Source organism: Homo sapiens, chromosome 6 (genome assembly GCF_000001405.40).
Source record: "Homo sapiens chromosome 6, GRCh38.p14 Primary Assembly".
Lineage (NCBI taxonomy): Eukaryota > Metazoa > Chordata > Mammalia > Primates > Hominidae > Homo > Homo sapiens.
This window is the reverse complement of record NC_000006.12, coordinates 47103947-47176035: the sequence shown is the minus strand read 5'-3', so window position 1 is coordinate 47176035 and position 72089 is coordinate 47103947. Positions and strand designations below refer to the sequence as shown.

Here is a 72089-nt window from a genome sequence, read left to right as displayed (position 1 = left end):
AAGTGAAATGAGCAGACTTGCTGAGTCTTTTGGCCTTCATCTTTCTTCCGTGATGGATGCTTCCTGCCCTTGCACATTAGACTCCAAGTTCTTCAGCTTTTGGATTCTTGGACTTACACCAGTGATTTGCCAAGGACTCTTAGGCCTTTGGCCACAGACTGAATATTGCACTGTTGGCTTCCCTACTTTTGAGGTTTTGGGACTTGGATAGGCTTCCTTGCTCCTCAGTTTGCAGACTGTGGGACTTCGCCTGTGATCGTGTGAGTCAATATTCCTTAATAAACTCCCCTTCATATATACATCAATCCTATTAGTTCTGCCCCTCTAAGGAACCCTGACTAATATAGAAGGTTAACCATAGTATTTTAGGCTCCAATCTAAGTAGTAATAGGAGGCAAACCATTCCCGAAGTTGACCTTCATCATCACCATTGCATAGAGCAGCTACTATATGCAAAATTGTTTGCCTGGTACTAGGATGTAGGCTACATAGATGCATAGACATTTCTAATCTAACCTTGGAAGAGACAGGACATGCTCTGTGCTGCTTGAGTGTGGACAGTGAGTGAGCACTATGTGAGTTCACAAGCAGGAACAAACAATCACTCTTTGCTGGTGTAGTTGGAGAAGGTTGTTCTGAGAAGGTGAGACTTGAGTGAAGAAAAACAGAGAGGACCAGAAGGATCACAAGGGGAGGAAGCAATGTATACAAAGGTATAGAAGGAGGCACCACCTCAGTGACTCTGTTCACTCCATGGCTTCATGGTCCCCATTCACAACAGGCCCCTTTTAAGTGCAGTCCTTACTCCAGACCCACAATACTCTCTTCAGCAGAATTTACCCATCTCATGTCTCATGTACCCCAGGACTGCTTTCTAAAGAGGGGTAGTCAGTTATAGAAGAGAATGTGTGGTTAAGTATTAATATATTTACCCATTGATATAATAAGTATTCAATTTAATAAGAAATTTCTAGACATATTGTCATAAAACATTTCTAAAACTTTTGGAATTACAGGTATGGCAGAAACAGTTTATATTTGATATCTATTGCTGTGCAAAAAATTTTCCCAAACTTAGCAGCTTTGAAAAACAAACATTTCCTATTTCACATAGTTTCTCAGAGTCAGGAGTTCAGGAGCCATGTAGCTAGGTAGGTCTGGCTCAAGCTCTCTCATGAGGTTGCAAACAAGATACTGGCCTGAACTGTGTCCTCTGCAGCTTTGCCTGACTGAATAATCTGCTTCCAAGCTAACTCATGTGGCCATAGTGAGTGTCAGTTCCTCGAATCCTGGATCTCTCCATAGGTGAGTGTTCTTGCAACATGATATTTGGCTTCTCCCGGAATGATACAGAAATGAGTAAACAGGATGATCAGTGGCATTTATAGCTTAGTCTCTGACCCACCGTCACTTCTGCTGTATTTTATTGGCCACTCTGATCTTTCTTGATTCAATGTGGAAAGGAATTATACAAGAAAACCACTGGGGGCCATCTCAAAGACTGGCTACCATTGAGTTTATATTTCGGGGAGACTAGAGCTTTTAAAACATACAGGCCAGGCATGGTGGCTCACACCTGTAATCTCAGCACTTTGGTAGGCTGAGGCAGGTGGATCACTTGAGGCCAGGAGTTCAAGACCAGCTTGGCCAACATGGCAAAACCCCATCTTGACTGAAAATACAAAAATAGCCAAGTGTGGTGGCGCATGCCTGCAATCCCAGCTACTTAGGAGGCTGAGGCACGAGAATTGCTTGAACCTGGGAGGTGGAGATTGCAGTGAGCTGAGATCGTGCCACTGCACTCCAGCCTGGATGACAAAGTAAGGCTCTGTCTCAAACAAACAAAAAACATATACCAGAGGTCATACATTGAACTTTATATCCTAAAGACCTATCTTTGAAGCACCGAAAAATGCTGAATAAATATTTTAACAAATCTTTAAAAATGCATCACTACCTTTGCAGGAAAGTAAGAGATCAAACAAACAAACAAACAAACAAACAAACAAACAAATAGGGAAGCATGAATCCAGGGAGATAAGTGAGTGCGTGAACTGAAGACTCCCCCAGAGATGGATATCTACCCTCAAGTGACCCAGAGAGTTGATTTTGACATCTGCATAGCAAACATGAGACAAAGTCTAGGGGAACATGGGAAGTCAGATCAGAGACTCTCTTATAAATCACCTTATATCCCAAAGGATATCTTGTCAGTGACTATTTACACCAGGAATTTCTTCAAGTCCCTTTCCCCACACAAGAATAGAAAGGAAATCTGCCTGCCTCAACCCTGGCTCTAGATAGCAAGAGGAAACATCTGAGAATTTATTTGTTTCTATGTTTTTAAAATTATACTTTAAGTTCTAGGGTACATGTGCACAACATGCAGGTTTGTTACATACGTATACATGTGCCGTGTTGGTTTGCTGCACCCATTAACTTGTCATTTACATTAGGTATTTCTCCTAATGATATCCCTCCCCCCTCCCCCATCCCACAACAGGCCCTAGTGTGTGATGTTCCCCACACTGTGTCCAAGTGTTCTCATTGTTCAATTCCCACCTATGAATGAGAACATGCGGTGTTTGGTTTTCTGTCCTTGTGATAGTTTGCTGAGAATGATGGTTTCCAGCTTGATCCATGTCCCTGCAAAGGACATGAACTCATCCTTTTTTATGGCTGCATAGTATTCCATGGTGTATATGTGCCACATTTTCTTAATCCAGTCTATCATTGATGGACATTTGGCTTGGTTCCAATTCTTTGCTCTTGTGAATAGTGCCGCAATAAACGTATGTGTGCATGTGTCTTTATAGTAGCATGATTTATAATCCTTTGGGTATATACCCAGTAATGGGATTGCTGGGTCAAATGGTATTTCTAGTTCTAGATCCTTGAGGAATCGCCACACTGTCTTCCACAATGGTTGAACTAGTTTACAGTCCCACCAACAGTGTAAAAGCTTTCCTATTTCTCCACATCCTCTCCAGCACCTGTTGTTTCCTGACTTTTTAATGATCGCCATTCTAAATGGTGTGAGATGGTATCTCATTGTGGTTTTGATTTGCATTTCTTTGATGACCAGTGATGATGAGCATTTTTTCATGTGTCTTTTGGCTGCATAAATGTCTTCCTTTGAGAAGTGTCTTTTCATATCCTTTGCCCACTTTTTGTGGTTGTTTGATTTTTTCTTGTAAATTTGTTTAAGTTCTTTGTAGATTCTGGATATTAGCCCTTTGTCAGATGGGTAGAGTGCAAAAATTTTCTCCCATTCTGTAGGTTGCCTGTTCACTCTGATGGTAGGGAAACATCTGAGAATGTATAACTATAGATTAGCTTTATGCAGGCTTGTAACCAAATTTATAATATAAGTACAGTTTGAAAAATCCTAGATGAAAATGTGTTTTAATGTGGCTCAGAGTTGGGAGTACTCTCAAGTCTAGAAACAAGCACAAATCCTCACTGAAGGAACCACTGTTATCACAGGCCTCAGAGATTCCCACATCTTAGACATAATGAATAATATCTGGTATTTGATACCACAATAGGGTGACTATAGTCAATAACAATTTAACTGTACATTTAAAAATAACTAAAAGAGTGTAACTGCATTGTTTGTAACACAAAAGATAAATGCTTGAGAGGATAGAGACCCTATTTTCACTGATGTGATTATTACACATCATTATATGCCTATATCAAAATATCTCATGTACCCCATAAATATATACACTTACTAGGTACTCACAAAAATAAAAAATAAAAGATTTCCAGATATAAAATTCTATTGAACTGCAGCTCGCAATTGAAGGAAAGAATCATAATACACTCGGGAAAACAAGGTACCATGAAAAAGAAGTAGCAAAATACAACAAACAGCAGATGTAGGCTGACAAACACTTTAAATACTTGATTATTAATTATGAAATAAATTTAAGCATGTTAGATATGCTTAACACAGAAGAGATGCTATCAAATGGATGAGCAAAAAATAAGAGACTACTGAAAATGAACAGCCAAATAGAACCTCTGCAAATAAAAATTAAAAATCATTAAAAATAGAAACAAAATCCCTTTTTTTTTTTTTTCTAAGACGGGGTCTCACTCTGTTTCTCAGGCTGGAGTGCAGTGGCACAATCTTGGCTCATTGCAGCCTTGACCTCCTGGGCTCAAGCAATCCTTTTACCTTAGCCTCCCGAGTAGCTGGGACTACAGGTGTGCATCACCATGCCTGGCTAATTTATGTATTTTTAGTAGAGATAGGGTTTCACCACGTTGCCCAGGTTGGTCTCAAACTCCTGAGCTCAAGCAATCCACTTGCTCCGGCCTCCCAGTGTGCTGAGATTACAGGTGTGAGCCACCACGCCGGGCCAAAAATACATTTTAAAGTGTTATATTATTATTTATTTATTTTTGAGATGACGTTTCACTCTTATTGCCCAGGCTGGAGTGTAGTGGTGCAATCTTGGCTCACTGCAACCTCTACCTCCCTGGTTCAAGCGATTCTCCTGCCTCAGCCCCCCGAGTAGCTGGGATTACAGGTGCTTGCCACCATGCCTGGCTGATTTTGTATTTTTAGTAGAGATGGGTTTTCACCATGGTGGCCAGGCTGGTCTTGAACTCTTGACCTCAAGTGATCTGCCTGCCTTGGACTCCCAAAGTACTGGGATTGCAGCTGTGAACCACCATGCCCAGCCTAAAGTGTTATGTTAATACACAAATGGTATCTTTGGCCTTGCCTCTTGGGTCATAAAGCCTAAAATATTAATTATGTGGCCCTTTACAGAAAGCTTCTGCCAACTCTGCTGCAGATGCACCCTGCACAGGAGGTCCTTGGTCAGCCTGAGGTTGAAATGCAGTGGGGAGCCATGCAGGCCGACCACTGCAGAGCACGAGGCCTGAAGGATTGAGTAAGGGAAGCCAGGGAAGCGTCAGTAGGACACAGTCTTGGGCCTGGTAACAGAAAGGAGGCAAGTTTTATTTTCTTATTAAATATAGCCAGATGGACACCTCAAGTGACCCCAGAGGAGCCTTTGAACCCAGAGGGATTGCCTTCTTAACCTTTATATATGGGGTATGGGAAATAAATCTTAGTTGCCCCCAAGACTTGTGACCTCCAGTATGGAGGTCTGGGGCAGAATGATATTGGCCCATGCATATAATTATTAAGCAATTGTGGATGGTGTTCTGCAAATGGAGAAAGGGGAAAGGGGATTTTTTTTTTTTTTTTTTTTGCCTGAATCATATATCTCAGCTAAACATCCCCAGCTACTCTCTGATTGCCAAACGTGAACCAAAGCCAAGTGCTTCTTTGTGAAATTTGGCCATGTCAGTAGCGCCCCCAAACTCTGTTTCTGAGCACAAAGTGTTGACATGTTTGCCCTGGAAGGAGTGAGGGACGAGAGCACACTGTCAGTAAGGTTCAGTGATTGCCCAGAGTGGTATGAGCTGCAGGAAACCAGGAGGAAGTAATTTGGGGAAAAGAAAGCAAGAGGCTAACTAAGCCCATGCATTCTCTTTTGAAGGTGGAAGACACATCTGGTCTGTTCAATGCCTCCCTGAGGGTATGTGCTCATCTCATTTCTCTCCTGTTCTTTAGAATGAATCAGCAAGATCTAGTTGTAGAACAAGGAGATGGACTGTAACTATTTCCTTAGGCTCTATTACATGCCAGGTGTTTCACACATTTATCTATGATCTTCAAAGCAATTTCAGAGCATAGATACCAGCCTCCCTATTTTGCAGATGATGAAACTGAGGCCCAGATAGAAGTACTAAGGAAAGTGTCCAAAGCCACAGAGTGAGTTAGCAATGATTTAGGCAGGGGTTACTCCAAAACCAAACTCTTTCCTCCCCACCAAGCAGATGCAGCCAAGATATCTTAGTGGAAGCAACCCTACCCCTCTAGCAAGTACAGGCAAGTCCTGACTCCCTGTGTGCTCCCAAATGTCTCCAGTGACCTATCATGGCTCCTCCTGTTTGACTTGTTAGCTCTAGCCCCAGTATCACAAATGGATGAAATGACCAAAAAAAGAAAAAATAGTTTAGTTTTGTTATCAGGAAGTTTCTATGGAAATAGTTACGCAATGGGTGTGAAGAAGTGTAGAATGGTCTACTGAGATTTTCTGCTGGATTAGCTGTACCAAGTAGTTAGGCTCAGGGAAGCCAAGAAAACACAACTCTGAATCATGAGGGGTTGATGCCCAGCACAGAATAGAAGGAAGTTTCTAGTGGAGTATAGACCATGAATCAACCTGCCAACTTCCGAGTAAGGAGGACAGGCTGGAGGCAAGTGTGCATAGGCAGATTTTATTCCTAGGCTTCTTTGTTATCTTGAAAGCCAGGCCTAGTTTTCATCTTCTATTGGAGGGAATAAAACGACCATGGGAATTCTAGTGATGGGCAGAGGAAAGAGAGAAAAGCATTCTGATGGTTAGTATTATGTATCAACGTGACTGGGTAAGGGGATGCCCAGGTACTTAATTAAATGTTATTCTGGATGTGTGTCTGTGAGGGTGTTTCTGGATGAGGGTAACATTTGAATCAGTAGACTGAGGGAAGCAGATTGCCTTCCCCAGGATGGGTGGACCTCATCCCACCCATTGGAGGCTTGAATAGAACAAAAAGATGGAGTAAGGAAGACTTTGCTCTCCTTGCCTGTCTTTGAGCTGGGACATTGATCTTCTCTTGCCTTCAGTCTAGACACAGTTATTGGACTAGGACTTGGACTGGAATTTGTACCACTAGCTCTCTTGGTTCTCAAGCCTTTAGACTTGAGCCAAAATAATACCATTGGCTCTCCTGGGTTTACAACTTGTTGACTGTAGATTGTGGGAGTTCTCAGTCTCCATACCCATATGAACCAATGACTTATAGTATAACTCTTTATACATGTACATCCTGTTGGTTCTGTTTCTCTGGAGAACCCTGACTAACAGAAGTATTTTCTTCTCTCTACTACATTCTCTTTACTTTGATACCTCCATATGAAACTTGTGAATAGACACAGCCCTGGGAGAGATCGGGAAGAGAGAAAAGAATAACTCTTAGGCTCCATAAATAGTTTAAATGCTGGAAATTTAAGAGTGGGCTGGGAGTAATGGCCACAGGGCTGGCTTCATGGGAATGCAACCTAAGCATTTACTTAGGTCTTGAACTCAGGGTGGTCCACAGTTGGTTTTACGCTCTGCTGTTGCAGTCTTGAAATTCATGATAAGTTTTGAATAAGAAGTGCCACATTTTCATGTTGCGCTGGTTTGTACAAATGATATAGCCAGTCTTGAATGGACAGATGGTTGTGCCACTTGCAGAAATGTTGGTGACAGGGGCAGGAAGTGACGACAATGACTACTGCCACAGGTAGTGTTCCTCACTGCCTCCATTTCCCCTCCTTGCCATTAACTTAGGAGCCAGGGACTCTGATTTCTGCTTTAAACAGTTACATAAAGGAAAGGGGAAAATTCTGATTATACAAAGCTAAAGAAGCTACCCAATGACAAAATGTACACTGTAGTACCATTCTGGGCCCTCAGGCTAAGTTTCATTACCCTTTGTAACATAAAACCTCTCCAGCACTGACTAAGAAGTTAAGCAATGTGGATAGTCTGGCAAGGCCTCCACCTCCCCCACAGAGATAATTTGAGCTCCCCAGTGCAGAAGACGGTGAGTCAAGTGCATTTTGCTGGAGGTAGTCATCAGAGGGTACTAGGGAGTAGGTTCTGAGGCTGCCCTGATGCCTGCCAGGCTGGGCATGGCCAAATTGTGCATGTCAGTACCAGATCTGTAGACGCTTACAGCTCATGGGCTTCCTTGGGGAAATTTCAAGCTGATTGTAGTCAGTATTCTAGGCACATTTCAGTTTTATGTAACCTCATCTCCCATTCTCCAGGACATCTAGCACTCTCCAAATGACAAAACTTCCTAACTTTCAAAACAGTTTTTTAGATGTTTCATGACAGCTAGTAGCTGGTAAAGTCTGGGAAGTAACACCTTTCTATGGTCTCCTTGTTGCCTTCATTTAGATGCAAATTCTGCTCCTGTGATTCCTTTTGGCCTGCAACATAAAGAGTTTCAGTCAATGGATTTTTCCTCTCTTCATTCACAACACACATACGTGCACACTCACGCACACTAGTGCACTGAGTATTCCTCCCTCTATCTTTTGAAAAGAGTCCCACTTTTCTTGGGGAAACTCTTCTTTCCCTATTCCATGTGATCTGCTTAGAATGAATGATCTTTGTGGCTTTGTGTCATTCCAATGGTAGTGACCAGCAGGGCCTATGGATTAGTCCCAGTTACCAAGATTCCCAAAGCTGTTCCCTTCCCATCCTTCTGAGTGTTCAATACTATATTTTATTCTGTGAGCTATCCAGGACTTATTACTGAACTTCTTTTTTTGCTTAAGTTTATCAAGGTCCATTTCTGTGGTTTGGGATCAAGAAACCTATTGATTTGGAATGAAACACCATTTTGGAGGGCCTTCTCTACCCCAATTTTTCTGAAAGTGATAACATCATAATCATGTTGCTTAGCAGTCAAGTCTTTCCTAAGGAAGGATGATATATTGTATGGGATATTAAAAGCTTACTGCAGTTAGTACTAGCCTTATTCTTTTTACTGTAGGAATTCAGGTTGTATAAGCAGCAAAACTTCTTAACTTGCTATGTGATTTTTTAGGTGATTGGTAAAATTAAGCCAACTAGTAGAATAGATGGAGCAGTTTCCAGCCTGAGTACTCTTTAGAGGTTCGTGAAGCAAAAAGAGAGCATCCAGGCCCTCTGGTCCTTGCCAGCTGCAGCAGAGTGGGTGGCAAGAATCACTAGTATTAGGGCTAGCCAGATGCACAGACAGCTCAGAGGGAGGCATGCTGGGGGTGCAAGGATGGGGAGAAGGGAAGTTCAAACTCAAATGGTATTTCTTTGAGGTTGACTTGGAGACAATTCTGTTCTCTATCATTATGAATAAGTGGAGAAAAGTAAAAATGGCATTAACTAAATTTGATAATGGTACTAAATAAGGTAATATGCTTAGTAGTCCGGAAGACCAGAGAAAAATTAAAAATGATCTTAATGGTCTTATAGAAACAAGGTGGTATTACACAGGACCTGGACTCTCCCCTTAAAAAACTTAAAAGTATTTTAAGGGAATTGATCACTGACTGTTTAAAGAGGAAGGAAGGTAGCACAATATAATAGAAAGAGGGACTTTGGGGTGGCTGAGTGGGGTGGCTCATGCCTATAATCTCAGCACTTTGAGAAGCTAGGCGGGCGGATTGCTTGAGCTCAGGAGTTTGAGTCCAACCTAGAAAACATGGTGAAATTTTGTTTCTACTTAAAAAAAAAAAAAGGGTACCTGTAGTCCCAGCTACTCAGGAAGGTGAGATGGGAGGGTTTCTTGAGACAGGGGATGGAATTTGCAGTAAGCCAAGATTGTGCCACTGCACTCCAGCCTGGGCAACAGAGTGAGACCCTTTCTCAAATAATAAAAAATTAAGGAAAAAAGAAAGAGGGACTTTGGAGCCAAATAGATTTACATTCAAGCCCAACTCTACTAATAACATGATGATGTCAGCCAATGGCATTGATTAGGAATATCTTTGGGTTGCAAGTCACAGAAACCACAACCAGCAGTTGCTTTAGCCATAAATGAACATTTAATTATCTCATCTAACATGAAGCCTGGAGCTAGTTGGTACCAAATTACATGAAACAACTCATTGATATCGGAATACAAGCTTGGCATCTTTGCAATTTTCTTCATTGCCTCCTCTTAAACACAACATGGCATCAATGACTCTAGGCATTAGGTCCTCATATGACAGATTTTGTAACCCCAAAATCAGTATAGGTGGCTTTCATGGTCATTTGCAGACATGCACAGAGCAAGAAAACATTTGAGTCATCTGATAGATGTGTTCCCAGCTGGGGTCAAACAGGGTGATGCTGTGCCTTCTTGTTTCAGTTCTTCTACTGTTAACAAGTTTCCTTTTTGTGGTCTATTTAAGGCCATGTTTTCAAATATTTGTGCTTTATGTTGGTGATTTCACTGTTTAAAATGGCCTCACTGCATACTGCTGAAGTTCTGTTTGATTTCCTAAAGAACAGGAAGGCTGCAATGTGTCTTATGGAGAAAAGACATAAAAGACATACGTTAGATAAGCTTTTTTTTTTGAGACGGAGTTTCACTCTGTCACCCAAGCTGGAGTGCAGTGGTGCCATCTCGGCTCACTGCAAGTTCCACCTCCTGGGTTCACACCATTCTCCTGCCTCAGCCTCCCTAGTAGTTGGGACTATAGGCATCTGCCACCACACCCAGCTAATTTTTTTTTTTTTTTGTATTTTTAGTAGAGACGGGGTTTCACCGTGTTAGCCAGGATGGTCTTGATCTCCTGACCTGGTGATCTGCCCGCCTCGGCCTCCCAAAGTGCTGGGATTACAATGTGCCTGGCCAGATAAGCTTTATCCAGGCCTGAATTATAGTGCCGTTGGTGATTGAGTTCAATGTTAATGAATCAGTATTATATTTTAAATACAGTGTTTGAAACAGAAAAACATAATACAAGGTTATGCATTGATTGAGTGATGAAAACGTTGTGATCATAGGCTTGCGGGAACATAATCTTGTATTTCCCCTAGGAGCAATGGGTCAGTATTCACTAATTCAGTCTTCATGGCAACATTATAGATCATAACTACTGTAAGTAATAAGCATTAATTCTATATTTCTTAATACATGATATACATTATATAGACACATCTAAGTAGGTAGAAACTTCCTAATCAGAGGTAGAATTTCTGTAGACAAAATGGGTACATTTTTCCACACCTGGGGGACAGGGGAATTAAACATATTAAATATTGACTTTGATAGCAAATCAGGGAAAACATTGATATGAGTGAAGATTTCTGTTCAAGGATGTTGACAGCAGTGTGGTATGGCATGTTGAAAAATGGAATACAGCCTGATTGTGCAACCCTAAAAGATTGGTTTGATAAATTACTGTACTTCCAAATGATTATTATTCAGGCATTAAATGTGCTATGGAATAATATTTAATGATCTGGAAAATTTACAATGTATATGAATAGTATGTATGATATGATCTCAGTTTTCTATATTATGTGTGTGCAAAAAATAATAGAAGGACTGCCAGGAAATATGCAAAAAACACTAAAAGAGATCATTTTGGGATGGTGAAATTTTGAATGACTTTTAGTTTCTTCCTTCTGCTTTTCTGTATATTCCAAAGTTTCTAGCTATGTTAATAAAAATAAAAACAGTAGATGACATTCAAAATTATTTTAAAAAGCAATATTTCTGAAAACTTAGGTGATCACCTGTTGTCCTAGAACAGAGGGTGGGGTTGGGTGAAGGTTAAAGAGAATGGAGAAGGCATCTTGGCTGGTACTGAGGTTCAGAGACTAAGTTGGGAGATTTAGCAACTTCATTTATGACTGGCCTCTGTTTATCTTCACCTGGTTGAGGGCAGATAGAAGCTGAGAAGGGAGAATTTTTATCTGCATCTAGAAGTGGTGGGAAGATCTGCTTTTTATTATGGTAGGACAATGTTTAGATCCCATAGGGGGTTTGCTCTATCCTCTAGCTCACTCTGTATTAGTACTTTGGAAATGGAGAGTAAAGAGGGTGTCTGAGACTCTGTGTGAAGCAGAAGGTTAAAATGGATTCTCTGCTAAGAATAGCAACTGAAAGAAATTTGCCAAGTCCTGAATATCATAAAATGGGATGATGGATTATCTAATTTACTGTTTTTTTTTTTCTGGTTAATTTGATGGGGACCAATAGGCTAAGTCAAATGGTAAACCATATATATTTTAATCATTCTGAAAGAAATATGTGATTATAATGGAAATACAGAAGAATATAAGGGTAAAAATACCTATAATTCTTTGCACCAGAGAAAACCTCCAACCATGGTTAAAAACCAAGCTAAAATAATAACAGTTTTTGGCCAAGGGACCAGAATTAACCTTTGGTTAATTTAGTTTTATTCTTATCTTATTACACTACATTTCCACATTATTTTTAACCCTTAAGATAGCAAGCATTTTTTCATGTTATGATAAACTGCTTGACATAAACCAAATGTTTTCCTTACTTCCTTCCTATTTTTAGCCATTTAGCTTATTTCCTACTCCCCCCGCCCCTACCACCTTATAGTACAGGAAGTAGAAAGAAAACACCTTGGTTGGAAAGGATTTTCCATCCAGCTGACAGCTCTCTGACCTTGGGCAAGTCTATTCATTTCTATGATCTGAGTTTCCCTACCTGTAAAATGAGCTGGTTAAATTAGACAGGTTCTGAGGTCACTTTCGGTTCTGAAATTCAATGACTCTAAGGCATGCATGGTCTAGTGTTGACCCCTCTTCCACTTGTTATCTGATTCAGATCTTGCACTCTTTTTATTCATCCACCTATCTTTTCTATCCTCTTCTTGACCTAGACCAGTTCATGCCCATAGTTCCCGACTGAGTAAACCAAGTCTCCAGGTGCTTTTGTGAGACACATGTCCCATTCCAAGCCCTTTGCCAGAAGCCTGTAAACAATGTATCTGGGCAGCCCAGGACACAATCCTCTCCCAGACCTTGGAAGTTGATTTGTTTTGATGGCCTCTGCCTGGTGGAGATAAAAATGAAATACTATGCTCAATGGCTCACAAGATTAGTATGGTAACCACTTCATTAAATCCCAGCTACACTTTCCAAGGCCTTCCTGGCTTAGAGGGAATAGATGGTGAAGCCAGAGCCAATAGCATGTGCTTTAAATTCCAAAATAGCAATGCTTAATGCATGTTTGATTCTGACCCAGAAGGAAAGTTTCTAGCAGTTCTCTGAAAGTTATAGACAAGGAATCAATAATAAAATCAATGGCAGAACCTGCCTTCGATGACTGGGACAGATGCACTAGGTGGGAGATATATTCTGGATACTTTGGAAAGAGGAAGAACAGGAAGATCAGCATGGGCTATTTTGAGCATTGGTTGGTAAGTTTCAAGGTGACGATGTGACTGAATGGGGAAGTAGAAATGAGTAAGAGGCAACAGGCAGAGACAATTAATGAATTCAGAGCTCCAAAGGGAGTTCTAAAGGAGATACAGGCAGGGCTCCAATGGATGAAGTTCAGACCTTTGTTAGGTATTGTAATGACTGAGGGCAGGCAACACTTGGGTAAAACTATTCTCCCAAAGGAAGGGAGTTGTGACTTACTTGAATAATGGGTGATTTGACCAGACCCAGAACTCATTGTGGGGTAACTCCCAAGGGAAAATCTGCAAAACAAAGGAAAGCAAATATTTGGGCCCAAAAATCAAAATGAAAGAAATAGAAAGGAGCATACAAATATAATATTTATCCAAGAAACCAACAACATCTAAATTATGTAACAGACCATAGTCACGATTCCTATAAGAGTTCTGAAGGAAATATGATAATAATAAACATTTATATAGCACTTACTCTGTGCTAGACACTGCTATAAGCACTTTAAATTTATTACCTTATTTGGTCCTCATAACTGTTGTCATGTCAAGAGAAGCCTAGCTTGGGCCATTCACTTGGGAATTGATGTCAATCTAAATGATGGCAGAGAAGAACATGGTAGGCCAGGAATCAAAATCCATGAATATGGAAAAATCACCAGGAAACTTGTCAGGGACAAAGGATAGAAAATATCTTTGACTAAATTGCTGGGTGATTACTCATTCATTTGTTCATTCAACATTTATGGAGATTTGCTATAGTATATACCAATGTTCAACTTTAAAAATAATGCCAAATTATTTTAAATGGTGCTTATACTTACATTCCTACCAGCAATGTGTATACAAGATCCCATTTCTACTTATCATTCCAACACTTAATCTTGGTAGACTTTTTAATTTTTGATATTTCAACTAATTTTATAACAAATGATATCTAATTGTCCCTTCATTTGTGTTTCTCTTATTATTTTATAGATGTATGCTAGTAGACATATGCAAGAATGTTTACAGCAACACAATTCATAATAGCAAAAAGCTGGAGACAATTGGGATATTAATGCAAAACAATATTATATAGCGAAGAAAATTAAAGAATTACTGCTATGGATAAGAACATGAATGAATAAGATTGAATAATGAAAAAAGCAAGTTCCAGGAAAATATAGACAGTACAACCTTTTTATAAAGTTTGGAAGCCAGAACAATAAATTGGTTAGGCATTTATATATATATATATAAACTGATTTTTTTTAAAGCAATGAAATGAGAAAAAGAAAAGTCAAGATTGAAAAAAAAGTGAATTCAAATTCTCAGTGCAGGGAGGATGGGGTAAAGAAAGAGCACACAGGGATGAAGTTATTGACAATGTTCTCATTCTTGGGCTGGATGGTAGGCTCACAGATGCTCATTATAAAAATAATTAAATTCAAAAGAATAAATAAAATGAAAGAGGGTCATGCATGGATTACTTTGATGCTGTTTCATGAACCAAGGATTATGAATGTTCCAATTCTGTGAGCCTGATTCAAGAGAACAAAATAAAACATTTATTGAGCTCCTAGTGAGAGCTGGGCCCTATGCTCTAGATTTATTCTGCAATAACAAGCAACTATAAACTCTCAGTGAGTTGCCACCACAAAGGCTTTTTCCTTCCTCAAACTGTATGCCAACTATGAGTCAACAGAGGGCCTTGGCTTAGGGAATCAGGCTGATAGAACAACCAACATCCTGGGTGCTGCTGGTTACTGTATGTTGATCTCTGCCATTCAATAGATTCTCAGACTTTTCTCTAACTTCTAAGCCTAGGTTCAGTGAAGGGAAAGAAAGGAGTTGAAAAGGGGCAGTTGAGAGGAATATCAAATAAGACCAAATAAAACATTAGGGTTAAACACTTGGTTGAAATACTACTAAATGTGGAAGTTTCAATTCTCAACAGTATTTTATTCAAATATACACACATCCTCTCCTATGCATTGAGGTCACAATTTCCATAGTCCATTCAGTATCTAGCTCTGTTCATACTTATTAAAAGGGTTTTTCATTGGTGGTTCCCATCAAATGCAATCAAAATGATTCTTTGTTCTTTTACACAATAGCTAAGCTTACTCAGGTGTCTCTGCTAATTTGTTTAACTTTTCTTTCGTAATCCTTTCAAATCAATTAGTAACCAGTATATAGTTGAGCCTTACCAAATTCCAAGCCAATTTAGAGATTTCTCAATGTGGGTAATTGAGTGATTATTATTGTCCGTTTTTTCTTCAGCTAGGTTTATTCTCTGGTAAATGTGTGCAAGTTAGGGTTCTTTAACTTAGTAGGACTCATTTTCACTCGCTCCCTAATTAATCCATGTGCATAGGTTCTGTCGTCAGTTTCTGGTTACCTAATGAGAATTATTATAGTTTAATCACTTTTTATTTTAGTGTTTTATTTATTGTTCAGTCACTTTTTCAATAAACATTTGCACTCATACTTTTCTATAAATTACATGTATAAAACACTAAATATACACTTAGCATGGTGTATAGCTCTCCATAACCATTAATGTAATTATCAATAATTAAATACAATTGAGACTGTACTTAGAAACTATCACCGCTGACCACTGTGACAATGGATTTTACAAGCTTCCCTACTCCAGCATTGTAACTATTTGTTCTTAAGTAACAGCAATTTTGAAACAAAACAAGGGGACTCACACAGAGTTTAGCGTGAGGTTGGGGAAACTGTATAGGAAAAGGAAAAAGTTCCTTGAGAATTTGTTGAAAATTAAGACCATCTTCTTCCTCATTCTCTTCCCCAAAAGTTGCCCACCTGTTGGACACAGGTGTTGCTCTAGGAAAATAATCATCCATGGATGTGGGTGGAGAAGTCTCTGAAAAAGTCTTTGCAGCCAGCCACGGTGGCTCACGCCTATAATCCCTGCACTTTGGGAAGCCAAGGCAGATGGATCATCTGAGCTCAGGAGTTCGAGACCAGCCTGGGGAACGTGACAAAACCTTGTCTCTACCAAAAATGCAAAAAATTAGCCAAGTGTGGTGATGCACACCTGTAATCCAAGCCACTCAGGAGGCAGACGTGGGAGGATCACTTGAGCCCAGAAGGCAGAGGTTGCAGTTAGCCAAGATTGCACAACTGCACTCCAGCCTGGGTGACAGAGTGAGACCCTGTCTCAGAAAAAAGAAAAAAAAAAAAAGTCTTTGCAGAAGTTTGTGGGCATGTTCTTTTGGCTGTCATAACCATTCCTTCCCTTTTGAAATATTGCCCTATCACCCTGCATGGTAGTGAGCCTAAGAAACAATGGGAAAATGCTACTATAGCTTTGCAAAATAAATTTTCAGCTTGTGGCAAAAGGAGAAAAATGTCTATTTTTTCTTTCCTACTTTAAAGGTGTGATATCAGGCCTGATATGCTTGCTTTGCCCAATTCCCTCACTCTGATCTAATTTACAAAGCCCTGCAGCTCTCTTCTGCACCCTTTCCCATATGAGGTTATTTATCGTCCTTAACAGTCAACTCAATTTATTTGAGGAGAATGCTCCCCCAAGCTCTGTTGATAATCTATTCCAGTACTGAATTACTATTGTAATCACAAATTTCCTGAAATAGCTTACATTTCTCATACAGCTGCAACCACCTCTCCCTCTGCCTAAAACCTTCCATATCTTCCCATTGCTCTTGTCCCTGGAGGACCCACATGATCCAGCTTCTGCCTGTCTTTCCAGACTCACTTTGGGCCCCTGAACTATCCCCACACAGCCCCTTTGCTCTCATGGCTCTAGTCTATTTCCTTCTCCTGGAGCTACCTCCTCTTCTTTTTTTTTCTTTTGAGACAGAATCAAATATCTCAGCTCACTGCAATCTCTACCTCCTGGGCTCACACTATGCTCCTGCCTCAGCCTCCCGAGTAGCTGGGACTACAGGCATGCACCACCATGCCCGGCTAATTTTTGTGTTTTTAGTAGAGACAGGGTTTCACCATGTTGGCCAGGATAGTCTCGATCTCTTGACCTCGTGAGCCTCCTGCCTTGGCTTCCCAAAGTGCTGGGATTACAGGCATGAGCCACTGCACCTGGCCCCTCCTCTTCTACCTCTAAGTAATTGTACTTCCATTGGTTTCATCTTAAACCCCATTTCCTTAGGGAAGCCTTCCCTAGCCCCATATATATGGTCAAGCTTTCCATTGTACCCAGACCAGTAATTACACAGTAATTTTGAGTTTATTACTTATGTAATTATCTGTTTAATGTCTGGCTTTCTCTTTATGCTGTAAGTTCCATTAGGGCAAAAATCACATCTGTCCTATTTATTATTGTATTCTTTGCCTCTTCCACAGTGCCTGGCACATAATAGGTAATTACTATATATTTGTTGAATGAATTAATATACAATTGGCTAAATGACTCTTTCCTCAATGAACCTCTCCACTGGTCGAATTGGAGGGTGATGATCACTTTCCTGATTGATGATCTATTAATGCAATCCTAAAGCCACCTCTGATAACATCTTAACTTCATTTTGAGATAATGATAGATTCACATGCAACTGTAAGAAATAATACATATACTCTTTGCCCAGTTTCTCCCAGTTGGCAACAGCTTGCATAATTGTAGTACAATAGCACAACCAGGAAATTGACATTGATAGAATCCACCAATATTATTCAGATTTCACCAGTTTTACATGTACTCATTGTGTGTGTGTGTGTGTGCACGCGCGTGTGTATTTAGTTTCATGTAATTTTGTCATATGTGTGGATTCATGAGATCGCCACCACAGTTAAACATATAACAGTTCCATCAGAAGGGTCCCTCATGTTTCCCTTTCAGAGCTACAGCCACCTCGCTCCTTCTGCTTCCCTCTCCCAGTGTCTGGCCACCAATAATCTGATCTCTATATCTATAATTTTATCATTTTAGGACTGTTGTATAAATTAAATCAAACAGTATATACAGTTCTGAGATTGGCTCTTCTCATTCAGCATGATTCCTTTTTGAACCACTTAAGTTATTGCATAGATCAGCAGTTTTTTTCTCTTTGTATTGCAGAGTACTATTCCATGGTATGGATGTATCACAGTTTGTTTAGCCATTCAGTTAGGACATTTGGGTTGTTTCCAGTTCTTGGTCATACAAATAAATCTGCTATGAACATTCATGCTCAGTTTCTTGTGTGAAAATAAGTTTTCATTTCTCTGGGATAAATGCCTATGAGTGCATTTGCTGGGTCATATGGTAAGCATATGTTTAGTTTTTAAATAAATTGCCAAACTGGTTTTAGAGTGGCTGAACCAAGACATTTTCACTAGCAATATATGGATGATTCAGTTTCCTCACGTCCTTACCAGCATTTGGTGTTATCACTATTTGGTTTTAAATTTAGCTATTCTGACAGTTGTGTAGTGATATCTCACTGTAGTTTTATTTTGCATTTCTATCATGACTAATGACGTTGAACTTTGACGTTTTGTGTACTTATTTTGCCATCTGTATATCCTCTTTGGTGAGATGTCTGCTTGCCTTTTGCCCCTTTTCTAATTTTTGAATTTTTAATTTAATTGTTGAGTTTTGAGAAATCTTTATGTATTCTAGACACAAGCAATGACTGGTCCATCACCTTCATTTCTGGAAGAGGAAACTGAGGGTCAGAGAGGTAAATCAACTTTACCAGTCATTCAGTAGTTGAGAAAGGAAAGGCCCCAGTCTCTGTCTCCTGAGCCTCCATGCAGTGCTCTCCCCACATCTAGCCTTGACCTCTGTCAGACTCAGTGACCTGCACTCTATTTAGCTCACGCAATTTCTCTGAACCAAACACTCCTTTTGTGGGCACACAGCCTTCCAGGGTCAGCTGTCTAAAGTTGGTGCTCTTATGGAATATTCCCAAAACAAGAAATTATAAGTGTTTGAGATGATGGATATGCTAATTACCCTGATCTGATCACTATATATTATATAGAGAGATATCACAATGTACCCCATGCATATCTACAAGTATTATATGTCAATTAAAAAAAAAACTAAAAGAAAAATAAAGTTAGTCCTCTACGGTTTCTTGCCTGTGTTAATTATCCCACATCCTTATACTATAAAGAGAGCAGCTGTAGAGGGTGCTGAGATGGGCCACCTAGGTGCCCAGCTAGCACCAAAAGACTCTATTCCCCCAGCTGCAGAGAGTATTGTCCACAGAGCCTTCACCTATCAATTCTCTTCAGAATTATTTAAAGAGGGTCACCTCACCCAAATTCAAGACCCCCTTCCTGGGTCAGCCTGTATCCAGTGACTAGTGGTAAAAAGCTGAAAAGGCCGGCCAGATTCTGCACAATTGTGTTTGGCCATCTCACATTCAGAGCTTTTCAAGGAGTCCCCTGAAGCTTTGTTGAACCTGCAATACAGCCCAACTTCTTTCTCTACCCAGCCCTGCTTCCTCTCCTCTTCCACAGGTATGAACTGCAAGAGCAATCTGTAACACATTTCCTGAGTATGACTCTCTATCACTAAGTTTGCTTCCTAGGAACCCAGCCTGTGATAGTCAGTGCCAGGAATAGTTTGAGAAACCAGATGCTAAGATGGGATTTTTGGAGCTGGCTCACTCACTGCTCATTGGCAATGACGACCTTACCAACCGTCAGATAGCACCTGGCACAAGGTAGCATTGCACTTATTAACACTCGTACTGGAGGTGAACTGGAAATGTATTCCAGAACGAAGAGAATGCTCCAGCAGTTGCCATGCATCAGGGATTTGTAGGGGGAAAAGTAACTCTAAGTGGAAGTGGCTGGCTATTGCTAAGCACAATGGACAGTTTAGGAACTAAATAATGAAAAGCTGTGAGGGATTAAGCAGCAACTAAAGGCTAAGTGTGAAAGCCAGACAACTTCCTTGGTAGTTTATATAGAAGCTCTCCGCTGGTCACAGTGGCTCACTCCTGTAATCCCAGCACTTTGGGAGGCTGAGACAAGCGGATCACTTGAAGTCAGGAGTTCGACAGCAGTCTGGCCAATATGGTGAAACCCCATCTCTACTAAAAATACAAAAAAAATTTAGCCAGGCCTGGTGGTGCATGCCTGTAGTCCCAGCTACTCGGGAGGCTGAGGTGGGAGAATTGCTTCAACTTGGGAGGCGGAGGTTGCAGTGAGACGACATTGTGCCATTGCACTCCAGCCTGGGCCACAGAGCGAGACTCTGTCTCATCTTCTATAGCCTAAGGGCCGAGAACTTGAGGCCCCTGATTTAATCACAAGATTAACAGGGTGAGGAGGCAGTGGCTCACGCCTGTAATCCTAGCACTTTGGGAGGCCAAGGCAGGAGGATCACTTGAGGTCAGGAGTTTGAGACCAGCCTGGTCAACATGGAGAAACCACGTCTCTACTAAAAATACACAAATTAGCCGGGCATGGTGGCAGGTGCCTGTAGTCCCAGCTACTCAGGAGGCTGTGGCAGGAGATTTGCTTGAGCCTGGGAGGTGGAGGTTGCAGTGAGCCGAGATCACACCACTGCACTCCAGCCTGGACAACAGAGTAAGACTCTATCTCAAAAAAAGACAAGACAAGACAAGACAGAAAATAAAAGAAAAGAAGAAAAGAAAAGAAAAGAAAATTAGCAGAACTCCCAAGAAGGCTGAAATCTCAATTTGGGCAAATCTGCAATGTTAAAATCCTCACCTTGGTTGGAAAGGAATAAGACCCTGACACACGAGATGTTGCAGGATTTTGCAGTTAAAAAAGCTTAAATTCTAGGATTTCTCTATAGGCCCTGAGCTCCCAGAAGGGGTTGATTCCTTCCCATTAAGCACCAGTGCTCTTCCCACCTTTGAAGATCATGCAGTGTTCTCTCCCCTGTAGGAAAACATGTGTCGGTCTCAGAATCTGTCCCTGACTTTCCTGGTCACCAGGACAATAACTAGGGTTAAGTCACAGTCTGACTTGGCTGAGGACTGAGCTGGGCCAGATAAAGGGGGAAAGGTTCCAGAGCTTTAGGAGCTATTAGGACTCAGCCAGCAAGTGCCTGTGGGAGCCAGGAGACTATAAATGAGACTGGATCGGTGGTGTCAGAATATAAAACTGAATGATGGAGGATTTATCAATTTGAGAGAATTATGGAATACAGGATTTCACATTTTGTCTAGGACATCTGCAGATGACATGAACATGCTACTAAATGGCTCCCACAGGCACGGAAAAAACACACATTAGGCCGGGCGTGGTGGCTCATGCCTGTAATCCCAGCACTTTGGGAGGCCGAGGTGGGCGGATCACGAGGGCAGGAGATGGGGACCATCCTGGCTAACACTGTGAAACCCCGTGTCTACTAAAACAAACAAACAAACAAAATTAGCCGGGTGTGGTGGAGGGCGCCTGCAGTCCCAGCTACTCGGGAGGCTGAGGCAGGAGAATGGTGTGAACCTGGGAGGCGGAGCTTGCAGTGAGCCGAGATGCGCCACCGCACTTCAGCCTGGGAGATAGAGTGAGACTCCATCAAAAAAAAAAAAAAAAAACACATTAAGTGAAGTAGAAACACATTATTGTCATAGCTATGGTAGAAGGGCTGAAAAGACTCAAAAGCGGGCACTCTGATAGATACATTACTTAAGGCTGGAAAACCCACCAGATGTCTATGCTCCACGGAGGTCCCATATGATACACCATTGGTCAAAGCACTAAGAAATGTGGATAAAAGTGGCACCAACATCATTAAGAAGGTCGGAGGTAGCTACTGTCTGCAGGTCGGGGCTGATCGTAGGAGATGAAGTTGCAGAGCTGTACTCTCTGATAACAACGGTGACGGGAGGTTGTCATGACAGTAGCTGCAGGTGGTGCCACTGAACCTGTAGAAGCCAGGTGGGCAAAACTTACCATAAAGAGGGTCAAGGACAGAGGAATAGCCAGGGAATCTGACCCACAGAGAATGATGGAGATGGTTAGCACAACTCTTTATCACTACGGGCAGGCAACAAAGTCACTACTCGATCGACATGACAAATTAAATCAAGAGCAGATGATCAGAATGCTAACGGCAGTTGCTCCAACAAAAAGTCATAACCTGTCTCCCAGTTCTAGATCTGAGCCAGTTTTCAAACCCAGAACCCACTGAAGGAGAGGTTGGGTCCCAAAGAGAAAGAATTCTGCAATACCACATGAGTTAACAGCTAATGATTCCCTCAGTACTTCCCAAAGGAATCTGCATTTATTCAGGAAATTGTATGCTGTGAAAAAGGGAATATCCAAAGATTTCAAGACCGGGCACAGGGTCTGAGTTCACTGATACACAGAGATTCAGAGCATCAACATGAGCCGTCTGTTAGAGGAGGGGCATATGACACCTGGTACTAAATGGATCTCTGTCCACATCTGAATTGCAATGTGCCATCGGGTTCACAGACTCAGTCAGAAGTCCTTTTTCCAGTGCCTGAATGTATAGTTGGAGAAGACACATTTGGTAGCAGCACAATCTTCACACTGGTTCCTTGGCCTGTGGATTAAAGCTATTGTAGTGAGGAAGGCTAGATGGCAACCTCTGAACTTACACCTCTGTAACAATCAGCGAATGAATGAGGCAAAAGTCTGAACTTGATTAAAGAATGAGTTGGCTTAAAACAGTAATTCAAGTCACAATTCTAGCAGAGGTAATTAACCCTGAATATCTGGAGGAAGTGTCACTTCTGTTGCACAATGGGCAGGGAGAAAAATGTTTGTCACGCAAGGAATTCATTCTTCATACTCCCTTGTTTGTTATTGATGATAAATGGTTAAATGCAGCAGCAGGGGACCAGGGACTGAGATTCCTTGGGAATGAGGATCTGGATATGCCTTGGGTAAGCCACCACAATCAGCAGAGGTGCTAGACAAGAGAAAGGGGAGTCAATACAATTGTTGAAGAGGAATGAGATCATGGATATCAGTTGTAACCCTGAAACCAGCTGCAGTGGCCAGGGCTGCAAGGGCCAAGGCTGCAGCTTGTCCTACAAACCATTTCCTCTTATGTTTCCCTTAGGAGAATCTTTACCATCCTCCAACCTCACAGCTGGAATCCTAGAGGAGATGCTTCTAGAACTTAAAGTAGTGGATCCAGGCAGTATAAAGGAGAGACCAGAGTGGATGCTGTAATGTACTGCCTGCATCCCTCATCAGCACTGGAGGACTTACTCCTCTACCTGCTGGTAGTGCTATGTGCAGATACCCTCAGCTGTCAGCCCTCTGCAATATTTGTGCTGACGGAAGAGAGTTGCCTTGCCCCAGGTTACATGTCTCCCTTCTGTAGCAGCCCATATCCAAAGATGAAAGAAAAGTGTTGTTGGAGAATACCGGCTTCTTAGTGATTGCTGTGTCTTCTAAACACAGGAAGTACTTTGTACATGGTAGTTTATTAATACTTTTCTGTTTATTTGAGCTGGAAGCTAGTAAGGAATAAATGTCTGAAGACTTCAGGGTTAATACCAAAGTGAAGGGCCAACTGACCTTGCAGAGAAGCCTCCAGGCTTGGGGGTGGCTGCTATGGTGAAATGGTAGGTTGGAGCTAAGGAATTTACTAAGCAGGATTGTCTACAAACACTGTTCAAATTAATTCCCTTATTTTCTGAAACCTTACAACACTTGCAGCATATGCCATAAAATGTCATAATTGAGTATCATTTGATTTTGCTCACTCTTGTTTTATTTGTGATCATCTTTTTCCTCTAAAGTACATATGCTGTTCCAGAGTAAGGCTCAGTTTTCAAATACGCCTTTTTAAAAATTATTTTATAGAGACGGAGTCTTGCTATGTTGCCCAGGCTGGTCTTGAACTCCTGGACTCAAGCTATCTTCCTGCTTCAGCCTCCCAAATTACTGGAATTATGGGCATGAGCCACCATGCCTGGCCAAACATGTCTATTTTCTACAGCACCTGGAATGATGCTGTGGTCTTAGAAAATGCATATTTGCCAGTCAGCTGAACTCTAACCCAGCTAATGGGTATGGTTTATATCCACAAATTCCCAGGTGTGGTGCAAGGCAGATTTTCACTTTAATTTGCTGGGTTTCTCTCCCCTCCCCTCCCCTCCGCTCCCCTCCCCTCCCTTCCTCTCCTCTTGTCTTGAGACAGGGTCTTGCTCTGTTGCCCAGGCTGGAGTGCAGTGACATAATGACGGCTCACTGCAGCTTTGACCTGGCCTCAATTGATTGTCCTACCTCAGCGTCCTGAGTAGCTGGGACCACAGGCACACACCACCACACCTGGCTAATTTTTTATATTTTTTTGTAGACACAAGGTTTTGCCATGTTGCTCAGGCTGGTCTTGAACTCCTGGGCTCAAGCAATCCATCCGCCTCGGCCTCCCAGAGTGCTGGGATTACAGGCATGAGTCATCGGGCCTGGCCTTGGCATCTGTCATATGGAAGAACATTGGGAGAGGAAGGTGCTGCAGATGAAGGGGAATACCAACAACGCTATGATCCTAAAGGTGACAAATTGGGAGAGGAATATCTCTCTCGTCTCTCCTTCCATTTCAGTTTCTCTCATTACCTTTGTTTGAATTCATCCCAAGGAGTAAAAGGTTTCTATTGCCTTTCTGGATCTGGAGTGAGTCAACATTACTATTTTTGTTTGTTTGTTCATTTGTTTAGCAAAGCCATCTTCCACATTCCTAGAATCATGAGATCTTGGACAGAACACACTCAATTGAAGGTTAGGGCCAGGGGGAAGAAGGCGTCCTCCTCTTTGTTTTTCAGACTTTTGAAATTGATTCAATGCATAACATTTGGTTTCCGTTGTTGTTTTTTTTTAATTTTTAGATTATGCAAATTGAAATGACACTCAAGGAATTTTTTGGGCTGAACTCTAAAATTTCCTGTTTTCTGGCTTCAGGATTTTTATTTACAGTCCATTAAAAAACTTGCCTCAAGGCCAGACATGGTGGCTTATACCTGTAATCTCAGCACTTTGGGAGGCCAAGGTGGGTAGATTACTTGAGGACAGGAGTTCAAGATCAGCCTGGGTCAACACAGGCTGACATAATCCCTACAAAAAATTAAAAAAAAACAATTAGCCGAGAGTAGTGGTGTTTGCCTGTAGTCACAGAAACTTAGGAGGCTGAGATGGGAGGATTGCTTGAGCCCAGGAGTTTGAGGCTGCAGTGAGCTATGATCATGCCACTGTACTCTAGCCTGGGTAGCAGAGCAAGACCCTGTCTAAAAAATAAATAAATAAAAAATAAATAAATTTTAAAAAGAAGAAGAGAAATAATAAAATAAAATAAAACTTGCCCCAAAGAGTATGGTCTGACAGTATGAGAATGAGACCTTGTCCATTCTGCTCTACATTTTAAGGCCATCCTGGGCTGATTCTTGTTTTTGTGATGCATTTTTCTAGTTGTGTCACTGTAACAAATATTAAAATAAATGAGGTGTGGTGAATCTCCAGGCTTGTCAACTAAGTAAATAATTTTTGTGAGTGATGCAATAAAATCAACTAGTTTAAGGAAGAAACAACTGGCATCTACAGTTCTCTAAATATCTCTAAAGTAAAAACAAGCTCCCTGGATTTTAAAATATAAAATCTTAGTTTATCCACATTTTGATGTGCTGTGGACACTCTGAGAAAGCAGGTATTGTTCATAGGTTTGTTTTACTGTGGTAGGAACTTTGGTATTAAAAATCCTGGACTCTAATAATAATTCTATTAGATGCTACCTATATAACTGATTACTTGTTCTCTCATTGGCTTAAATTTCTTATTTATAAAACTGAAACAAAAGAGATGATATTTTAGGTTCTTGTAAAGATTAAGTGAAAACCTAAATCATCTGTGCACAGCACTGCACATAGCAGGTACTCAGGAGATGTTAGTTGCCTTTTTTCCACTCCTATTTTCATGAATGCTATGGAGAATGAACCAATAATGTGGATGATGGAATGACATCTAGGTGACAGACAGTAACTTAAAATACTACAGCTTTCTCTGTTGACATTTCCAGTTGGTCTCAATTCTAGTCCCTGCCCCATGCTCACCAGTAGAGAAGAGTTCAGAGACAGAATCCTAAACTCCAAAGGACCCTGAGGAGTTGTTGAACTTTAGAGAGTACAGATCCCCTAAATTTCCCTAGAGCTAAAAAAGAGGAAGGAAAACGAAGGGAGGTTGAAGAGATGACACCTAGTACACCTTTCATAAGTTAAACAACCTTTCTCTGCAAGGGCAGACCCAATGACTTGTGGCTGGTGACACTAGGATTAGAACACAGGCTGTACATTAGGCGGTTAGCAGCTGTTGCCAAGTCCACTTGGAATGCCAGTATGGACAGACCTTCTTATCTGCAGCCCCAAGATGGGGCTTGGGGCAGCTGTGGTCCTCCTCCATTATGAGGTTGATTGCCCCAGGGCTGATAGGAAGAGGTTAGAGGAGGTAGACCCAGAAAGAGTTTGGGGGTAATGAGAGCTTTATCTGAGCTTCTTTGGGGGCAAGAAGACTTGAATGAGTTGGGGAGGCTACCTGCAAGTGTGCATGAAGGGAAGGGGTGGATGGCAGCAAGCCACAGGTGCTAACATAGAAATGATGCTCTTTAGCACCCCACCAGCAGGGAAGATAGAGACTGGGAACCTGGCAACAATATTTTCCTCTTTCCTTCCAAGGATTTTTATAGGCTGTATGCTGATTATAATATGTACATACCAAAATATTATCCATAACATTTTCATTTTAATCTGATTTTACTGGTATGAAAATGATAAAGAAGAGACGAAAATTTAAAAAGCTAGCTGTGATACAACGTAGGTATTAGATAGAGTCCAAGCAGCTGAACATTTACACAGAGAGATAAGACTTAAGTACCCAAACCAATAAAAAAAAATTGCATGAGTTAAGGACAGAATGCTGTAAGCAGAAAAGTCAAAGAAACTAAATTCCAAGTTCACTGTCAAGATAGGTAGTGTGGTGTGGTTGAAAGTCCTTGGAACTGGAAAAAAAGGATATGGTATCTCAGCTTTCCTATGCATTAGGCTAAGTGACTGCTCAGTCTCTGTCTTCCAGGCTGGGCGCAGTGAGTGGCTCACGCCTGTAATCCCAGCACTTCGGGAGGCTGAGGCGGGCGGATCACCTGAAGTCAGGGTTTTGAGACCAGCCTGGCCAATGTGGTGAAACCCTGTCTCTACTAAAAATACAAAAATTAGCCTGGCGTGGTGGCAGGTACCTGTAATCCCAGCTATTTGGGAGGCTGAGGCAGGAGAATCGCTTGAACCAGGGAGGCAGAGGTTGCAATGAACCAAGATTGCACCATTGCACTCCAGCCTGGATGAAAAGAGCAAAAGTCCATCTCCAATACAAAAACAAACAAACAACAAACAAAAAACCCATCTGTGGAATGAGGTTAGCTCTGCTAAATAGGGTTGTTCTGGGGATTGAATGAGTTGATACATGCTGTACAAGTTAGGATTCTTGGTTGCAAGCAACAGAATTCAGTTTGGATCAGCTTAGGCTAAAAAAGAATTGACTTGAAAATGGGTAACTTACAGTGTTACCCATTGAAAATGAACAATTTACAGTGTCCATCAAGACTGGTGAGGTGGGATTAGAGGCTATGTAGTCAGAAACACCTAAAATTGGATAGGAGATCTGGTCTGGGGGGTAAGGATGGGCACAGAACTTGCCCTTCTCTCAGTCCCAGGACACTAGACACTGCTGCTAGAACTCCCCCTCACTGCTGCCTCAGGAAACTGGACCCGGCTGCTAACATCCTTGCTGAAATGGAATCAGTGTGGTATCTGCTTCTTCATGCCACTGGCTTCCAAAGGAGGTGGCTCTGATGACAATATCTAAGTCACACATGGCAGGCCCTTCCTTCAAGGGAGTCCATGAGAGTATGTCTGGTGTGTATAGTGAAGAATTTCCCAATCATAAGAATGGTGTTGAAAAGTGCTGGGAGATTGAAACAAAGTGGCAAATGTTTATATACATGTATGAGTCTGCAGTTCATATTTGAGAGCAAGGTCTTTAGTTTGGCAATGAGGAGGGCATAGACACAGCGGGAAGGGGCCGCTTTTGTGGCTGTGGGCTGGTGAAACGGCTAAACATAGAGCAGTGCCTCTGGTCTCACTGATTGGGGAAAGTCGAGTTTGATTCATGTTGATGGGATTCGTTTAAACTCAGTGTTAATTTTCTTCTTCTGCAAGAGGCTGGCGACCTAGTTTTTAAGGGCAAGCAGAGGCAGCTGTATGATTAAGTCCACTAAATAATTCAGCTTGCTTTTTAACATCAGCCTAAATCCCCACTTCCATTCTTCAGGTAATCATAGCAGTATAATTCACAAATAGTGCATTGTTATACCAGCCTTGTTATAGAAAAATACTCATTTAGAATCCAGGCTGTTTCTCGTAACCAGCATCTGTTCAAAAAGAAAAAAAAAAAATCCCAAAAAACTGTTCTCCAAGAAAAGAAAGAGAAACAACCAACACCCACCTGTGATGTTTGCTTAGTGAAAAGCAAATATATTTTTCTTCTCACTCTTCCTTTTGTTAGCAAATAAATAAAGAGGGGACTGAGATTTCACATGCTGGCCTGACTCTGCAGTGACTAGAGAAGTGAGGACAATTCCCATGGGTATAATCGAATTTTTTCCTCTTTTTTTCATCGTGGTTGACCAAAGTGATTGATGGCTTTTGGTTCCTGCTTAACCTAACGCTTTCCTCTACCGACTCTCTAAACTTAACACTGTTTGAACATTCAAAGGTCAGCATAATTCTGCTTGAGGATTTGGATCCAAAGTAAAGTTTGTGTGGTTAGTTTTGCCAGCATACCCTCAGATCTGGGCTCTGTCTTGGCAGCAAGTTGAAATTTGACACATGTCTAGAGCAAATTACAAAATGGCAGTGTGACCTGCACTGTAATTCCCCAATTCCAGGCTCTCTCAGGGCACAGTAAAGTGGGTCATTTGTCTTGAGTTGGATGCTTTAGGGAAAACTTGAACTTGTCTGGGGCCCTGGCAGGTGAGGGTAATAGTTGAAGGGGAGCAGTGAATAGAAGGGAGGAAGCTTTATCAGCTGTGAAAAAAGGTGGTGTCTTGTGGTTCTTTAACAAGTCCCTACAGCCCACAGACCCTGATGGGCTGACCGGCAACACCATCTCCTACTCCCTCTAGGCACCCCATGGACTGCATCTCTTTTTCATGATTTTCCCTGCCCACCACACTGCTTCCCTGCTCTTTTAAACAAAGTTTCAGATGTTAATATTGTTAAAAAATGCAAGAGTGAGTGATGGATTCATGCTTCCCTAGGGGTAATCTGTTCTGTCAGGGGCCTCTTTTGCTGGATTTCCTTTATTAAGGATGGTGAGAATCCTCTCTTGAGCTCTGAAGCCACTCCCCACTTCTTCTACATTTTTATAAGTACAAAGGGACAGGAAGTTTCTTTGTAGCCCTCCTGGGCTCTCTATTCTCCAGGGGAGTGTAGAATGTACATGCTGTTACTCACAGGCCCTTGGGGCAGGGTTCTGTTGGACTCCTTATATCAGTGCAATAACATCTGGGAACATAAGAGCAGCTACTGTGCTGCTGCTGACAACGGATTTGTGGAAGCAACAGGAGGGCCTTCCTTCCTTCCTAGGAAGCACCTCTATGATTGCTTTTTATGTTTGAAGGAGAAGAGATGCTAGGAAAGTATTAAATGGAGGTTTACGAGCCCTTCATCATCAAATACCCTTGAGTACAAATGGCCTCATGCACTGGTTCTCAACCTTTAGTGGACATCAGACTCACCAGGGGGCTTGTTAAGACACAGAGTGCTGGGTCTTCCTCTCTGAATTTCTGATTCTGGGGTCGGTCTGGGTAGGGTCTGAGAATTTGAATTTCTAACAAGTTCCTAGGTGATGCTGATGTTGCTGGCTTGAGGACCACACTTGGAGAACTACTGTCCTGGTGCTTTGTTTCCCCAAGCCAGTTATGTGGTATAATAGAAAGACCATGGGGTTTGGGACCAGAGAGGCTTGTGTCTTATTACCTGTATGACCTTGAGCAAGTTACTTCACCTTGCTCGGGCTCAGTTCCCTCATTTGTGTTAATACACCAACCTACAAGGTAATTTACATTAAGCTCCTAAACACAGTGCTTGGCAAATGGTAGGTGTTGAAAAAAATAGTGATCTCTCGCCCCAATCACTCCTTTTCTCTCATTGCCCTGCTACCACTTAAAAAGTTACATTAAAGGGAAACATTTGTTTCCACGGCATAACCTAATCTATCCTAATAAATACACATGTTTACAGATAAAAACACTAAAGACAAACAATAATTGAGACAGGATTTGGATCCAGGAATTTTTACTCTAAAGTCCATTACATCTTAACTATATGTTAACCCTTACCCAGCTTAATCAAGAAGACAAAGGAAAAAAAATTACCAATTGTGTATATAATTATAAATAAGAAATTAGAAATAACCACACATTCTGAGACTAAAGTACTATTAAACATCACCTTTCAAAATGATATGCAAATGAACTTGGAGATTTGTATGAGAGAGGAATTTTCTAGGAAAATATAAATTTACAAAATCAACCTCAGAAGATGTAAAGACATAGAACAGAGCAACAACCACAGAACAAGTTGAAAAGATTATTGAAGATCTATCCACCCACTTCTCTGACTCCTACATCTACTGGTGTCAGGCTAAAAATGTCAGGCCTAGATTGCTTCATAGGTGAATTATTTCAAACATTTAAGTTTGGGGCAACAGATAATTCCAGTGCTATTTAAACTGTTCCAGAGCACTGAGAAGTATACAAAGCTTTCAAATTATTTTTAGAAAGGCAAAGTAACATTGTACCAAAACCTTACTAACATAGTACTAAAAAAGACTAACATCCAATCTCACTTAAGATAGAGATGACAAATCCTAAATAAGTATTCAGAATACAAAATTCAGCAAAACATTAAAATATACCAAATGAAATTTATTTTCAAAAATGAACTACAGCTCAGCACTTGACATATATATTGTGATATTGTACTATATTAAAAATAGATCAAAAGAAAAAGTATACTCATCTCAATCAATGGCAAAGACATTTTAATAAAGTTCTATAACTAGTTCTCATTTGAAAACACAGATAAACACACAAACAATAAAACTCTAATAGATACTGTCTTCACCAAATAACAATAAAAAGATATTTCAAGCTCAAAGTCAGCATTAGGCTTACAGTGAAAACACCAGAAGCTTTAAAAGACAAAGTTTCCCACACATGACACTATTTTGAGACATTATTGGCTAAGCACAGTCTATTACAGTTAGGTTAAAGTATAAATAAGAGACATAAATGTTATATCAAGAAAATTAAAGGAAATAAGTTGAAAAACTATTAATACAACAAGAAATCTTAGAAATGTATATTTTGAATAACAAAATTAATAAGGGGACACACACACATACACACACACACACACACAAAACTTGTGGTTTTTTCCTAAGATGGGATAAGAGAGAATTTATCTTCCTTTACGAAACAACTAAAAAAACTGATGAAATATATGAAACATCTGTTTTTGAGACAATGGACATTAGTCAACGAAGGACAGTGAATCCTGAGACATGGAAAACAAATGAGGTAAGTCCTACGATTGCCCAAGCTTACTGCCTTTAGAGAATTTCGAGGCTGGGGAGCTGAGAAGGGAAACCAAGCAGAGCTCAGCTGACTCCCTGAGTTGAGGAGATTGTTTTGTAAATAAAGCTAATTTGGGAATAAAAGACACATTTAAAAATCTATAATTAAAAATCTTCAAAGAGTCAAGGAAAGTTATAGCATCCATAGAATTAAACTAACGTCATAGTGAAAGGAGCAAAGACAAGAACAAATTCTTAGAAGTTTAAAATATGACAGAAGAAAAATAAAAGAGGGTTGGAAGGTAAAGTTAGAAAAATCTTCTTGGATACGGAAAAAAAAGACAAAAAAATACCTTACAAAGTAGAGAGAAAAGAAAATTTGAGGAGGGTCAATTTATTCCAGAAGTAGAAAACAAAATACCAAGGGGAGAAGAGTATTAAAATGACACCAGTAAACATACCACAACAGAATAATCTGAGTTTCCTGATAATAAGAACCCACTGAGGACCAGTACAATGGAAAAAAAAAAAAAGACTCATACCAATGTGCTTTATTGTGAAATTTCCATAAACTGGAATAAAGAGAAAAATTCTAAAAGCTTCCGGAAGGAAAAATAGAGGATTCCTAGAAGAAAAAGACTAAAAACGGCATTTGTCTTCTCAATATGAAAATGGGAAATAAGGCCAGGTGCAGTGGCTCACGCCTGTAATCCCAGCACTTTGGGAAGCCAAGGTGGGTGGATCACCTGAGGTCAGGAGTTCAAGAGCAGCCTGGCCAATGTGGTGAAACCCCATCTGTACTATAAATACAAAAATTTGCCAGGCATGGTGGTGGGCACCTGTAATCCCAGCTACTTGGGAGGCTGAGGCAGGAGACTGGCTTGAACTCAGGAGACGGAGGTTGCAGTGAGCCAAGACATCATGTCATTGCGCTCCAGCTTGGGCGACAAGAGTGAAACTTCATCTCAAAAAAAAAAAAAAAATTTGTGGCTGGGCATGGTGGCTCACATATGTAATGCCAACACTTTCGGAGGCTGAGGTGGGTGGATCACCTGAGTTCAGGGGTTTGAGATCAGCCTGGCCAACATGGTGAAACCCCATCTCTACTAAAAATACAAAATTAGCCAGGCATGGTGGAACATGCCTGTAATCCCAGCTGCTCAGGAGGCTGAGGCAGGGGAATCGCTTGAACCTGGGAGGTGGAGGTTGCAGTGAGGCCAGATTGTGCCACTGCACTCCAGCCTGGTTGACAGAGCAAGACACTGAAAAAAAAAAAGAAAGAAAGGAAAGAGAGAGAGAAAGAAAGAAAGAGAGAGAGAGAGAAAGAAAGAAGAAAGAAAGAAAGAAAGAAAGAAAGAAAGAAAGAAAGAAAGAAAGAAAGAAAGAAAAAAAAAGGAAGTAGAAAAAGAAAGAAAGAAAGAAAGGAAGGAAGAAAGAAAGAAAGAAAAGGAAGGAAGGAGATGGGAAACAAACAAGACAATGAAGAAACACAGTTACCATTCTAAGCTGAGTGTGGCATCACACACCTGTAACCCAAGCTACTGCGGAAGCTGAAATGAGAGGATCACTTGAGCCCAGGAGTTTGAGGTCAGCCTGGGCAACATAGAAAGATTCTGTCTCTTAAAAATAAACAAATAAAACAATTTTTTTAAAAAGTAAAGAAACACATTTACCATTTTAAAGAAATCATTTGGAGGAAGGAGTTGGGAGTGAGGTTTGTTGAATTCCATACCTAGCCAAACTAACAAATCATGAGTAAAAGTGGGATAAGGATATATTTTAAGACTGGCAATGTCTCTAAAATCTATTCCCTGTGAACACTTTCTCAAAAGATACCATAGGATATGCATCTCAAAAATACGGGGTTAAACAAAGAAAGAGGAAAACATAAGACCAGAAATATAGAGATGGAAAGGAAAGTCCCAGGACCACAGTTGTGCAAATAATTCTGAGTGGAAGAGGAGTAAGGAAGGCCCAGCTGAGATTTCTTCAGGAAAAGATAATTAAACTGATAGATTTTCTGAGGGAAATGATCACATGGAAATAGAGCTCACAGGGGTTTCACAATTCTTTTGGAGGGCTTGATAAGAATTATCATTGTTAACATTGTCTACTTAAACATATTAGATAAGTCTTGCTCTAATTTTTTTCATTCTTTTAAGTACAGAATTAGTTTGCAATAATTATAGTTCCCTATTGCTAAAGGAAACCTTTTAAATGGTAAAATTCTGACTCACATACAATATAAAATGAATACATGTCAACGATTTTATTTAAGCTATTAGTTAATGAGGAACTAGTAAGATGTTATTACCATCAATTAATGAGGAAACTAGTAAAACAAAGGGGAATCTGTAAAACTGACATAAATAGGAAATAAATGATCATGAAGTGAATTTCCTGATAAATGCAAAACTGGCCACTTTCACCACGGAGAAATCAATTGAATCTCTACTGGACACAGTTCTCTTACATCTTTATGGGCAAGATTTATTTCCATTACTATCAGTTTTCTACAATTTTTAAAGTTGTAAAATGGCTCAGTTCTTAGAGAATCAGATAACTGGGAAAGGTGCACTAGGCACTATGTAATATTCCACTGGAAGAATATTAGATAACTTTTTTGCTCATTTCAGAGTTCTTCACATTTTTTCCTGACATACTCTTTAAATATTAAATTCTGTTTCTATTTAAAAGTATAATGGAGGAAAACATGTGTGTGCTGTTAACCAAACGAAAGGAATACATAGCTGTTTAATAACTGGGCAGAGCTGAGCTAGTAAATCTTGGAGAAGCTTATCTAAAACGCAGGTAGAGTTTTAAGAAGGTTGAGATAAACTTTAAGATTTCTTTTTTCTTTTTTTGAGACAGAGTCTTACTCTGTCGTCCAGGCTGGAGTGCAGTGGCACAATCTCAGCTCACTGCAACCTCCACCTCCTGGGTTCAAGTGATTTTCGTGCCTCAGCCTCCTGAGTAGCTGGGATTACAGGTGCACGCCACCACATTTGTATTTTTGTAGAGACAGGGTTTGTATTTGTATTTTAGTAGAGACAGGGTTTCATCATGTTGCCCAGGCTGGTCTCCAACTCCTGGGATCCAGTGATCCGCCCACCTCTGCCTCCCAAAGTGCTCAGATTACAGAAGTGAGCCACCATGCCCAGCCTACTTTAAGATTTCTAAGCCTTAATAGTGACAAGAAGCCTCATTGTAATTAATTCTTATTACATTTTCTAAATATATCAACTAGAACCCTAAAGGCAAACATTTTAGTTTGTATGGTTAAATAAAATTTATGAGAGGCCATTGTTCTAGACTGAGCTCCTACAATAGGCCCCAAGAGACCAGACTAGACCAGAAAGGAGTCACTGGGGTTAGGCCAGTTTAAAACATCACCAACAAAAACCCAGGAGATTCACAACAGCCAATAGAAAAGGAGACCTGAGCCGGCATGATTAGGAAGTCCCTTCTGCTTTAACCCATACAGGGAAATGACAAATCTGCTTCTTGTTCCTTGTCTCCACTTTCTTGAGGCTTTTCTGCCTATAAGGCCCAGCCTCTCTGCTCAGCAGAGTGTCTTTCTATTTCATTGCTGGGAGGTTTCCCACTGCATGGATAACTAATAAAAGTCAATTCAATCTTCAAAACTCAATGTGTTGAAATTTTGTTCTTTGACAGTATTGACAGATATCTTTTCCAGAGCAATTGAATCGTGATGGTAGTGGTAATATAGGGAGGGAAAAAACAGGTGCCAAAAACCTCAGGGATGTAGAAACTAGTTCTTAATTTACAAATCTTGTATGTAAGACATAAAAGCTAACTGCAAAAAAACAAACAAAAACCCACAAAGCTGAATACATATAAGGTAGTACCTAGGTAAAATTTTGACTTTTACTGTGAAATTTTCTTCTTCTATCACCTTCTTCCTTCTACATGGCCTTTAGGATGAAGACAAGAATGCAGAGTTGGTGGAGAATCCTAACTGTATGGAGGAGTTGCCTCTTAAAAGCATCAGCATTTTTGAGTAATAATGATAAAAAATGAGGGAAAATTGTTGTAAGGCTTGGAGGAAGAGTTACTGTAATTCACCTCTGAGAAATCACCAAAGCTGATTGCAATTATTAGAATATTGGGAGCAAGGAAAGGGGTTTGACACCAGCTGTGCAAAACTTATTTTACAAACAAAATTCCTACTTGGAAAGTGCTAACTTTAACAAGGGATTTAATAATGCCCTCCATTCAGGGTGCATATAAAATATTTGTTTTCTATATTATTCCTAATAGTGGTTTTTCTTGAAGGACAGATCCTAGGAGATGTTATATCCCCAAATATTCAGAGTAGACTTTTATACTTCCACTATTTCCTTTTCCCAAAGACCGTTTATAGAAGCAATTTATGGGGATGGATGCAGTGGCTCACTCCTGTAATCCCAGCACTTTGGGAGACTGAGGCGGATCACTTGAGCCCAGGAGTTTGAGACCAGCATAGGCAACATAGCAAGACCTTGTCCCTATTAAAAAAGAAAAAGAAGTGATTTATGGATCAACCTAACCAAAAAAGTATGGTGAATGTTCTTTCTTTTTCAAGTTTATTGAGTGTGATGGGGAGCAGGATGAAAAGATCTGGAGGTCAGAGGAAGGGACTGAACTTGTGTGAAGGTCCCACTATGTGTCAGACCCATTGCTGTGTAACTTATCCTTTGCTATCCTTTGAGATAAGGGTTTTTATCCCAGTTTTACAAATGAGGACACCAAGGCGCTACACTGGGCCCAACACAAGATAGCTGTTTATCTGACTCCAAGATTGTACGCTGTCTTTCTGTTAGACAAAATTGCATTGCTAAAAGTATTGCTGTTGGTCTGTTCAAGTCTGGTTCCCATCTTTGAATTCCCCCTAGGAGCTCTCTTTCTTATTCCATGGGTTGTTTTCCTGTGTTGTGTGTCCTCATCCCCCAGCTAGCCTTTTCCTGAGCCCCTCCTTGGCCCCACGCCCGCCTTCCCTTTTTGCATTGTCTGTGCTGTTAGCAGTAATGTACTTAAGCCCCTCTCTTGGGATAGCTGTGAACCTCCTTGAAGGTCTTCTCTCCCCTTTGACTTCTGGCACTTAGAACCCCTTCTGCTTTTCATTTGGGATTTATATCCTGCCTTCTGTTGAGTGTTTCCTTCCATACAGTTCAGGTTTTATTGAGATCTCTAAGGAGATGTAAGACCCTGAGGACAGTGATGGTGCCTTAAGGCTCTTTGAAAGTCTCTACTTCAAGTATAAGACCTTGCAGAGTGGGTGCTTGTAAACACTTGTTAAATACATGACTACAACCCTTTACAAGTTTGTCCCATGTTCTTCTCTCCACCATTGAAATGAAAATAATGGGCCAGGGGCAGTGGGTCACACCTGTAATCCCAGCACTTTGGGAGGCCAAAGTGGGTGGATCACCTGAGGTCAGGAGTTCGAGACTAGCCTGGCCAACATGATGAAACCCCATCTCTATTAAAAATACAAAAATTAGCCAGGCATGGTGGCATGCCCCTGTGATCCCAGCTACTAGGAAGGCTGAGGTGGGAGAATTGCTTTAACCTAGGAGGTGGAGGCTGCTGTGAGCTGAGATCGTGCCACTGCACACCAGCCTGGGAGACAGAGCAAGACCCCATCTCAAAAGTAAATAAATAAATAATGAATTAATTAATTAAATAAAATGGATTATAAAAAATACTTCTTTTTTTCAGAATTCCTGCAAAAGAGATAACTTCTGGTAAATAAAAATTTTCCAAGACATGAATGAGTCATCAAGGTTTAATTTATTTCAACATTCATTCCTAAAAACAGTTTATTTGCTTTTCCGCAGGAAAATTTGCATTCTCCCTGTTGTGGAAATAGGTGGGGATTTCGGGGCAGGCTGAAGAGGGAGCTATTTTTTTCAGAGATCTGCGCATTCCCCCTGTGAGGGAGGCTGACAAGGACCATGGAACTCAACCATTGTACGCAGTAAGACCACCACGCAAATGCAGCCACACTTTCTATGCTGCTCTTCCCCTTCGCTCTCTTCCTTGAGACTTCTCAGTACCACTCTGTTCTTCCTACCTACACCCCTTACTTCTCTCTATTTCTGCAAAGTGAGGTCTTATGGAGCTGGCCTGGTTTCAGCATCCTTGCTACCCCTTTCTAGAATGTTCCCAGAAGAGGAGAGTCACAACCAATCTTGCCTTTTCTTCTGCATGTCTCCAGTGACGTCTGGCTGGGCTCAGTCACTTCCTGGGTATTTTCCCACAACAGAAATCCTCGCGGTAACTCTGTAAAACCCAGCTCAGCTCCTATAACCGAGATGATACACTTTTTAAATTACGTTCTCATCATTTCCAATAAATTTCTTTCTAAAATACCACTTTGAAGACACGTAGCTTCCTATCATTATAATTTTTTTTTCATCTATTTGGTTCCAGGAATTGAATTTACTCACAGGCATCATTGCCCAACTTCATGTCTGAAGGATTTAAGACAAAGCTTTTCAATCTGAAATGACAGGCTGGAAAACCAAGTGCCAGTTTTCCACGCAAAAAATCAGAGATCCATGCAACAGCTTCTTTGGCTCTGGCAGAATGGGAAAATTAGTGATTGAACACTTCTCTGGGCTCAGCCCCCTCGCCCACCAATTTGTAAATTAGGCTGAGTTATTTGCATTTTTACAGTCTCAAACCGTTTGTAGAAACATGCCATTTTGCCTTTTTAAACCCAAATAATAACGTTGCAAGAATTTGGCAGTTAAATGACATCTAGCTCTCTGATTAAAGAGAGGAAAGGAAAGCCATTAGTCTCATATCCATCCTTAGTGGGGAAATACATCTTTAAGAAATTATGGCACAGAATAGTTCCATTTACAATCATTCAAGTTTTTTTTTTTCTGAGAAGTCGTGCTTGATATCAATTATCCATTTTTCCCTTCTCTTTGTGCTGTCCTCAGAATTCTTCCTGAGAAGTTAACTTTAATCTTCTGCTTTGTTTCAAAGCCTGTATTAGATTAACCTCTCTTTTTCTTTTTATTTGGGAATGACTAATTAGCAAGCAGAAATTAAATTTAAAAATTTAACTTCTCTGCACAGTAGATTTCTCAAGATCCTCAGACCCTGTAGGCAGTATGAATGGATTCTCCTGTAAAGCCTTTATTTCATGTTGTGTTGTGGTTTCCAGGAAGACAAAATGCACTTTGGACCACATCAACTTGAATAACATACTGGGTGCTCTAAATTGACTCTTCTGTCCCTTCAGGATGAGATTTCAGTGATTTTAAAGTCCAGAGTATTGGAAAGAGAAGAAGAAATTTTCATAGCCTGGTGGACAAAGGAATTTGATAGAAAATACTGTAGATAATTGTAGAATTCAGGACTAGAAAGCCCAGATATGTACAGGAACTTCTTTCTTTTAAAGATTAAGACAATGAGATGCAAACCTAATTATAGTCGAAGCCCGAAGGTTTATACAGGTCTGGTTCCATTTCCCTATTAGTACTTTCTCGAATGCACTATCCTCTGGATACAGGCACAGGAATGTATGATCCAGTTATATCAGCCTGGTCTAAATTTCAATTAATTGCGCCTTCTTACCAACTGTCACCCCAAGTATCCCTCAATACCACAGTTCATTCCTTTCTGATTTCCATTTTCTTCTTTTATCTTCCTTTCCCTCCCATCTTTTATTTTATTTTGCTCTGATTGTTTTCACTTAGTAAAAGCACCACCGTTTGTTGCTTCCTGGGGAATGGGCACTTCTCTCAATTGTGGCTCCCAGCCTCTGGTCTTTTCTGTCTCTTCTCAGGATCTACCCACATCTTTATCTCAAGCTTTCATTTCTCTCAGTCACTAGTCCAAAAGAACAAGGCTCCCTAACGCTTGCTACCAACAGGTGCCAGTAAAAGATGCCTCCCTTTGTTCTATATGAATTTAGATAAAATGTTTGTTTTACATATGAATTGGTATCAAAAAGCAAGTTGGTTCTGTCTAAGAAAGCAAAGGCCTGAATAAGAGCAAGGTAATAGATTTAAGGATGGAGATGATCATGATGATGCCATTGATAATTACAATACCTTGCATTTCTATTGTTCTTTCCAGCATGCAAAGCTCTTTCAATTTCATCATCTCATCCCACCATCACAACGCTGGGAGATCAGTTAGGTTCGTATTAGTTTTGCCATTTTATATGAAAGCCAAGTCTTAGGTAAGTAAACTGATGTGTCTCAGGACCTCACTCCAGGAAAGATAAAATCAGGTTGAAACCCATGTTTTAGGACTCTGAGCCCCAGAATGTTCTGCTTCTCTGGAATACAGTCTGATGAGATTGTGAATCAAAAAGATACCTCACTGCCCGGTAGTATAGGTAATTATATTATCACAAAGGTTTTGGGTAAACATAATGGAGAAAACAATGTTGACAGGCCGATAAAACGGGAATAGCTCACTAAAGGAGATTGTGTAATCTTTCCTTCATGGAGGATTTATCTGAAACAACAGGTTTCTAGTATTCCCTACAGCATTCCAAACCCTGTTTCCAGAAGGCAATTTGCCAATAGGTATCAAAAACATTAAAGGCATGACTAATGGTAACCTCAGACAAATGACTCAGCATCTCCAAAGTCAGTTTCCTCATCTGTAAATAGTAGGGTTTGGGGGAGGATTAAATAATGTTTTGTAAAGTACCTGGCACAGAGGGTGTATTTGATAAATATTGTCAATGTTTTAAGAGTAATGATGACAATATTTTCACTTGTAAGAGGAAATAAGCACAAAGATTTTGTGATAAAGACATTCTTTGCTGTGTTTTTACAAGTACTAGTGAAAAGTTGGAAACAACCTGATTCCAGCAGTAGAGAATTGGTAGAATAGGGTCTGCTGGTATATCTAGCAGCCTAGATTATTATTAGGCAGTCATTTAAAAGGACACAAAATATGTTATTACATGGCAAGATGATCTTGATTTATTGTATTTTAAAAAACAAGTTTAGAATGTTAAATACAGTGTGCTTTTTTGTTATACGTAGATATGGGTAAAAATCTGGATGGGTTTACATCACTATCTTAACAGGTATTGATCCTGGAGAGAGAATTATGAATACCTTTTACTTTATTATTTTTGCTTCTCTGTATTTAAGTTTTTTCAACAATAACATGTACATCATTTAAAATAAAATTATATTTATTTTTAAATTTCAGGCTTTCTTACTTACCCTTCTCTCCCTCAGTTTATCAGATCTGTGCTGCAGGGCACTAGAAACAGACAACATTCACTAAAAGCCATTTACTAAACATTCACTAAAATAACAAGTATTAATACTTTTTGAGTATCTACTATTGCCCAGGCACTGTTCTAACCAGATGGACAAAACTGCCATCAGAGAGCTTAGCTTTAGTGGAGGGAAGACCCAAAATAGACACATGAAGAAGGGAGAGTAGACCCCACATCCAGAAAAGATGAAAATTTCTATTCCTCCTAGCAACGCTTGCTTCCCACTCCTACAAGCACCCTGCAGTCTGAGATCCAACGTCATTTCTTTGGATAAAGGCCACTTATCTTGTAAAGCGAACAGTCTGCTTAAGTGTAACATGCTGTGTCAATACTGGTAATTTATACCTTGGTGTGAGTCATTTCCTGAGAATAGATTATCTGACCGTAAAGGGAAAAGGGCTGGGAGTGAAAGTACACTGAAGAAAAGGCAAGGGAGGGGATGGGAGAAGGAATCTGGCTTCAAAGCTTCCCAATTTTAGAAAAGTAGAGGATGTGAAAATGGAGTGGGCTGGGGTGGAGTGTTGGTGTGCCACCGACACAAGTGGGGAAGGAATGTGCAAGTGGGGTCAAACTTCACACATTTCTCTAGGTTTTTAGGAACTGATCTTGGTTGTAGCAGCTTTTCTATAGATCTGAACACAAATGTCACTTCCTCTTCTCTTTCCCTTTTCTTTTCTCTTCCTCTGACTTCCCGTTTTATTGTTCACCAGCAAATCCATCTTTTTTTTTTTTTTTTTTTTTGAGATGGAGTCTCGCTCTGTCGCCCAGGCTGGAGTATAGTGGTGCTATCTCGGCTCACTGCAACATCTCTCTCTCGGGTTCAAGCGATTCTCCTGCCTCAGCCTCCCTAGTAGCTGGGACTACAGGTGCCCGTCACCACACTCGGCTAATTTTTGTATTTATCGTAGAGATGGGGTTTCGCCACATTGGCCAGGCTTGTCTCGAACTTCAGGTGATCCACCTGCCTTGGCCTCCCAAAGTGTTGGGATTGCAGGTGTGAACCACCGTGACTGGCCAAATCCACCTTTTACATGTTGTTGTTTTTTAATGTTTGATTTTTTAATTTTTGAGATGGAGTCTCGCTTTGTCACCCAGGCTGGAGTGCAGTGGTGCCATCTCAGCTCACTGCAACTTCTGCCTCCTGGGTTCAAGTGATTCTCCTGCCTCAGCCTCCTGAGTAGCTAGGACTACAGGCATGTGCAACCACACTGGGGCAATTTTTGTATTTTCAGTAGAATATGGGGTTTCACCACCATGTTGGCCAGATTGGTCTCGAACTCCTGACCTCAAATGATCCACCTGCCTCAGCTTGGCAAAGGGCTGAGATTACAGGCGTGAGCCACCGTGCCTAGCCAAAGTGTAGTTTTAATGTTATCTGTGCAGTAAGGCTTGATCCTCCCACACTCTACCTCTTTTCTCACCCCTAGTTGGGCAGAAATTCTCTGGATTCTCTGACACCACTTTATCAGATAACAAGACTCCAAGTTAATCCTATGCAACAATTACTTTCTACATTGAGTTGTAGTTGTAAAAGTAAACACTGTCTCGCTTACAGGAGAAGATGATCGTTAAGGGTAGGGTCTATGTCTATGAATCTTTGTATGGTTCAATGACAACATTAAGGAAACACCAGATTAAAGTCATTACCCTCATGGTGGCACAATTTGCGGTACATATTACAGGTTTAATAAGTATTTGTTGGATGAATTGAATGAATGAACGAATGAACCCAACATTTGCTTCTTACAGGTGCCACTCAGCCACCCGCGCTGGGATTTGACTCAACCGTAAGTTGCCAGGGAAACAGCCAGATTAGATCCTACGACATTTCTTTGTTCCATTCCCATTCTCACTTCTAGACCACATCACCTGGAAGGAGATAAAACCCTGGATCTGGAAGAATTTGGGATGCTGGGCAATATTTAACCCAAATAGAGGGGCTAGCTGCCAGTCTGACTGTCTCGGCGGAGTAATACTGCAGTAATTATGTGATAGTCTTGTGTATATCAAAAGAATATTTGATGTCCTGAGGGCAGTGGAGAGCATGAGAAAGAAAAATACGCCTGGATGGAGACATTTAAAATACTAGCTAGGTGTTTAACAACTGCGTTGAATTTAATATGTTTCAGTTGCATGCCTGCTGGGACTCTTTTCCCTCCAACCAGACTCAATTGTCTTTTAAGGCACTTGAGCTCTAGCAAGGAGAGAGGTTTGAACCTCTGGTATGTATATTTATAGACTGTTGGAGACATGAGAGCAATCACAGTAATTCCTGGAGTGAATTTCCTCCCCTCCTGTAACCTAAATAAATTTCACTCAGCAGTGTGGGTACTCTAATCCCTTCCTCACCCTTGCCATATCTGACACCCTTTATTGTTTCCCTAGCAACTGCCCAGCATGGGGAGGCTATAAAAGGAGCAACAATAAACAAAATGAATTACAACAAAGGTGACTAGCTGGCAGAATTAGCACAGTGGAGGGTGGAGGGGTTTGATCTCACATAGACTTTTCTAGTATTTCTCCTTTTCTCCTCTCCGAAGACCCTTGGCTCTGTTATTTCTCATAGCACTATAGAGCTAGCATTGATAACTCCCAGCTTTTAGAAAGCTAGCTCAAAAAGAGATCAGAGAGTTAAGAGTGACTTTTCCTAAGTCCAGGCGCGGTGGCTTATGCCTGTAAACCTAGCACTTCGGGAGGCCGAGGCAGTGGCTCACTTGAGGTCAGAGACCAGCCTGGCCAACATGGTAAAACCCTTTCTCTACTAAAAATACAAAAAAAATTAGCCTGTATGTGCCTGTAATCCCAGCGACTGGAAGGCTGAGGCACAAGAATCACTTGAGCCCAGGAGGTGGAGGCTGCAGTGAATTGAGATCGCGACATTGAGCTCTAGCCTGGGTGATAGAGTGAGACTTTCTCCCCCACAAAAAAGAATGACTTTTCCTAAATCATGAGGCTTGACCCTAATTATTTTTTCAGATATTTTGCATTTAATTCTGTTATTGTTATTTATTTCCAGTATTCCAGTGGTACCACCAACACCGGACAGCACTCACAGAGAAGGTGGTGTTTATTACATTTTAAAAGGTCTAGTCTTAATACATGTTAGAGTTGAGGCATCTGGTCCTGCTTTGTATGATTTCCTCATTCTATTCTACATGATGTGCTTTGTTCTTTGTTGGGATCTTTTGTTGTTGTTGTTTAGTTCCTTATCAAGAGTGACTAAATTATAGCAACACATACCTATGGGATATGATGTAATCATTTTCCTTCGTCATCCAACATTTATTGTGTTCCAGGCACTGATCTAGGTCTTTGGAATACCGAACAAACAGATGAAAATCTGTGCATACCTCTTAGCTGGGAGAAGAACAGTAAATACTAACTCTAGTAAATTAAGTAAATTACATAGTATACTAGAAGGTCACTCCACTTTATTTAAGAAAATAAAGTGTATTTAAGGGGGAGGGAGAGTGGGACACAACACTTTAAATTTAAAATAGGGTTTGCCGGGTGGGCCACACTGAAAAGGTGACATTTGACCAAAGGGTTGAAGGAAGTGAGGGACCGGGTGATCTGGGTCTTTGTGGAAGAGTTTTTAGACAGAGGGGCCCAGCTGTGGCAAAGGTCCATGGTTGGTGGCAGCCTGCCTGGTGTGTTTGCGGAGGAGTGTGAGCAGGAGCTCAGGCTGTGGCATGGAATGAATGGGAGAAGGAGTAGGAGATGCAGCTGAGGGGCAGCAATGGGGTGGGCTTGTCAGGTAAAAAGAGGACTTTGACTTTGAGGCAAATGAGACTGTTCAGAGGATGTAGGCAGGGAAGGGACATGCATTTTTTGTTTTAAAAAATCTTAGAACAGGAAGAACATTTAGGAGGCTACCATAATAATCTAGGCTAGAGATGGTGAGGCTTCGACCTGGTGGTGGCCCTGGATCGGGGGACAGTTCAGATTCTGGGTGTATTTTGAAAGTATAGCTAAAAGATTTCCTGATGGATTAGATGTAGAGTAAAAAAAAAAAAAAAACTCAATGTGGTACATATGTATGTTTGCTTGGTTATAATGAAGCATGGTAGATAGAATACATACCAAACCATTAATAACAGTTATCTGGAGGGCAGGGAAGGATAGAAGGGGAGGAGACTTGGCCTTATAGGTAAGCGTACATTTCAATATTGTTTGGCCTGTTGCAAATCACATTGTTGTTTTGTGGTTTTAAAGCACAACCCAACAACTTATTTGTAAAAAGACTATCCCTGATGCTCATGTGACTTAACCTTCTCACCTGTGTTTAAATCTTGGTGGGGCTCACTCAGTAATTTGTCCCTGGCCCATTCACCAGTCCTGAAAGCAGAGTTTTGGCTGTCCATGCTGGGTTTTTCCATCATCTGCCAAGTGCTTGGCACTGTAGAGAATAATATGTACCTTTTGGCCCCATATATATTAAATACAAATAAAGAGAGAAAAAATCTTCTCTGAACACTTTTGCTGTCTGTGGTGGCACTGAGGGCTATAGAGAAACGCCTCAAGCAATTTTGCCAACCGAATGCCTATGGCTACACGCAGTTGCCTCTTAATACCTAGCATCATTAATACAGAACAAAAAATAAGGCATCATCCTCCCCAGTCTCTAAGCTATGAGATGGAGACTCAGAGATGGGCTTGCTGACATTTCCTCTCCATTGAAATTTCTTTCTTACATTTTCTTTTCTTTCTCTTTCTTTTTAGCTATTGCAGGTCTGATGAAGCAGAGATGAGACTCACAGAAGACAGCTGCTGCTTTGCCCTGTGACCGAGGTCCTCCGCAATCATTGCTGCTCTGCTTACAGAATTATTATCATGGTGAAAGGAAAGAGTGCTTTCCAAAGTGTGAAGAGTTATGTAGTGATTGTTTATCCCTTCCATGTGGGCTGGGAGTAGTCAGGGAGGGTCAATTTGCTGTCCACATTCAGCATAAAAATAGCTCCAATGTGCTAAAAATATTTGTCATCCACACAGAGAAATCTGCAAGTCCTCACCACGGAGCCTTGAAAAGGAGGTCACAGAAATATCTGGAGCAAAGGACTTCCTCTCACTTGTCTCACCTAATAGCAATCTTAGAATAAGGGTTTCTCACTGCTAGGCCAAGATCTGGGTTTTTGCATTTTTGCACCAGATTTTGTTCTGTGTTCTGCTTACTCTGCTTAAATGCATGTGCAAATGAGGCACTCAACATCACTCCCCATGAACCCAAGATTCTTCTGGGCACGTTGGCACATCATCATACCCAGGGGGACAGTTCGGACTCCTCTTGTCAGGTGTTGCTTATTCGTCATCAAATTTGCCAGAGCCTCCCAGGTGCCATTCCCACCCAATGCTACCGTTCTGCACAGAGGTCCTGTTTGGTGCTGTGCCACTCTTGACCTTTTTCTCTCCTAGTAGTGGTTTAGTTTGTGATGGGTTAAACAATTCCTTTTTAATAATTGTAAATGACTTCTATTTATATTTGCTTTTTTGAAAGACATTTTAGTTACTGAGGCAAGCCTTTTATAAGTCCTCAGCACTGTGTCTTGAGTTTACAAAGCACACTGGTAAGAGACAACTTAGGTCTAGAGCAATGCGCTTCTTTACCTTTTCTCTTTTTTTTCCTTTCAATGTGTACAAATTCAGTTGTTGCCAATTCCCTAAAAGTAATTTCCCCAGAACTTCTCTTATTTGTGACAAAACTCCTAATTTCTTCTTTCAGCTCTGTTTTGGATTTTTTTTTCACTTTTTACTTTTACATTTTTATTTATTTTCCCATTGATTGTACATATTAAAAGAAACCAAAGGGCTAGTTCCTGCTCCCATCTATTCTGACTGAGGCTGTATTACTCTGCTACTAAAAGAAAATGAAACTATATTCCTAAAGAGTATGCTGGCTCTGAGAGCTTGGGCACCTTCTCACACTGTCTTAGTTCACCCACTTGGAACTGTAACTCTGGGGCAAAATTGAGTTTGACTCTAATGCTTACTCACTAAATAGACTTCTTAACTTCATCATTATTATTTTTCTTTTTTGAGACAGTCTTGCCCTGTCACCCGGGCTGGAGTGCAGTGGAGTGATCTCAGCTCACTGCAGCCTCTACCTCCTAGGTTCAAGCAATTCTCCTGCCTTAGCCTCCTGAGTAGCTGGAACTACAGGAGTGCGCTACCATGCCCAGCTAATTTTTTTGTATTGTTTTAGTATAGACAGGGTTTCACCAAGTTGGCCAGGCTGGTCTTGAACTCCGACCTCAGGTGATCCGCCCACCTCGGCCTCCCGAAGTGCTGGGATTGTAGGCTTGAGCCACTGCACCCGGCCTTCATTATGTTTTTGATCTCAGCTCTGTACTTAATCATTTTAGTACCATGGTTAGTAAGATAACTATTCAATTTTTCAGTGGGATGTGGTCTTAGTCAGTTTGGGCTGCTATAGCAAAATTCCTTAGACTGCTTAATTTATAAACAATAGCAATTCATTGTTTACTGATGGGTGTGGTGGCTCATTCCTACAATCCCAGCACTTTGGGAGGCTGAGGCAGACCTTCAGAGCAGAAGGTCTGCTAAGGTAAAAGTATTACCATGGTTGTTATAATTAATAATAACTGACACCTCAGCAACATGAACATATGTGGACTCTCCCCTGCCAGTCTTTTAACTTCTGCTTGTAATGTTTTTGGCATAGGTTTTCTGTGCACCAACCAAATGCATACTCTGGTGGAAAGACCCCTGAAGGATCTAACTTGAGTTTTGGCCTTGCCATTAACATGTATGAAGTCAGCCAAATCAATTGATCTTATCTTGAAGCCTGTAGAATCCATAATCCACAAAAAATAACAATAATTTTTACCAGAAAAGAGTTTTCATCTTTTGAGGGAAGATATTTGGGGAAAACTTATCCATATAATTTCCATGATATCAGGTGATTGTCAACTCTTTACTACCTTTTCTGCAATATTGATAAGGATAATATTAAGGAATTATAAGTTAATTATTTATAATTGTTTCTGGAAAAAAAACAAAGGAAGTTAAGTAAACGGGATTATTTCCCCAATTTTAGAGACCATTAGGGGTCTAAAATCAAATATTAAAAGTCTGTCTTACCTAAAACTTTCATAAATTTCTAGCAAATGAAAGTCATAAATATGGTGGTTAAAACATAGGTTCTAAAGCCAGAGTGTCTGGGTTCCAAGGTTGACTGTGCCACATGGGTGACTTTGGGGAGTTGTTTAACATCTATTTTCTCATCTGTAAAACGGGAATGATAACAATAAGCAATTCACAAGGCATCTGAGAAGATTTAATAATGGTCATTGTTTCTTGAGCATGTCCTTCTTACTGAACACTTTCTCTTTCTAAGCACTTAATTTTCACAACAACTTCAGGGGTGTTATTGGTATAAATAAGTGAAGTCATGCATGTAAGGCCCTTAAAACTGTGCCTGGCTATTCTAAGATTCAATCAAGACTACTTAGTATTTTGCATCCATAAAAAGGGGGCAAAGTAAAGTCAGTATGCCTTGGAGTGAAATAAAGAATTTAATAGGGTGGCGGGGGGTGGGGGAAGATATTTCAGTGTAAGCCAACATCCATGATCTTACTTATGAAAGGATTTCATCTGAATTGGTCATCAAGCTTCTGCTAAATGAAATGAGCTGGAGAGCTATAACTTAAGGTTATAATTAAAGGGAGAATTAAAACACAGAGGCCTCACAGAATGCTATGCATACTGGCTTTTACTTTCCTTCTTTCTAAATGCACCTTGAGTGTATATTGGATTAAAATGGTGAAAAAGCAGTGACCCAGGAGTTTGTGACCAGTGTGAAGCAGGCTGGATAAAATTCAAAGTGATGAAGGGGGTTTCAAAAATGCTAGGGCAGACTTCCAGTTTCTGGTCCAGCACATAAGGAGCTTGGAAGTCACCACTCTGTCTTAACAAGTAAAATGCTGAACAGACTGAAAAATCAATAACAGAAGTGAGGTCACAGGGCAAACTGCTGTCCCCCAGTTGGAGGGACAGACAGGCAAATACAGAGAATCACAACTTACTAGAGCAGAAACCCAGGAGCAGAGACTTCCGTGGGAATCAGTGCTGGGGTAGAAAGACAAAACTGTGATGGACCAAAGCTGGAGGCTCAATGTGGACAACCTGATGAGTTAAAACCCTCAGGGGGATCCAGCCATGATTGGGGTGGGGTGTACACTTTTCTCAGTTTTACCTCTAGTAATGTAACCAGATTCTCACAGTGAGTATTGGAGAAAAATTCCCTCATGCTTCTGGCAGGGGGAGGGGAAAAACAGCCGTTTGGAAAGATGCCAGAGCATTTTGTTCTTAACAAGGCCTGTCCTCAGGGAAACTATTTAACCAGAGCCTAACCTGCTGGAATTTTACCAGAGCCTGACTGACCCGGGGGAAGGGAACTACCTACCTCTAGCCTTTTCTAGCCACCCTGTCCCACCTGAGAGTGGGGAACACCGACAAGCATTTGTAAAGTTCATAGTCTAGAGGCACAGGGTTATTAAAAGACTATGACCTAATTGTAAGGCTATAGAATGTTTCTCCTTCCTCCACGCTTACCACCACATTACTAAGGGCCCATTTGCGCCCGTTCTTTTTTCCCCGTACCTCATGACTGACTATCAAAAATTTACAAGGTATACGGAAAGGCAAACAACCACAGTTTGAAAAGACAGCAAGCATCAGAACCAGACTTAGATACACCAGGGGTGTTGAAATTATCAGACTGAAAATTTAAAATAACTATGATTAAAATGTCAGGAATCTAATGAATAAAGTAGATAGGATGCAAAAATGGTTAGGCAATGCAAGCAGAGAGATGAAACTCCTAAGAAAAAATTTAAAAGAAGTACTAGAGATCAAAACACCATAACAGAAATACGGATTGCTTTTGATAGGCTTACTAGTAGACTGAATGAGGCTGAGAAAGAATCTCTGAACTTGAGGATTTTTTCAATAGAAACTTCCAAAACTGAAAAGCAAAGAAAAATACTGAAAAAAAAACAAACAAACCCAGAATACAATACCCACCAACTGTGAGACAACTAAAAAGGTATACCACGCAGAATAGGAACAGCAGAAGAAGAAAGAGAGAAAGAAACAGAAGAAATATTGGAAACAATAATAACTGAGAATTGGCCTGGCTCACACCTGTAATCCCAGCACTTTGGGAGGCCCAGGAAGTCAGATCACGTGGGGTCAGGAGTTCAAGACCAGCCTGGCCAACATGGTGAAACTCCATCTCTACTGAAAGTACAAAAAAACTAGTCAGGAGTGGTGGTGGGCACCTGTAATCCCAGCTACTTGGGAAGCTGAGGCAGGAGAATTGCTTGAACCCGAAAGGCAGAGGTTGCAGTGAGCTGAGATCGCACCACTGCACTGCAGCCTGGGCAACAGAGCAAAACTCTGTCTCCAAAAAAAAAACAAAACAAAAAAACTTGAGAATTTCCCCCAGTTTAATGTCAGACACTAAACTCAACCTGATAAAAGATATGTATGGAAACCCTACAGCTAACATCATATTCAATTACAAGAAACCAGATTTCCCAACAAGATCAAGAACTAGGCAAGGATATACCTTTTCACCACTCCTTTTCAAGGTCATACTGGAAGTTCTACCTAATGCAATAGGATAACAAAGGAAACAAAAGGTATCCTGATGAGGATAAAATAAATAAAACTATCTTTGTTCACAGATGATATGATTGTCTGTGTAGAAAATATGAAAAAAATAAACCAAACAAAAACAAAAATCCTTCCTGGAATTGATAAGCAATTATAGCAAGGTTGCAAGATATGAGGTTAATATAAAAAATTAATTGCTTTCCCTTATACCAGCAATGAGCAAGTAGAATTTGAAATAAAAACTATAATATCATACTGTTTAGATTAGCACCCTCAAAATAAAATACTTAGGTGTAAATTATAACAAAATATGTAAAAAATCTATATGAAGAGAACTACAAACTGCTTTAAAAAATTAAAGAGGCCGGGCGCGGTGGGTCATGCCTGTAATCCCAGCACTTTGGAAGGCCGAGGCGGGCGGATCACGAGGTCAGGAGATCGAGGCCATCCTGGCTAACATGGTGAAACCCTGTGTCTACTAAAAAATACAAAAAATTAGCCAGGCATGGTGGTGGGTGCCTGTAATCCCAGCTACTCAGGAGGCTGAGGCAGGAGAATGGCGTGAACCTGGGAGGCAGAGCTTGCAGTGAGCTGAGATCGCACCACTGCACTCCAGCCTGGGTGACAGAGAGAGACTCTGTCTCAAAATAAAATAAAATTAAATTAAATTAAATTAAATTAAATTAAATTAAATTAAAATTGAAGAAGAACTAAATAAATGAAGAGTTATTCCATATTCATGGATAAGAAGACACAAGAGTGTCAAGATGTCAGTTCTTCTCAACTTGATCGGTAGATTCATTGCAATTCCAATCAAAATCTCGGCAAGTTATTTTGTGAATTTTGACAAATTAACCCTAAAGTTTAAATGAAAAGGCAAAAATCCCAGAATAATCAACACAATATTGAAGAAGCAGAACCAGGTTGGAGGACTGCCATTACCTGATCTCAAGATTTACTGTAAAGCTACAGTTATCAAGACAATGTGGTACTGGTGAAAGAAAAGACAAACAGATAAATGTAACAGAAAAGAGAGCTTAGAAACAGACCCACCTAAATATAATCAACTGGTCTTTGACAAGGGAGCAAAATTAATACAATGGAGAAAAAGTAGACCTAAGTATAAAATGCAAAACTATGAAATTCCTAGAAGATAACTAAAAAAAAATCTAGGTGACCTTGGGTTTGGTAATTACTTTTTAGATACAACCAAAGGCATAATACTTGAAAAAAACAATTGATAAGCTGGACTTCATTAAAAATAAAAATTGCTCTGCAAAAGACAGTGTCTAGAGAACGAGAAGACAAGCTGTAGACTGGGAGAAAATTTGCAAAAGACATATCTGATAAAAGACTGTTACCCAAAATATACAAAGTACTGTTATAATTGAAGTTTAAATGAATGGCTTTGTTTAAATGAATGGTCTTTAACAAGGGAGCAAAATTAATACAATGGAGAAAAAGTAGACCTAAGTATAAAATGCAAAACTATGAAATTCCTAGAAGATAACTAAAAAAAAATCTAGGTGACCTTGGGTTTGGTAATTACTTTTTAGATACAACCAAAGGCATAATACTTGAAAAAAACAATTGATAAGCTGGACTTCATTAAAAATAAAAATTGCTCTGCAAAAGACAGTGTCAAGAGAATGAGAAGACAAGCCATAGACTGGGAGAAAATTTGCAAAAGACATATCTGATAAAAGACTGTTACCCAAAATATACGAAGTACTGTTATAACTCAGTCAATCAGAAAATGAACCACCCAATTAAAAAATGGCTAAAGATCTTAACAGGTACCTCACCAAAAAGATATGCACATAACAAATAAGCACATGAAAAGATGCTCCACATTTTATATCATTAGAAAAATGCACATTAAAACAACAATAAGATACTACTATTAGGTTGGTGCAAACACAGTTGCAGTTTTTGCATTGTTGAAATTTGCTGTTCATATTGGAATACATTCTTAAATAAATGTAGTTATGTTATACACCATTTTAATGTGCATTCTTGCTTTATGTTTCTTTTGTTAATGACTTACTAATTGCTCTTAATTTTATATTTATTTTAGACTATAGAAATGATGTTAGTCAAAAAGCAAATGATGATGATTATTATTTTATTTTATTTTTCCATAAGTTATTGGGGTACAGGTGGTATCTGGTTACATGAGTAAGTTTTTCAGTGGTAATTTGTGAGATCCTGGTGCACCCATCACCCAAGCAGCATACACTGCACCATATTTATTGTCTTTTATCCTTCACCTCCCTTCTACTCTTCTCCCCAAGTCCCCAAAATCCATTGTATCATTCTTACGTCTTTGCATCCTCACAGCTTAGCTTCTACATATCAGTGAGCTCGCAGCTTAGCTTCTACATATCATATGATGTTTGATTTTCCATTTTTGAGTTATTTCACTTAAAAAGAAAATTTGAGTGATTTTCTTATTCGCGTTCAAAATGGGGTGTAAAGTAGTGGAGACAACTCACAACATTAACGGTGCATTTGGCCCAGGAACTGTTAACCAACTTAACAGGACAGTGGTGGCTCAAGAAGTTTAGCAAAGGAGACAAGAGCCTTGAAGATGAGGATCATAGTGGCCGGCCATTGAAAGTTGACAACAACCAGTTGAGAGCAACCATCGAAGCTGATCCTCTTACAACTGCAGGAGAAGTTGCCAAATAACTTCTGCAGTTCTGTCGGCCATTCTGTGGTCATTTGGCATTTGAAGCAAAATTGGAAAGGTGAAAAAGCTCGATAAGTGGGTGCCTTATCAGCTGAGTGAAAATAAAAAAAAATCGTCATTTTGAAGTGTCTTCTGTTATCCTATGCAACAACAACAAACCATTTTTTGATCGGATTGTGATGTGCAATGTGAAGTGGATTTTATACCACAACCGATGATGACCAGCTCAGTGGTTGGACCGAGAAGAAGCTCCAAAGCATTCCTCAGAGACAAACTTGTACCAAAAAAGGGTCATGGTCACTCTTTGGTGGTCTGCTGCCAGTCTGATCCACTACAGCTTTCTGAATCCCAGCGAAACCATTACGTCTAAGAAGTATGCTCAGGAAATTGATGAGATGCACTGAAAACTGCAATGCCTGCAGCCGGCACTGGTCAACAGACAGGGCCCAATTCTTCTCCATATCAATGCCCAACCGCATGTCATACAACCAATGCTTCAAAAATTGAATGCATTGGGCTACAAAGTTTTACCTCATCCACCATATTTACCTGACCTCTAGCCAACCGACTACCACTTCTTCAAGCATATTGACAACTTTTTGCAGGGAAAACACTTGCACAACCAGCAGGATGCAGAAAACGCTTTCCAAGATTTTGTTGAACCCTGAAGCACAGACTTCCATGCTACAGGAATAGACAAACGTTTCTCCTTGGCAAAAATGTGTTGATTGTAATGGTTCCTATTTTGATTAATAAAGATATGTTTGAGCCTAGTTATAATGATTTAAAATTCACAGTCAAAACCACAGTTACTTTTGCACCAATCTAATATACACCTCTTAGAGTGTCCAAAATCCAGAATATTGACAATACCAAATGCTGGCAAAGGTGTGGAGCAGCAAGGACTCTCATTCATTGCTGGTGAAAATGCAAAATTGTATGGCCACTTTGGAAGACAATTTGGTGGTTTTTTGTAAAACTAAACATACTCTTATCGTATAATCTAGCATTCGTGCTCCTTGATATCTACCCAAAGGAGCGGAAAATTTATGTCCACCCAAATGCCTATATGTGGATGTTTATAGTAGCTTTATTCTTAATTGCCAAAACTTGGAAGTAGCCAAGATGTCTTTTGGTATTTAGATGACAAACTGTGGTACATCCAGACAATGAAATATTATTTAGTGCACACAAAAATGAACTATCAAGTCACGAAAAAACACAGAGGAGGCTGAAATGCATATTCCTTATACATACTGTATAATTTCAATTACTATATGACATTCTGGAATAGGCAAAACTATGGAGATGGTAAAAAGATCAGTGGTTGCCAGGGCTTAGGTAGAGAAAGGCAGAACACAGAGGATTTTTAGGGAGTAAAGCTATTCTGTACGATAATCTAATGGTGAGTACATGTCATTAAATGACTGTCCAAATCTACAGAATGCACGACATCAAGAGTGAATACTTATATAAACTGTGGATTTGGGGTGATAATAACATGTAAATGTAGGTTCTCCAAACATAATCAGTGAACTACTCTGGTGGGGAATAGTAAGTGCAGGGGAATCTATGCATGTGTGGGGGAAGGGGCTGCACAGGAAATCTCTGTACTTCTTGCTCAATTTTGCTGTGAACCTAAAACTGCTCTAAAAAATAAAGTCTATTAAAAATAAAAACAAGAGGGGCAATTCTCAAAATTTTCAGTTTCAAGACTCTTTTACACTCTTAAAAATTATTGGAGACCCCAAAGAGGTTTATGTGGACTATCTTACTTACCTTAGTGGATATTAAAGCTGACAAAATTTAAAAATGTTTATTAATCCATTTAAAAATAATAAAAACTCATTTTTGGTAGCATAAATAATACAATTTTTTATGAAAAATAACTATTTTTCAAAACAAAGTGAGAAGACTTTTACATTTATTGCTTTACATTTTTGCAAACCTCTTTGATGTTTGGGTTATTAGTAGATAACTAGATTGTCATATGTGCTTCTTCATTTGATCTGTTGTGATGTAGCATTTTGATTGAAAATCTAGCCTGTCACACATTTGTTTACTTGAAAAAGAGAAAAGTATTTTAATAACCTTTCAGGTAATTCTGGATATTCTTCTTTAATAATATACTTAAACTTGACAGGTGGCTGTTTCTTAAAGATTAGCCACAATGTGAAATCTCAAACTATGTTAATGAACTTCTTTTTTTTTTTTGAGACGGAGTCTCACTCTGTCGCCCAGGCTGGAGTGCAGTGGCGTGATCTCCGCTCGCTGCAACCTCTGCCTCCCGGGTTCAACTGATTCTCCAGCCTCAGCCTCCCAAGTAGCTGGGACTACAGGCGCCGGCCACCACGCCAGGCTAATTTTTTGTATTTTTAGTAGAGACAAGATTTCACCGTGTTAGCCAGGATGGTCTCCATCTCCTGACCTTGTGATCCACCCGCCTCGGCATCCCAAAGTGCTGGGATTACAGGCATGAGCCACCGCGCCTGGCCATGAACTTCTTTTTTTTTTTTTTGGCTGGGGGGAGGTGGGCGCGGACAGAGTCTCGCTCTGTCGCCCAGGCTGGAGTACATGGAGTGCAGTGGTGCGATCTCAGCTCACTGCAACCTCCGCCTCCCGGGTTCAAGTGATTCTCCTGCCTCAGCCTCCCGAGTAGCTGGGATTACAGGCGCCTGCCACCATGCCCAGCTAAGTTTTCTGTATTTTTAATAGATACGGGGTTTCACCAGGTTAGCCAGGCTGGTCTCGAACTCCTGACCTCAGGTGATCCACCCGCCTCAGCCTCGCAAAGTGCTGGGATTACAGGCGTGAGCCACCATGCCCGGCTGATGAATTTCTTATACTCTGTACAAATGTAAGAGAATGAGAGTGAAAAGGACAAATTATGTCTCTCCTTCTCCTTTTACTCTCCCTCCTCCTCCCCCTCCTCCTTTTTCTATTATTATTATTAAAATAGTTTTTTACCTCAAAGATACCCTAAACAAATATGAGGGTTCATAGGGGTTCCCAGCACTGTCTTAGATAAATAAGCTCCCCCCAACTCTTTTTTTTTTCTTTCTCTTTTGACTCTCAGGGTTACATAGAAAAAACGACTTGCTCCATCTCCATCTCCTGAGCTTTATTTTATTTTATGAATACAAATGACCTGAACTTAACCTGTGCAATTCTTCCTGGCCCACGTTCATGGGCTACATGCTCTCTTTCCCATGAAACTTTACCATCTTTATTCATTTTTCTCCCTTCTCATACTTTCTGCTTGCTATTAACTTCAAACTTATCCAAGTCTTCTCTAGCTTCTACCTCAACATCAAGACGTTAGCTCCTGTAGATAACTGGATATTCTGCTGATGTTTTCAACTTCAAATGTATAATGGGGTAACTCTAATTGGTCAGCTTATATTTTTGCAGCTGTAGCAACTGGCATATCCAGTGGTGACACTATAGATTGGCTGCCCTTGGTCTAGGTGCCCCCCCAACCCCCACCACCCAGTGAGCCCATCATCTATGAGCAGTGGAGTGGATAAACTGATACAAATTGTATTTCTTCTGTGTTCTTTTTAAGGCAGCTGAAAATATATCCCTATTTTGGTTAGACTTCAACTTCTTTGAAACTTTGAAGCATTATCACTATTCCTTAGGGTCTTCCCTAAAGACTCTCCAACCTGGTATGAAGTATAAGGCAGCAGTTAGACAGACTATGGAGGGCCTTGACTGGATTTAAATCCTATCTCGGTGACTTGCTATCTGTGTGATATTGGATAAATTATTTAATTTCTCAGTCCTCAAATGGAAAGTAGGGATGACAGTACTTAGCTCTAGGGTCCTTGTAGGATTAAGTGAGGTGATGCATGCAAAGCACTCAGCATATATAAAGTACCCACATAAAGTTAGTGCTCATCAGGGAAGTTTTCCTTCCACATGAAGAAGTGAAGGCCATGATGCCAGAGAGGCTGGAGAGCAGTCCCTGGGCCAGCTCTCTAACATGCCTCTTTTTCACTTGCCTGTGTCCTTAACTAATTCAGGCCACTCTTCCTCAATTGCCAGATTTGCTTATTTGGAAATATTACTATCCTAGGTCACTTAACCACTAGAAAGCTTAAACAGTATTTTTTTTTTTAATTTTCTTGTCAGCCTTATTTTTCTCCAGCTTTCATACTTCCTCTTTCTCCTTTTCTTTTCTCCTACCTACTTCATTTCCTCTTTCAACTTTATTCCTCTTTTCCCTTTATCTTTTTCTTACTTAGGGTATAAGGAAGCTGTCATAATAAGGAGACACTCAAATATCATGGCTTTAAAAAGAGACACGTGTTTGTTTGCATTACTTTATTAGGATGGTCCAGAAGCAGTGGCCCAGTGTTGGTGGGGTCTGCTCACTGCTAGGCACTTGCAGATCCAGGTTTCTTTCTTCATGCTGTTCTGCTGTCTCCTGAAATATTGTACTCATCAGCATTGTGGAACCTGGCTCACTCCAAATCCACATATTCCAGCCCATAGGAAGAGGGAGAGAGGAAGTGGAGGGCAAGCACATTCCTTAAAAAAAAAAAAAAGGGAAAAAAAAAGGATCCTGGAAGTTGGCATGTTAGCCAAAACTTAGTCACAAGGTCATGCTTAGTTTCAAGGAAATCTCAGGGGCTAAGCACTTGGCTAAAACCCAGCAGAGAACAGGGTCTTCTTACCAAAAGAAAGAAGGGGAGAATAGAAGACAATTTTTTTTTTTTTTTGAGACAGAGTCTGGGCTCTGTCGCCCAGGCTGGAGTGCAGTGGCGCGATCTCAGCTCACTGCAAGCTCCTCCTCCCAGGTTCATGCCATTCTCCTGCCTCAGCCTCCCGAGTACTGGGACTACAGGCGCCCACCACTACTCCCGGCTAATTTTTTTTGTATTTTTAGTAGAGACAGGGTTTCACTGTGTTAGCCAGGATGGTCTCGATCTCCTGACCTCGTGATCTGCCCGCGTCAGCCTCCCAAAGTGCTGGGAATACAGGCGTGAGCCACCTCGCCCGGCCGGAGACAATTCTTTTTCTTCCGCAACTTTAGGTCTATCGGTGGAACTCACAGGGCATGGAATTTAATGTTTTAGTGACATGTTTCTCATACTTTACAGCTATCGAAATGCTGTTGTTTCCCTCTGCCTGAAATGCCCTATCAGCCTCCTCCCTATCTTTGTCCTACCAATTCCTTCTCCTTCAGATGTCACTCTAGATATCACTTTCTTAATTGGGAAGACAGAATTGTGTCACCCTCTAAGATATCCCATGACAGACTCCTTAACTCTTGTTCTACTTCTTACTTTACTAGCACAATTGCCAATTTGTCTATCTTGCCCACTATACTGTGGCCGTGGCAGAGCTGGAACTTAGTCTTATTCATGAGTGTATTTTTAGTATCTAGCACGGTGCTTGAAGCTGAGAAAGAATGATCATACAAAGCGCGCCACAAGCAATGATCAAAGGTCAAACAGAGATCTGCTGGATTGCTAAAGAGAGACATGATAGCAGATGCTTATGGACTATGTGACCAGTAATGTACTAAGCTCTTTATCATAACTCATTTAATTCTCACAGCAAACTTACGAGTTAGGCCTTACTCTCATTCCCATTTTACAAGTGAGAACATGAAAGCACAGAGAGGATAAGAAAAATTCTCCAGGTCACACGGCATTTGGATTCAGGCAGTTGAGACCAGAGTCTCTGTTCCTGTCCACAATGTTATATGGCCCATGACAAACCACCCACCCTTCACATCTTGGATTATGGCCCATGATAAACCACCAACCCTGCACATCCTCAGGAATTCATAGGAAGGAGTCAAATTCAGTACCTTGAGCTTTGACAGGTAACATTAAGAACAGGTCTCCACCCCCTACCCCCACCACCCCCCATTAGTTTTGGTTTCAGGGAGAATTAAGGGAAGAGATTTGTGGACTCGGATAAGCCCTTACAATCCTCCTGTTCAGTTGTGTGTATGAGGTAACCAACTCATCACAGTGTGACTGGAGCTTTCTCAGTTTTGGTATTAAAAGTTCATTGTGCTGGGCAACATCTCAGTTCCTGGCAACCTCTTAGTCCTGGACAAACTGGGAAGGTTGCTCACTCTAGTGTGAGGCTTCTTTGAATGAGTCGGAAGTATTCTTGCCACACCCAGGCCAGCCAGGTGGACCCGAGGAGGGACGAGAAACGTCATTACCCTGCAATAGTTTCCCTACCCAGCCCTATGCCCCACTTTCTGTGCGTGTGTCCAACTTTCTCCCTGCTCTTCTTAGAGCAGGTGGTCTCTGATCCCCTGGAAGGGAAAAGACCTTCCCATAAACTCACTGGTCAAAGAGGCTCAGGTTATAGCTGGGGTGAGATACATATCCATCTCAGCAAGTCAAATCTCATTATTTTCTTTGGTGGAGATGAGAGAAGGTGAGGATACGGGTTAGGCTGGAGATTATTTAACTGATAAACTGTGATTATTCTTCAGGAATCCATAGCCAGGGATAGACTCAATTTAATTTATTAAAAATATTTGTTAGATGAATATCAACATATTTGCACGTTTCCCCTCTGCCCCTTTTATAATCATGCCAAAATGAGTCACTCAATTACCCCAATTCCTTAGCTTATACTCAATGGGAAACATGATTTTAAAAGGTTAATGCTATTTTAGATGGCTCCCTTTTATTGCTCTATTTATGTTAAGCCCCAGAGTGATTTAGGTGCCTATGCAATCATAAAAAATCCAGGAATATCATTAAGTAATTGTGATGTCAACATACTGCTGAGGTTTGAGTAGCTACATCCTAGCCTATGGTATACATCCATTTTATGGATTCTCAACTCTCCCTTTGGCCTTCATCTTTGATCTAGTGCTAGAAAATTATTATGTCATTAACCCAAATGTGAGCCTCAAGTAAAATACTTCATTATTCTTTAATTCAATTTAAAAACATAGACACATTTTTCTTAATGAAGTAATTACTTCTACGTTTCGTCAAACCATTGAAGTTTATCAAAAACGCATTGTGAAAAAAGTTATTAAGTTTTTCAATGACTTATATAATGGAATGGCATATTTTCTAAGTTAATGAAGTGAACACTAACAATATGATCCTGAAGAAGAACCCAGTTGAGAAGGAGGAAAATAATAGCGTATGCCACAGTGGTCTTGGCTTGTTTCTCTCCCCACAGCTGAATATTTTTATTGAACATTTGAGAGAAGTCGTAACTGGCCTGATTACCAATTTGGGAATGACATATAGCTGGGAAGGATGGTTAATGAGAAGTCAGTATCCAGATTCAAAATGGTCTTAATAAGCTCATTGGCAGGCAGCTAAAATCTACATAATATAATTTAACAAGGGTTAATTTTTGCCTTTAGTCAGACAAAAAACAAAACAAAATAATTGCATAAGTATAAACTAGTAATTTATTTGAAAAAGACAAACTGGAATTAATTGACTGCAAAGGCAATACAAGCCAATTGTGACTGCCTCATTGCAGCAAATAATCCAATGTGGCATTAAGTTGCATTGAGGGGAAAAATGTGGCCAGCACAAGGGAGATGATAGATCTGTTGAATTTTTACCAGATCAGATGGCATTTAGAGATTTTTCTGCTAGTCTAGATGCTATATTTTTAGAAGAATATTGATGAACTAAAACATATCCAGAAGAGAGTGAGTGTTGAGGGTTTTGGAAACCATCACTTGATGGAACTGAGACTATTCTACTAAAAAATAGAAGGTTTTGGGGGGACTTGAGAACTGTTCTCAAATACTGAAATGTGTTCAGAACTCAGAGTTGACTTAGGGAGAGGAAGCCTTGTTAGTTCCCCTACAATCACCCCTACAATTTCCCTTTTCCTTGAAGACTATGCCAGAAATGGAAGAATTATTAAATCTATATATAAGTATCAAATAATTTTTCATATTATCTTGCAGGATCTCCTTCCTATGCTTCCAGTTACCTCCTGTGACAAATAATAGTTTCTGCAGCACAGCAATCTTCCCTGCCTCAAGTCTTTAGAAACAATCTCATTTATCTAATGAGATTCATATTTTCTGAATCCAGAATGAAGGTGTAAAGCCCTCTAAAATGATTTTACTCAGTCAGGAGGATCACCTGAGCCCCAGTTTGAGACAAGCCAGGGCAACATAGTGAGACCCCATCTGTACAATAAAATAAAAACTAGCCAGGCGTGGTGGTGCATGCCTATAGTCTCAGCTACCTGGGAGTGTGGGAAAAGGGGCTGAGGTGTGAGGATCGCTTGAGCTAGGAGGTTAAGGCTGCAGTGAGCCGTGATCACACATGATCACTGTACTCCAGCCTGGGAGACAAGGCAAGACCTTCTCTCTAAATAAGTAAATACATGATTCCACTCCCATTGATGAACTAAAATGTGCGCACAAATCTGTTCTCTTGCTATCTTAACTTTTATAATGTTTTTCTGCTTCTTGACTTGCTTATTCTATCAGAGACCACGCCTCAATCATCCTGGCTCAAAACCACATTTACCTTTAACACTTCCTCCCCATCATCCCTTATATCTCAGGAAGTTCCAGGACCTGAAATGTAACCAGATTTTGTACATTGCACAAAGGACTGAACCAACCCAGGAGTATTCACTGGAAACCTGTGGTTTCTGTAATACATGGCTGTGGTGTACATGTTACAAAGCCTCCTGTTAAGTGCAAATCAGAAACTCTGCACATGGGAAGAAAGGGAAAATTTAGGGAACAACTCCTTCCTTCTTACTCTACATCAGAATGTGCAACCCTGACATCTATAAAAGTTTCAACCTGGAAAGAGATTAAAAGATATTTAAGGGAAGTCAAATTTACAAAGATGTGAGTGTATCTCACGAGTTGGGTGTAGTTGCTGAGAGGCAGGAGGATGACCCAGTTGAACCCTAGAGTCTTCCTCTGTCTGAGAGAGGTTACTATGAGCCTTGTAAAGCCGTGGTGTAGAAAACAGCTGCAGATTTGACAGGAAATTGCAGGAGATGGGAATGAAGCATGAGGCAAAATGTCTTGTTTTGCTCTTCTCAGCCTCCTGGGTCTCCAGGGCTCTGGGCCCAAATTTGGAGACTGAGAAATGCAGGGGAATGTTATGCTGTGTCTGCAGCTCCATTTCTTGAGATTGAGGTTTAGATAATCAGTTTCTTTTTTTTGAGACGGAGTCTCGCTCTGTTGCCCAGGCTGGAGTGCAGTGGCGTGATCTCAGCTCACTGCAAGCTCCGCCTCCCGGGTTCACGCCATTCTCCTGCCTCAGCCTCCCCAGAAGCTGGGACTACAGGCACCCGCCATCACACCCGGCTAATTTTTTGTGTTTTTAGTAGAGACAGGGTTTCACCGTATTAGCCAGGATGGTCTCGATCTCCTGACCTCATGATCCGCCCGCCTCGGCCTCCCAAAGTGCTGGAATTACAGGCGTGAGCCACCGCGCCTGGCCTAGATAATCAGTTTCTAACATTTATATCATGAAAACCTTTCTTAGACTAATCTTCTGGGTTGAGAGAGTAGCCAGAGTTCACCATTTACTTCACCAGTGTCTCTAAAGGCTTAGGTATGGTAAAGGGCATTCAAAAGAACAGTGAGCTGGCCTTAGGGAATCTGAAAGTCTCTCCCTCTCCAGTTTAGTGGTTTACTTTGAACATTCCCAGCCAGGAAGTTATCTTTTCAATAAATCTGGAAAATTTGGAGATGGCCTTGGCACCTCCATAAGGGTCTGCAAAGATTTCCCAGTCAAGAGGCCTGGCAGGAAACTCTGGGATCTGGGGATATGTGTGAACCCCATTCTGAGTTCATGTGTTCCCAGCTCATGGTTCTAGGACATAGGGTTAAAGCTGTGGGGTCTGGGGAAATCTGGGTAATGTTGTCAACATGAGTTGCAGACCCAGGCTTCCTTTTACCTCACGTTATCCGCTCCTCATACCCATGTTGTGGGTGCACCTCCCCGCTGGGGCATCTTCAGGGGGGCTTCACTCACCTTCACTCTGTCACTGACAGCATGCTTTTTGGGGACTGTTAGTAAGGGCAGGGTAAACGTTTGTCCCTGGGGAGCCTGTTTGGAGCAGCAGTCCAGTCTTATTCAGTGGGTTTGATGGTCTGTCATGGGATACTCACTAGATTACATCTTCATCTTAGAGGTCTTTCCCACAGTTTCCAGTCACAAGACTGGCTGTTCATTGGGGAGAAATCTCTGGGAAGGCTAGGAGTAAAGCTTTGCCTCTGTTATGCTGCTGGAGTCCTCTTTCTATCCAGGATTAGGGGCTCTGGCTTTGGAAGAGGAATCCCAAGGCAAAAGTAACAATAAAAATAATGAAAATGTTTACAAGTGTGCTTGATCAGGGGACATGAGTGTGCTGCATGCATGCTGTGATGATCTGATGTAATCCTTCTCAACACCACCATGAATAATAAACTATTATTAGTTTCATTTTCCTGATATGAAAACTGAGGCTTAGCGCTACCAAATGACAAAGGGATACAGGATATGAACCTGAAGGACCTAAGCTGCTTAGAAAGAAAGCCTATCTTAAAAAATTGCTACTATACATAAAAGTGTCATATTCTTCTGACCTTGCCTTTGATACTCAGCTAAGAACAAACCAGTTAAGAGCTTTGCGCAAGCTCCTTGATATTTTAAGAGGAAGAAGAGTATAATTTTTCCTCAAGCAATTAAAGAAAATCTCCCTCACCTCATAATTCATTGAAGAAAATGTAGGAAAATCAGCAAATTGGAAGAGAGAAAAAAAAAAAGAAAAAGGGAGAGAAGGGGTCACCATTCTACCACTAATATTTTGAGATTTTGGGGGGTAGAATGTATCTAAGGCATCATGTTTGAAGGATAAAGATTAAAGTAAAAAAATTAAAAACGCTGTGGTTGAAACTCAAATTACTTCCCTAACCCTGCTGAGCATGTGTAGCTTGCTCAGAAATTCCAGTGGGGGCAAAGGTCAGCAGGTTATACACACTAACATTAGAAAATATGTGTGTGAAACAGAAAGGAAAGGAAGTCTCAGGATGTGGAATTCTGCAAGTTGGTCTCATCTGGCTCAGGACAGTTCCATCCTGGCTCAGGAATGCAGGTAGAGTTCTGGAGCTGGCATTTATTTGCATTGGAGTCATTTCCTAGGATTTTCACAGCTTTACATGTTTGTAGGTCATCTAAGCAAAAACTGTGGATATTGGTTGTGTTTCTGTCAATGAAAGAGGGAATCATACTTTACAAAATTTGAATGTGTGTAGTCAGGGGGAGAAGAGTCAAGAAGATTGATTCTTCTTGGGTCGAGATACAACAGAAAATCTTAAATTACTTGATACTAAGTCCTTGGAATACAGCCCACTAGCAATCACCATTAGCAATCCTGGTGAGGTGGGTAGGTGGAGATAGGAACCAGTAGGACTGAATATTTTTTTCCTCATATATTTTGCTCAATGTCTTGTCTCTGAGCAACTTTCACATCCTGATTCAGACCTCAACAGGCAGATAATTTTTGCTTCGGATTATCTTCTATATTTTGTGTCATGAAATTTCCTGTGGAAGACAGAACAATCTACTCCCTTAAATTTTCTGCAAATATAAACTCACTTCCCTCTGAAAACAATTTTCGAGAGTTCTTTTGTTTCCTCCATTGTGATAGAAAATTGTGAGTTTCCAAGTAAGAATAAAAACATATTTTTTTGAGACAGGGTCTCACTCTGTTGCCCAAGCTGGAATGCAGTGGCACGATCGTGGCTCACTGTAGCCTTGGCCTCACGAGCTCAGGTGATCCTCTCACCTCAGCCTCCTAAGTAGATGGCACTACAGGCATGCACCACCATGCCCAGTTAATTTTTTTTTTTAATTTTGTGTAGAAACAGGATTTTGCCATGTTGCCCAGGTTGGTCTCAAACTCCTGGGCTCAAGTCAAGCCACTCTCCTTGGCATTCGAAAGTGCTGAGGATTACAGGCATAAGCCACCTTGCCTGACCTAAAACTTTGTTTTTATTTCAAAAGATATAATTAAGGATCCAGGACATAGAAACATAAAATAAAGGACAATGAAAGGTGTTATAGGTCTCAAAATGGCAAAGAATGGTTGTGTTAGAAGTAAGAGACAATCATGTGGACAGGATGCTCAATTGGATGGCCCCATGCTGTATGTTTTTGAAACTGTGGGTCTTAACCTTTTAGTGGGTTGTAAAATTAATTGATTAGATTATGACCACCATTTAAAAAATATAATAGAAAATATCAAAGTGCATTGCATGTAGGAAGGTTATGTACTATTTCATGGGCATTTTTTTTTCAGCTATAACCGCAGGCACACACACAAGCATATGTGATGAGTTTCATTATAAAATATATTTCTTCTCATGGATTCAACCAAAGAAGTTTGAAAGATGCTCCATTAGCCAAAGTAATCTATAAAATACATCTTTTTTTTTTTTTTTTTTTTTTAGACAGAGTCTCACTTGGTCATGAAGGCTGGAGGGCAGTGGTGCAATCTTGGCTCATTGCAACCTCTGCCTTGTAGTCCCAGCTACTCAGGAGGCTGAGGCAGGAGAATTGCTTGAACTCAGACTACAGGCACGCGCCACCATGCCTGGGTAATTTTTGTATTTTAGTAGAGACGGGGTTTCACCATGTTGCCCAGGCTGGTCTCGAACTCCTGAGCTCTGGTGATCTGCCTGCCCTTGGCCTCCCAAAGTGCAGGATTACAGGCATGAACCACCACGCCCAGCCAAAATAGATCTTTATTGGTATCATTTATTAAATGCCTAAAAATTGTCAGGCCCATTAATAATAATACTTTAAAAATCTTTTTAGGAAATTACAATTATAGCACTCCTAGTACATGAATCAGCCAGAAAACTGTCTTCAAAATAACAGCAAGCATTTATTGAATTCCGTTAACGTGTTGGGCACGGTGCTAAATCTTTTTCATGCATTTTCAAATCTACCTCTCATACCGACCCTATGAGGAGGCTACTATTATTCTAGTTTTTCAGAAGATAAAGCTGAGGTTTCCAGGGGTCACACAGCTAGTAGAACTCAAATCTATGTCTGTCTGGCTTGAGAGCCAAAGCATTTTACCACCATACTACATTAGTTTTCACGAAATAAATTTCTTATGGGTCTTTGCAATTTGTAAAATCTTCTTTGCTTTCTGACTTTTTGGAAATGTTCCTAATTTAGCTCTAGGACAATTTAATCCACTTTTACCCCCATAGGATGTTGATAAGGGATATTTCTGTGGTTTGCGGTGTGGAGGGTAGGGTGATAGTAGAGAAAGTTTATTAATGATCTAATCCTAAAGAACCTGTTCCCTCCTCTTCTTACAGAGTAAGGCTCAAAGTCTCATATTCCAAGGGAAGCCCTCCTACCCTTAGACTGTTCACTAAGTCTCAAATTCTTAGACTCCAAGGGAAACCCTCCTACCCCCCCGGGAATAGTAGGGATTCCCCTCATTCCTCCCTTCCACCAAGAATGAAGTTTCCTCCCTAGCAGCAGAAACCAACCAACCACACAACAAGAAAAATACAAATAGGAATTCCAAATTTTGGAGTCCCTGGCACTAGAACAAATTTCTCTAGGTCAGAGATCAGCAAATCTTTTCTGTAAAGGACCAGTAATATTTAATATTGAATATAGGAAGTATTTTGGGTTTTGTGAACCATATGGTCTCTGTCACATCTCTGTCACAACTATTCAATTTTGCTATTGTAGTGCGAGAGCAGCCGCAGACATACTGAAGTGAATGAGTGTGGCTGGATTTGATCTGTGGGCTGTGGATCGCCAAACCCTCTTCTAGAGCTTAAAACAGAATCCTCCCTAATGACCAGTTCAGAGGAAGAAGAACATAATTTTGCTCTTTTTTAGTTTTATATCCTCCTTGAATACTTTTGCACTATGTGTGCCTATCTTCCAATAGCTAGGGGAAACCATCATCCATCTCCTCTTCAGAATCTTCAGGAACATATTTTGTCTAAAGCATTGTAGGGCTGAGTCTTTATTTTTTGGATATGTAAAAAACAAATGAACACAGTGTGAGGACAGATGTCTCCACCAAGAGATAGCCAATATACGCTTCATTACCTTTCTCTGTCTCCTCTCTCTCTTACACAATTGCATTACATATATTATTTACGGAAACATTATACATGCATTACATATATTTACAGAAATATTTTCCTTATATAGATATGTAATTTATGATAAAAACATACCAAAAACCTTAACAGTTAATTCTCTCTCTGCTTTTGTTTTTTTTTTTTTTTTTGAGACAGGATTGCATTCTGTTGCCCAAGCCAGAGTACAGTGGCATGATCATAGCTCTTTGCAGCTATCTTGTGGGTAGCTGGGACTACTGGTGCATGCCACCATGGCTGGTTAATTATTTTTTATTTTTTTGTAGAGACAGGGTCTCACTATGATGCCCAGTCTGGTCTCGAACTCCTGGCCGTAAGTGAACTTCCCAACTCAGCCCCCAAATTCTTCATGGCAGAATTACCAAGGGCTCTTTTTATTACCTTTAAAAACTATTTTCTAAACTTTGTGTAAGGAGCATATATTAATTTTATCCTCAGGAAAAAGAAAGCAAATAGCCCTTTATCATTTGTTTTCATCTTAGTATTTATGTAGAGGAAGGAGAAAGGGAGAAAAAATGTTGACATGCTAGAAGGAAAAACTGGGGCTCCAAAATCTTTTCATACTCCATTTTCACAAAGGGGTGGTTGGTTGAAAACACTGGGGAAACATAAAGCCAGCACTACATTTCCTTTCTGAAATCCTGGAAGGAAAGGCATGGAGGGGGTAGAAGTCGGGGCTGATGAGCCATTTGCCCACGTCCTACATTCGCAGACAGAAAAGAGACTGCTTTTGATATTTGAAGGTGGGGACATGGATATTTAAAATAAGTGCTTTCTGCATGTTTGCTTGTTTTGCCTTATTTAAAAGTGCTACTGGCCAGGTGTGGTGGCTCACGCCTGTAATCCCAGCACTTTGGGAGGCCAAGGTGGGAGGATCACTTGAGGCCAGGAGTTTGATACCAGCCTGGCCAACGTGGTGAAATCCTGCCTTTACAAAAAATACAAAAATGAGCCGGACTTGGTGGCGCAGGCCTGTAATCCCAGCTACTCAGGAGGCTGAGGCAGGAGAATCGCTTGAATGCAGGAGGCAGAGATTTCAGTGAGCTGAGATCATACCACTGCACTCCAGCCTGGGCTACAGAGCGAGATTCTGTTTTTTTTTAAACAAACAAACAAAAAAAAGGGACTACTGACATTCTTCTGCTTCCCCCAGCCTATGCTGATTTCAGACAGTCTAATTCTCTAGACCTCGAGACAGCATTTGTCCACGAGTCTCGTTTCAGGTGTTTTGTTGAGGAGAGGTGAAGGGTTAAATATGGAGAGGACAGGGTAGAAGGAGAAAATGGACAGAGGACCTGGGCTCCTTTATCCAGCTCAACCAACATTTGTTAAGTGCTCACTCATGGCCAGCCACTGTTCAGGGTGATAAGAGATCAAAGAATAAGGCTGAAACCCTGTCCTTTGGAAGCACTGTCTAATACAGCTGTCCTTATCCTCAATTGCACATTAGAAATACATGATAGCCTTTGATACTGTTGCCAGAGCGCCACCCCAGACCACCTGATCAGAATCTCAGGGGTAGGATCTGACCAAAAAAAATCAGGCTAGTTGACTCTAATGAGTATGCAGGGAAGGTTGGTCTAAAGGCAAAGGCAATCTACGGCCATACCATCCTGGACGCACCTGATCTTATCTACAGGCAAAGGCAGTACTGGCCAGTCACAGCAATTCCACATGCTTGTGCTATGAGAGGAATGTGTAAGTCCTGGTTGGTCATGGTGGAGGAGGAAGAGATCAATTTTGCTTTGGGAAGGGAAGTTCTGTGAAAGAGTCACAGAAGAAAAGATGCTTAAGCTAAATCTCAAAGGACAAGCAGCAGTTTGTCAAGCCAGACAAAGGGGTGGGGTGGGGTGCATTCCATGCAAAGAAATCAGCCAGTGCCAAGGCATGGAGGTATGGGGGGGGGGCGGGGAGGGGGGTGGCATACCCTGTAGCTGCATGGGGGAGGGACAGGCACTGTTTTTATCTACTCAGGTTGCCATAACAAAATACCACAAGCTGGGTAGCTTAGACAACAAAATGTATTGTTTCACTGTTTTGGTGGTTGGAAGTCTTAGATCAAGGTATCAGTAGAGTTGGTTCCTTCTGAGGACTGTAAGGGGGAATCTGTTCCATGCCTCTCTCCGAGTTTCTGGTGGATTTCTGGCAATGTTTGTTGTTCCTTAACTTGCAGACCTATCACCCAACCTCTGCCTTTATATTCACATGGCATTATCCCTGTGTGTGTCTGTTCCAAATCTCCCTTTTTCACGAGGACACCAGTCATATTGGATTAAGGGCCTATCCAACTCCAGTATGACCTCACCTTAGCTAATTACATCTGCAATGGCCTTATTTCCAAATAAGGTCACATTCTGAAGTACTGGTGGTTAGGATTTCAACGTATGAATTTTGGAAGACACAATTTGACCCCTAACAGACAAATAGCAGAGAAGGAGGCTTGAGAATAAGGCATAATGTTGGACAGAGAGATCCTGCAAAAGAATTTGAATTTTGCCCTGAGGGACCTGAGAACCACTGAAAACTTTTAATATTGAGACTAACAAGAGAAACGTACTAGCTAACATTTATATGTGCCAGGCACTCCTCTAGCTTAACTTTATGTGCTTTCACTCCTTTAATCCTCAAAAGTAAAGTCCTATTACTATCTCCATTTTACAGATGAGAAAACTGGGGCAGAGAGGGGTTAAGTACTTTGTCTAAAATCATATGCCAAGTAAATAGTGCTGCCAGAATTTGAATCCATGAGTAATCTAGCTCCAAAGCCTCATTGTTGCTGCTGCCTCTGGGCCATGAACACCTCAGAGTCTCAACTGATCCCCTGCTGTGGACGACTTCCCCTCTGGGTCTCCAGCCCTTACTCCTCTCTCAAGCTGCAGTTATGCATCTCTAGTGGTCTGTTGAAATTTCCATTTCAATGTCCTTTAGCATCTCATTCTAACCAACTCTGAAACGGAACTCCTTCTTTCTCCTGAAATATGAGCTTCATTTCTGTTTTAAAACGCGGCTTTTAATGGCGAATCCTTTCCTGTCCTGTCAGTGCACGGCGGGTAATTACGGAGACCAAAGATACCTGGTGTCTTGGCTTCTTCTCTTGAGCCGTTGGGGATGGCTGTGACAACTCGAGGCATGGGCTGTCTCAAAGGGGACTGTGTGAAAGTGTTTGGAGCCAGTACACCAGGGCTGGCAGGGGTGTTGGTGTGGGAGGATGGGGAGTCTGAATTGCCATCAAAAGCATGGGCATTTAGTTCCCCCCCAAGATACATTTCAACATTTTGCTGGGCCTGGCAAAGAAGACAAGTATGCCCTCACATGGTAGTGGGGACCCCATGGGTACAAAATGATTCTGAAGCTTCCATGGAAGGTTCTTATAAAAACTGGTATTCCAGGGCTCCCTCCTTTCAATAAGTGGATCTAGTTCAAAGCCTGGTTCCCATCATTTAAGGCATTAGCCAAAAATGGCCCTTGAATGAATTGTGAAAAAGGGCACTGCACTGTGAGCTGAAAGACCCTCGTTCTAACCTTTACTCAGTTTCTTGAATATTCAGCAAGCCACTTTAGAAACACTGAGAAATAAACAGACCCTAAGTCTGTTTCTTCATCTGTAGAAAGGAGTTAGACTCATGATCTCTGAAGTTTCTTGAAGCTCCAAAATTCTATAATTGTTATGTCCTAATTGGATATCAGACCACAGATATTCAATGTCAGCTACACCTGAAATTGGCAGATCAGTCTTAAACTAGTATATTTGTGAAAATGGAGGAGTGAGTTGGGTTTTTTTTTAATGCTTATAAAAAATTCTTTTTTTGCCTCCCTTAACCCTAAAGTTGGCTTTCTTCATTGCTGTCTCCTGTCACCTGATGTTTACTGAGAGAAATATAATCAACAAAAATTGCTAAATGCAAGCAGTTTTGGCTAGATTGACTCTTGGGTAATTAAACCAAACAGTTTCTCCAAGGATATATTTGTCTTCTCTCAGCCAGTGGGGCACCAAATACAAACTTCTCCCATGGCAATGGGCCCCATTTGCCAATTCGTGCAGGTAGCAAGCTGTCTTTCTCCCTGGCAGTAAAGATTGCCCTGTTGTGGCATGAAAGAAAGGCATTGTCAGTTTTATTATTATTTTTGAAAGAAAATGTTTTGAATCATTTGTTTGATGCCTCCTCCTCAAGGGTTGGGTGGAGTGATGACTAAGTTAAGAGAGGGCCTTAACACAGGGGAAAGTAGGGGCTCCTGGGAATTATGGGAGGACCCTTTTTCTTTAACAGCAGTTACCTTGCCTGACCAATTCTAGGCAGCCAAAGGACGGTCATTTCATATTTCACTGCTTGAATGCTGGCTTTTGAGATAGAAACATAAAATCAAGGAATAATAGTCCCATGTTTCATAAAGGGAAGTATGACATTGAGAAGTGAAAAAAATGCACTTGGATTTATTGGTAAAGGAGATGAGATTTAAACCTCAGCTTCCCAAACTTAACCCAAGATGCCTATGCTTCTTCATGTGTAAGTATGTCCACTTGAGATCTGTTGGAAGATATTAGGTACTTTCCTAAACCCTGGCTTTCAGCTCGTTTGCTTCCTGATGTTTCATATTTCCTTATTGCATAATGCAAAGGAGTGCCTCAGATGCTGCCGGGACTGGTGCTGTGATAACTGAGTCTGGTCGTTTCAGGGCACAAGGACTTCCAAAGGCCAGAACTCACACTATGTATTAAAAACCCCAAATTTCCGTTTCTCCTAGACAGTAGACAGTTTCACTTCTCTGTAACACTCCTAAAAGAACGAAGCTTTGAAGGACATTAGATCTAATTGGGAACCGATGG

General features: G+C 40.7%; 1 long non-coding RNA gene across 2 annotated transcripts, besides 1 other annotated feature; it reads left to right on the top strand.

The window, feature by feature from the left end:
- Window positions 1-37339: 37339 nt before the first annotated feature.
- Window positions 37340-46326, top strand: LOC105375081 (uncharacterized). Of its 2 annotated transcripts, none has more exons than XR_926864.3 (5): window positions 37340-37522; window positions 39647-39709; window positions 42567-42604; window positions 43834-43877; window positions 45540-46326. It is a non-coding gene; the product is annotated as an uncharacterized LOC105375081 (long non-coding RNA). The 2 variants fall into 2 exon arrangements; XR_001744148.2 differs by having other exon boundaries at window positions 37340-37529.
- Window positions 62789-62958: an enhancer, noted in NCBI's record as "experimental_92032 CRE fragment used in MPRA reporter constructs". NCBI's record gives its function as "activates a minimal promoter by MPRAs in K562 erythroleukemia cells, with activity observed for both the introgressed and non-introgressed 6:47080899 variant alleles {active_cell/tissue: K562}" and the evidence as "EXISTENCE:reporter gene assay evidence [ECO:0000049][PMID:34662402]".